Raw genomic sequence first — 72,089 nt, forward strand, 5'->3', positions numbered from 1 at the left:
GATGCGGAGACTCTCCCATCTCTGACTCCTCGTGGAGCGGCGAGTAGCGGCTGCTACCAACATGCGGAGGGGTGCCAATGCGAATCCCTCCTCGCGTAGACATACGCGCGTTCCTCCTTGGCCTCTGAGGCGGAGGAGGCAAAACCGGTGGTGGTGGCGGCGGCGGAGTGACCACGTCGCGCCAGAATCCCTCAGAAGGATCCTGCTGCTGCTGGGGCGGCTGCTGAAGCTGCTGCTGGGAGTGATGCTGCGAGTGCACGGGGGAGCTGTGGTAGGACTGGTGCATGGGGGAGTTATGGTAGCTAGGGGTATACACCCAGTCGTGCTGCTTAAACCTCTCCTCGTAGCTGTCAACACCATTGTAGGGTGATCCCCTGAACGGTGACCCATCAGATATCTCAATGGGGTGGTTTGGCATGCCGGACGGTGGCATGGAGGGATCGGTGTCCTCATCGACCTCCATCTCGTTGCCACCAGAGAAGTGGTCTTCAGGTCCTAGTGGGTTATGACCCACTGGTTCATCCAAGTAGGCATCAGGGTTGTACAGGCCCTGATAAACGGGTACTGGGTAGTTGTGAGGTGACTGGTGAAGAGGTATGAAAGATCCATGGGAGTCGTGGGGCCCATTTTCAGAATGTGGCCCAAAAGAGTGTGGTAGGGATGGTGAGGTACTCAGTGACACTGAGTGCCTGGCTGGTTCAGCAAATGATCTCCAAAGATCGTGGGCAGCAGTGTTGTGGGATGCTGATGGGGTTCGCCTATGCGAAGGCCCTGCCTCGTGATCATGTGAGGTGGCGAATCCTCCTCGTCCCCTTCCTCGAACTCGTGGCGGCATGTTGAACCTGTCAAAAATCAAACAAGTTGCACAACAAAATATATATGAGACAAAGTTAGAAAAATAAAAATAAACGAAATTTTGAACATTTCCTAAGTTCTTTGTCTAGACTCGAAAATCGAGGAATGTGCAATTGTGTAACTGAGATTAAACACAAAAGACTAGTGTTTAATTCACTCAGCGTTGGCTCTGATACCAACCTGTCACACCCCCAAATTCCACGTGTCACCGGTGGGCCCGGTGTGGGGTATCGTGACGTAGTTGGCGTCGTCATAGACAAACAACACAATATAATAATGCACAGCGGAAGCAGAAATAGATTCATTTCAACTTTAAATAAAATGCAATAATAAATATCACAAGTAGTTGAAACGGATCCACAGGCGGATCAAATAAAATAAGATAAATTGTTCAACAGTTTATTGTCGTCCGAGTTTGCGAGACTATTGTGGACGCTCTTTAGGAAACAGCCAGCCTAGTACGTATAGTACCTGCACTTAACCTTTTGGGAAAAATACGTCAGTTTACACTGGTAAATACAAATTAACTGACTTATTTTGAAAATGATTGAAAATTGATTTAAATGCACATGGCATAAATATTTTTATAACTTGGGATAATTATGCAAGATAAACTTGTAATGGATTTATATGTTACTCCGCGTTCAGTAGCCCGGGATCTTCTGTCCGGGTTAAAGATTAATAGACACACCACAATATAGAGTTATACACGACGGATGTACGCCTACACCCCGTGCTCTGGTCGTGGCCATCTCGTAAGATAATGCCAAGGATTTGAACATTTACAATCTCTTTTGTAAAATCATTCAAACAATCATCAACCGACAATATACAATCTCTAATCACCAATCTTGACAAAAATAAGCATGAACTATAAGCTTATGAACTTGAAAAAAATTTATAAAAGCAAGTAGTAACTTACTAGCATAATTAGTAAGTCTTGTTACCTTTAAAAATGTGGTTAGTTTCTTAAAAACTTTATTTTTAAAGGATTTGAACATTTACAACTTCTAGTCATGATTTCCAAAAATATTTCTTTGTGAAATTTTCTTTTTACACAAGTGTTTCTACACTTGTTTACCCACTAAAAATGTGTTGATTTCATATAAGATCCAAGTTTTAACAAAACTCATATTTTTCACTTGGTTCTTTCGAAAAACCACTCATAGATCTTTAGATCTACAAGTTTACAACTTATTTTGGTCTTTATTTTTCAAGAAAACTTGTATGTAATCAAGTTCATAGCTTATGTGTGGATGATTTCATCATCCACAACATTTTTAACCTTCACATCTTGCTAGTTCATGTCTTTAAACATGATCTAGCAAGTCTATGTGATGAACCATAACATTTTATCTAACAAACAATATACACTAAGCATAACAACACAAGATCAACATGATTTCATCACTATTTTAACCATTTTTCATTTCTAGTTAGTTTATACTTCAAGACTTTGATTATGTTCTTTAGAGTTCTTACATTTTCACCATTCTTTTTACTATTAGCCACCAAGAATATGAACAAGATGAAGATCTAAGGCACTTACTACTAGCACAAGGCTAGGGGAGAAACAAGGCGAAAAGTGATGGATAAAAGAAAACAAGAGCGGTCCTTGAGCTTCCGAACACACCAAGCTTACTTGTATGGCCTCTAGCACCCTTGGATATGTGTAGATTGCATGAAGGAAGTTTGAAGGTGGTGATGATGGTTGTGGTGTTCTCGGCCGAACACAAGGAAGAGGAGAGAGTTTTGGGGTGTTGGTGATATGTGTGGAGATAAGGATGAATGATGAACTTGTGGGTAAATATATAATACTCCAACACTTCTAATATCCATTAGGTTTCATGTTTCTCTAGTATAATACAAGTTTAATAAACAAATCAAAGAAATCAAGGGTGGGTCTCCACCCTTGTAACCGGTTTCGTAAGGGGGGGGGGTATGGGGTTGGGTTGTAATGGATGGTTACTAATTAGTTAGGATTTAAATGTTAAGTTAGTATGTTAAGGTGTGTTGTTATTTATGAAGTGTGTTAGGGTGTTCGGGGACCCTAACTAGCTCAGAAAAGTAAAAACAATGTGTTTGGCAATATTTTTATGTTTCGGGTAAAGTCCGGTTGCTCGGTTGGGTGTTGTCCGTTAAAGTGCTAAATTAATCTATAAAGTGTCTTTATATTACCTTTAGTGATACATTTAATTCCCAACACTTTGGAAAGTATCTAGGACTATTTTGCCAAGTTTTTGCATTTTACTAGCATAGTTAAATGCTGAATTCTGTTTAAAAGTGCAAAATTCTGCATTTAAAGTGTGTTTTAGGCACTTCCCGGCACTATAACTATCACCTAGTGACGCAGTTTTATGGTCATCACCTCCCTACACTCCCTACTAGTGTAGTACCCTGTCTCTGGCTCATACTGGCCTCAAAAACATTGTCTGTCTAGGTGCTGGCATGGTCAGCATGTTTTCTAGGTTATCCGCTCACTGTGCTAGCAGTGCATTGTGCATCAAGTTTGTCACTAATGTTTGTATGTAATAAATGGAGTGACAGTATGAATGTGATGCATGTGTATGTATGTAACAGAAATCAGAAAGCAGTTTAAATCAACAGTTGAAATTTAGCACAGTCATTATGCATAAATCAATATTAATTAAACGTACGGATGCAGGCAAATTTGACAGTTGTCACATATTATACCAGGACTTATGATTTTGTGGAAGCAATAGCCTAGTCCTCGTATAATGCTTTGCATTGCTTTAATCCTAAAGCCTACCCTCAGCATAAAAAAATGATGAAACATTGAAAAATGCTAATCATGTGTTGTTGAAGAAAAGATCCCCAAACGGGACACACCTAAAGTCGAGCCATCATCTCTTTGTCTGAACGGAAGTTCTAACCTGAGCTCTCATGGTTTCACATTTACCCGTTTACAGATATCATTAGTGTACATTCACCTGTAAGACTGAATATAGGAGTCAGGATACGGGAGTATATTCAAGAGGTGGGACACGCGAATAAGTTCAAGTGCTTAAAACACTAATCTATTATCTCGAAACAGTTGAACTTTGTGTAAAAATTTAAGTGGATCAGTATACTGACAATCTATGTGAATCGTTTAGAACTTAAAATGTTTAAAGCTTAACAGTGTTAGTGATTTGTCTCAAAATCTGATATAATCCTCTTACACAAACTCAGAAAAAAAATATTGTCTGTAAATACTTCTTTATTGTTTTTCATCTAAAATCAAAAATCAAAAAAAAAAAAATTTCGGTGTGTTTTAGCATAAATTTTGAAAAATACAAAAAGATTTTCGAAAACTGATGATGAAGTAGCTGATTTTCAAAATTCCGAGTGCTAAACATGACGAACAACAAGGTTGGAAGAGTTAGTTTTTGAAATGAAAAATTACATTTTACAAGTGGTTCATCAGAGATTAATAGTGTAAAATCATAATCTGAATGATACCTGCAATATGTGGTTTCTAAATTTGTAAAAGTTTAAATTTATGAAATTTATTGTGAGGTAGAGAATGTGCAGGAATGAAGTTTGGAAAGAGCCAGGTCCCGATTTCTGAGGATGTTGTGGTTTCAAAGAGCCAGATCACGATCTTAGAACTTGTGAGAGTTAAAAAAGCCAGATTTTCGATCCAAAGCCTGTAGATTGTGATTTCCAGACTACGATCCCAGCTTATCGAAAGGGGGAGTCTGAAGACAGTCAAGAGGGAGTGGTTAGAGCCAGTGTTTGACCCTGGAAATATGTCACACTAGCTACTAATGCTGAAGAACTTGAGGAATCAAGAGACCTGATCAAGAGAATTAGAAAGCTCAAAAGCCAGGTTGCGATTCTGATCCTGTGAAGAAAAGAGTAAGATTAAGAGAGAGAAGAAGAGAGATTGATAGAGGATGCTTACAATGGAGAAACTGTGGAGAGAGCAAGAAGACTGATAAAGACTAAAAAGTCGACATGCTGAAGACTCGTACCGAAGAATTCGTCAACATCCAAGGGGGAGTCTGTTGGTGCATATGTCTGTTGACTTCGTCTTCTATCGAGTCTTGTAATTGTTTAGTTAGATCAGGGCATGTAATACGAGAAAAGTGAGAAATGTAGGAAATATCCTTTTCGCACGAAATGGGAAGTGCTCATTTCGCACGAAACGACTATGGCCATTTCGTATGAAATAGCAAGTCCATTTTGTTTGAGTTGTTTCGTGCGGAATGGGTGAGCCTATAAATACGTGTCTTGTGATTTCATTTGTAATGATTCGATTCCGGTAGCGAAGCTCTGCTGAAGTGTCTCCAGCATTGTAAAACGATCTGATATCAATACAGAGACAGTTTAAAGTGATTCTACATGTAATCCAGTTGAATAACTCCGATGCCTTTGTTTCCGCCACTCGTATTGGACGAGATCTCTTCTGAACGACTCGTTTGGGTCTGCAAACGATCCTACAGGATGCCAAACCAAACACAGATAGTAACAACACAAAGTAACCAATGAATCACAGTCAATTGATTAGATGAGAACAAGGTTCAAACAAATACACACAATGTTTGACAGTAAACTTTCACAGTGGGTATGCGAAGGCCCTGCCTCGTGATGGTGAGGTACTCAGTGACACTGAGTGCCTGGCTGGTTCAGCAAATGATCTCCAAAGATCGTGGGCAGCAGTGTTGTGGGATGCTGATGGGGTTCGCCTATGCGAAGGCCGTGCCTCGTGATCATGTGAGGTGGCGAATCCTCCTCGTCCCCTTCCTCGAACTCGTGGCGGCATGTTGAACCTGTCAAAAATCAAACAAGTTGCACAACAAAATATATATGAGACAAAGTTAGAAAAATAAAAATAAACGAAATTTTGAACATTTCCTAAGTTCTTTGTCTAGACTCGAAAATCGAGGAATGTGCAATTGTGTAACTGAGATTAAACACAAAAGACTAGTGTTTAATTCACTCAGCGTTGGCTCTGATACCAACCTGTCACACCCCCAAATTCCACGTGTCACCGGTGGGCCCGGTGTGGGGTATCGTGACGTAGTTGGCGTCGTCATAGACAAACAACACAATATAATAATGCACAGCGGAAGCAGAAATAGATTCATTTCAACTTTAAATAAAATGCAATAATAAATATCACAAGTAGTTGAAACGGATCCACAGGCGGATCAAATAAAATAAGATAAATTGTTCAACAGTTTATTGTCGTTCGAGTTTGCGAGACTATTGTGGACGCTCTTTAGGAAACAGCCAGCCTAGTACGTATAGTACCTGCACTTAACCTTTTGGGAAAAATACGTCAGTTTACACTGGTAAATACAAATTAACTGACTCATTTTGAAAATGATTGAAAATTGATTTAAATGCACATGGCATAAATATTTTTATAACTTGGGATAATTATGCAAGATAAACTTGTAATGGATTTATATGTTACTCCGCGTTCAGTAGCCCGGGATCTTCTGTCCGGGTTAAAGATTAATAGACACACCACAATATAGAGTTATACACGACGGATGTACGCCTACACCCCGTGCTCTGGTCGTGGCCATCTCGTAAGATAATGCCAAGGATATCCGGGACATGGTCATTAACCCCCCAAAGGCTTCAAGTAATAAAACACATTCAAAACAGGGTCATCTCAATGGATTTAACCACTATACGATTAAATGATTCGATGCCGGACCAAGCGGTATTTTATATACCTTACCCCAAGCCCGTATAGGGAAAATAAGTCAAAATGTATTTACCTGAGTAAGTATGAATCACAATTGGTAAGTGTAGATAGCTTTTACTGGGCCTCCTATTCTGGAACAAAGGCTTATAATAACCTATTAGATTCCTAACGGGTCTTTATTTAAGCTTTAGCTTAGACCGAGTTTCGTCGAGGGCTGCCAAATGACTTACATAAACACACAAACACAAACATATCTACCCAAATATGCAACACATGCATAGTCATTTAACATTACATAAACAGCGAGACAAACTTGTCGGACCAAAGAAAGATAGGAGGATATCCAACTAAGGTCGACGGCGAATATAGACTCGATAATACAAAAGACCGTAAATTACGATGCTAATAAAGCCAAGATACAGACACCAAAATATGCATCAACAACTAGGAATATGTAACCTAGTTAATAATTTGTTGATTAACTAATGAAAAACTTGAAATGGACCCCTTTTTATAAAACTTATGAATTTGAGGGACTAAAATGAGCAAGTTGGAAACTATTATTGATAAAAAGAAAATTGACACAAAACACACACACTGAGTGTGTGTTCTGGTCGACTAAAACACAGAGCCAAAGAGGAGTTCTTCTTAAAAACCCTAACTTCACAAAATCCATCAAAATCAAAGAAGAAAACGGATTAAAAATCGGTGACAGGCTAAATTCGTGATCACCCAAGTTAGGAGATCACATGGTATGTTAAATTTTGATATTTGATGATGTTGTGATTTTGTGATGAACCTTCATAGATGAAATTCTAGAGTGAATATTAGATGGTATAACGGGATTTTAATGAATACAAGCGTAGGGACAAACCCTAGATGAGAATTTAGTGATTAAGTGCCATAATCTAAGTGATTGAATAACTAACCATGTATGTGCTAGATGAGTTTTTGTGATGAAGTGAGGAACACTTGATTTATGGTGATAAATTTGTGGAATTTGATGTTATGATGTAAACTCTAGATGGTAACTACATACACTAGACATAAAAGCTTGAAAAAGATTACTAAAACATGGTTATTAGCTATCATGTTAGGATCCGAGTCTGACATGATTGTGCTTGTTTGTTTAGTTTTGACAAATCAATGATGATACAACAAGATTAAGTGTAGCGGAAATGAAAACAAACGTTGTAAACACAATCAATATAGAGAAAATAGTTTTGTAAACAATTGCTTCTCATTGAGTCGAATGATTAAAGTACAAAGCAAATGATTACAACATGTTTACATACTAAACTCCCCCTCAGCCTGATACTCCAGAGTTGGTTGCACAAGATGAAAGGATTGAATTGAGGAGGAGAACTCACTCAAAACAAATCAAATGTAACAGTACAGAGTACCGCTCCATTTATAGGTAAACCAAACTACTGATGTACCTCAGCTGACGTCACCATGATAGTGACATCTAACGACCTAACAAACTATAAACACTGTTCTATACAAACTACTGATATACAACATCTGATAATCAGCATAATTGTCACACCCCCAAATTCCACGTGTCACCGGTGGGCCTGGTGTGGGGTATCGTGACGTAGTTGGCGTCGTCATAGACAAACAACACAATATAATAATGCACAGCGGAAGCAGAAATAGATTCATTTCAACTTTAAATAAAATGCAATAATAAATATCACAAGTAGTTGAAACGGATCCACAGGCGGATCAAATAAAATAAGATAAATTGTTCAACAGTTTATTGTCGTCCGAGCTTGCGAGACTATTCTGTCCGGGTTAAAGATTAATAGACACACCACAATATAGAGTTATACACGACGGATGTACGCCTACACCCCGTGCTCTGGTCGTGGCCATCTCGTAAGATAATGCCAAGGATATCCGGGACATGGTCATTAACCCCCCAAAGGCTTCAAGTAATAAAACACATTCAAAACAGGGTCATCTCAATGGATTTAACCACTATACGATTAAATGATTCGATGCCGGACCAAGCGGTATTTTATATACCTTACCCCAAGCCCGTATAGGGAAAATAAGTCAAAATGTATTTACCTGAGTAAGTATGAATCACAATTGGTAAGTGTAGATAGCTTTTACTGGGCCTCCTATTCTGGAACAAAGGTTTATAATAACCTATTAGATTCCTAACGGGTCTTTATTTAAGCTTTAGCTTAGACCGGTTAGTTTTAAGGACGATACGGTACAAGCGCACGATTAAGCGAAAGACCGGATAGAATGTGATTTAGACCCGACAAGTTTGAATACTTGTATAATATGGGTATACTAAATACATTCTGGATTTTGAGATAAAAATGATAACGTTTGACCCGTTTCGGTCAATTTATGCAAACTAGTTGCATAAACCGAACCGAACGCTAAAAGGGCGTTACGGGTAGCCAAATGAGTCATATGCAAGTTCCCTGAGATAATATGCTTTAAACATGATATAATATCAGTAAGTTATGTTCTATTATGCCCTGAATAATTTTAAACTCAATTTATGCCTTAGAAGGGCATTTTGGTCATTTAAAATGTTATAAAAGAGTTAAATTGGAAATCTGGGTTTCGGGTCTGATTTATACAGTACATATACTTAATTTGGCATATTATAACAGTAGGGTATGACCCATATTCAAAACTTATCATGTAAAATTAAACTATGCACCGTAGGGGTATTTTAGTAATTTCACAAGGGCTAAAAATGCCAAAACTGGAAATCTGAGTTCGAAAACTTATACTTACTGTTATTATATGAAAATATGCTAAACACATCAGTAGGTATGAATCTTATATGTTTAAAACGGGTATAACGCTTACTATGCGCTAAAAACGCTAAAAATGCGATTTCGAGCCGTTTCCGGGTTTTCAAAAGAAAGCAGAGATTTTTATATTTCCAGAATACTTAAAATACTTTATTTAACAAATAAAATCAGTTGAAAAAGGTTTGGGGTCAAAAGGATTTATAAAACTCATTTTATGGTCAAAACCGGCATTAACCGAATCGACTTAGCGATCTATGATACGTTCAGCCAAAAATTAAATAAAAATCATCAAAAATCCCAAAATATTATATAACATCAGTGGGTAAAAATTTTTATATCAAAACGTGGCCTGAAATAGGTTATACGCTAAATGCGCCGTTTAATTAACATAAAGATATAGTTTTACGCTATCGGCCATAACTCAAAATCTGGACCACCAACTGACCTCAAATTTTCGGTGCAAGTTTATATATTAGAAATAAAGATTTCTACTCTTTCACTTTTCCAAAAATCACGTTTTATATCAAAAAGGGCAAAATAGTCAACTTTAAGCATAAATCGGAAACATGCATATGAATCGGTTAAGCATAGACTGAAGATGTAAAAATTCCAGAGAGTTAAACTAAAATAAAAATGGCTCAAAATAAACTCTAATACAGATCTCAAACATGCATGCACGGATTCGAATCGAGAGTCAACGAAAAAGTCGTTTTATAAGACTTTCGGTTCCGATCCGAGTTTATACTAAAGATTGTCGAGTTGATTATGGTAAAACATATTCTTACATTCATTATAAAGCTATTTTTGATGATCAAACTGATTGCATGTCATCTATATTACCATTTATGCTATATTTCCCAAAAACAATTTCTGTTGACTTTTTAAGAACATCTTTGACTCGACAAATAGCATGCTTAGAGTGGGAATCGGAGAATACCCTTTTGAGGGTTTGTTTCCCACATAAATACCAACTTATAAGTGGTTTCAATTTGAGAAATGACAGAGCCAAATTCGTTTAATCGAAAAGTCAAACTATATGAACAACGGTTTGACTTTTAACTAATAATCTATGCTAGAACGGATTATAGAATGATATGAATGCTTACAAAGGTCCTAATGAAGCCTAGCAAGCACTTGGAGTCTGCCTTGTCGATTAGATTGCTCCTGGAGAAGTCTTGTGAGTTCTTGAAGTTGTGAATGTTCTTGTTACTATCACAAGTGCCCTCAAAATGTGAAGAATGATCTAATTTATGGTGAATTCTGATGTTTTAAGAAGGCAACAGGTGTCCCAACATGCATGTAACCTTATTGGTGAGTTTTGGAGGCGACCACAGCTGTTTAGCACTCAAATTCGGACCAAAATGCAAACAATTCGTGAATTCTGCATCTGACAGGGGCACGCGGCCCGCTTCATGTAGCCCAGGCGGGCCGCCTGGGGTTCTGCAGGCCCAAACACTTTCAAACTTTGGCAGTTTTGGTCCCTGTCTTCGCAAACAAGGTTTCGGCTATTTATCATGACTCGTAAACCCTCAAACTTGGTTTTTAAGAACCTTGGGACATTTACCAACATGGTAATGTCCTCGGATAACTTTGCGCTCAACCGAAAAGCCATGAAATTCGATGTTGACGCTTTTAACCCCTCAAGTACGGTTTTGGCCATAACTTTCTCATACGGTAACGAAACTTCATGAAATTTTTACCACATATTCTAGTGAGTATATTTTAGCATTACAAAGCTTCGGGTCTGCCAAAAGTTCACTCAGAGGTATAAATTAAACATGTTGACACTTTTAGCCCTTATAGTTTGTAATTCCTCACTTTTGTGCAATTTCCGCTTCGTATGATCCATGATCCATCCGTTTAAGGTTATAAACATTATGTAGGGTTATCATAGAGTCTATTTATCCATTGTTGACACTTTGGACCCTTACGTTCCATAGTTTTCACCGTTTGTCAACTTTAGTCCCTCTAAAGTTTGTTTTCACATACCGGAACCTTATGACACGTGTCAATACATTATTGGACGAAATTTTTTCGAGGTGTTACAATAATACAAACTAGAGATAACTACTGCTTCACGTTCCACTGTTGTAGCCTAAGCACTGATTACTTGAACATCAGTGCTTTCTTCATAAGGTGATCAGTCTTTGAATGAGCAGTGCTTGAGTCTTCAGCAGTACTTAGAACACAGCAGTAGATAGAGCAACAGAGTTTGTCTTCAGCAGTCTTTGGAGTGTCATCAGTGTTTGGTTTATCAGTTGTTGTAGTTGAGCAGCACTTAAGGTCCATCAGCTGTTAGAATACCACTGTCAAGGGGAGAGCAAAGTGTAAACTACTGCTTATTGATAGTCCACTGATGTGATCCGGTTTTGGCTTTACATTATCTGTTCCTCTGGTAGGGTTCAATCCCAACAATCTCCCCCTGGAACAGATAATGCCAAAACCCTTCATTATTCAGGACCTTTATTACTCATCAAGAGTGCCTTAGCTTGTTCTTTAAATACAGCTTCAAATTCCTTTGCACTCTGGTCATCCTCATCCCTGCACAGTGAACGTTCAGGGAGATCCTGCAAATCTTCAACACTAAGGCCTAGTGCTTCTTTCCTTGATATGTACTTCACTTCGCCATTGGCTCTGACCAGGGTCAATACGTGGGTCTTTTGATCAGACATCCACTTTAGTATTTTAAAGCCAAGTGGGTTTCTTGGGAGAGACTTATTTGCTGATGAGTTGAGAGATGATGGCCTTGAAAACATCTGCAGACTTTCAGACATTCTTTTGAAAGCTTCTTCAATGACTTTGTCTGCTGCAGCTATATCTTCTGCAGTTTCTTGTTCAATAAGCTCTTGTCTTTCAGCTTCTGTCTTGTCTTTTGCAGTGTTTGGAGATGCAGGTTTGTTGAGTACCTTCTTAAAAAGGTTTTGAAGTTTGATGAGCTGTCTTCATTCAGACTCATTTTTTAAGATGGTGTCCTTGAGATACTCTGCTTCTTTTTCTATGACCTCTTCTTCAGTCAGCTGTTTGCCTTCATCTTGGTTTGACCCAAGTGTAGGACTGTCTGCTGATTTTAACATTGTCTTGAGGTTTTCAATTTTCTGTTCAAGCTTCATCATATGTTCTCTTTTCTTTGAAGCATCTAAAGCAGTTTTCTTCTTTTTCTTTAGCCTCTCATAGGCTTCATCAGTTTGCTGCCTAGACCATTTTGATATGGCTTCAGCAGTGTCCATCTTAGCATCCACTAGCTCCTTTTTCTTTCCTTTATATTCAGCAGTGAGGCCAGCAATGAGCTTTTTGTATTTACTCCAGTTTGGAGCATTTTTCTTCTTTGAAGGATCATTCTTGATTTTTTGGATCCTTTCAGCCTCATGCTTTAAAGCTACTAATGGCCATTCTTTAAACTGTTGTTCTTCAGCAGGATAGAACTTTTCTTTCATGATGAAGGCTAGAAGTTGTTCTCTTAACTTCTTCTTTTGATCAGCCTTTTCCTTTTCTAGCTCTTGTGCAAATTCTTCTATCTGCTTTACCTTTGTAAGGTAGAACTCCAGTCTTTTAGCAATGCCTACTTCGCTTAGACTTTCCTTTTCACTATGAACCTTAGCTTTTACTTTAGCTTGCCTTGCCTTTATTTTGAGATAATCATCCATATCCTCTGGTGGCATGTAGCCTATGAGTGAGGAGAATCTTCTTTTTGAAGGATCTTTTTCTGTATAGAATTGCCTCATCTCATTTTTGAGAGCTTCAATTTCCAGTGGATATTTTGCAGCATTAGGATCATGTGTTCCCTCATTGGCAGGTATTGGCTTCCTTTTTCTGCTGAGGAGCTTTGGTTGTGATATAGGAAAGGATAGAGCAGTGGTGGATGGTTGACTAACAACTGTTGAAACAACTGGTGTCTCAACTGCTGTTGTCATCACAACTACTGATGTATCAGCAGGTGTCTTCTGCTTTTGAGCAGGGGTTATTGTGGCAGTTGTTTGGGTGGTGATCAGTGGTTGACTAACAGTAGTTGAAACAACTGGTGCTTCAACCACTGTTGCCATTACAACAGATGTTGTAACATCTGTTGTCTTCTGCTTTTTGGCAGGGGGTGATGATGGTTTGGTAGTTTTTTGCTTTGATGGTGATTTTTGTGCTTTAGACACAGATGGTGGTGGTGGAACAGTAGTTGTGGTGGTATGTGATGAGGTGGTGTGTGTTGAAGGTGTGTTTGTTGATGATATGACAGCTGTTTGGCTACTGACAATAGTTTTTGTAACTACTGGTGTATCAGCTGTTTGAGTTGAAGTTTTTGAGGTTTTGGGTTCCTCTGGTTCAATGTACAGCCCATCTTCTATACCTTTCTTTCTCAACTTGATTTTCTCCCCCTTTTTGGCATTATCTGCCAGGGGTGTATCCATGAAGAAGGTGGTAGATGGAGCTTTTTCACTCTGGACAGTCTTTTGGATGCTAGCCTTTATAGCTTTGATATCTGCTTGAGTGTCTTTGAACCTTGATTCCACCATGTTGGTCAGCATTTGTACTTGAAGAGCATGCTTTTTATCAGCCATTTGTTGTTGTTTTTCAAGCATTGGTTGGAAAATATTCCATAGCTCATTTGCAGCAAATGCTTGTGGAGCAGATGCTTGAGCAGGAGGAACAATTGATTGGGCTTTTTGAGCTTCTAACAGCTGCTGTACCATATCTTTTATCTCGGCAACAGAAGATTCCAAGTTTTCAACTCTGGCCGTCAATTCATTATATTTTGAATCATCACCTGAATTAACAGGATCATCTGAATCCCCACCAGTGGTGGTTGTATCAATATGTGACTTAGGAACAGAGTCCCAAAAATCATCCATTGATGCCCCTTTTTCTTGGTACTGGGGACTTCTTTCTTCAGCACTTGATAAACCTTTGATGGTACCAGTGTTTAAAGTTAACTCACTAGTGGTTACCGAAGTTGCCATGGAAGAAATTGCCTTCAAGGGAGTCTTATTGATGTAACAACTGTCCAACTGAAGATCTGTTGATCCATCAGTTGTAGTTGCTGCTCCACTTGAACTACCACCGAGAGTTACTTGTAACTCAGGGGGTGTAACCTCCTCAACTGTTGCTGGGATAACAGAGGTATTAGCAACAGACCCAGTCACTTGTGGTGGTATACTCTCAGTAATGGGTGATTGAGAGGAACTGGTTTGTGTCTGTGCAATAACAACTGCATGCAACAGGGGTATTATTGATTGTGGCAATATGATTGGTGAGGGTATGGGTGTTGAAAGAGACATGTCCTTGGGATCAGGACTGTGGAAGATAGATCCGAGTGGATCTAGAGCTTCATATTATGGAGACCCTGTGGTTACAACCTGATCCTTTTGTGAGGATGCAAGAGGAGTTTTAGGCTGGGATTGAGATCTTTCTTCCAACTGCTATGAGGAAGTAGCAGCAGTGGTTACTTGTGACTTTTGTGTTGTCACTGGCATTGACTCTGGGATCTCATCTTCCAGAGTTGCCTTTGGTGTGGGTTTGGTGGGTTTTCTGGATATTTTCTTTTTGGTCCTTTTAGTGGTGGCAGCTGTGGGTTTCAAAGCAGTGGGTGTGCTGCTTTGATCACCTGGAGCAGTGGGCTCAGCAGAGGTTGCCTGAGGATCAGTGGCAGTTTCTAAAACCTGCTCAGGCATTTTTGTTTTTAATTTTATTGGTGCCATCATTCTTGAAAATGTTTCAATTGTTAAACAATTTATTTTGAAAGAGACACCTTGTTTGGGTAATTCTACATCTTTTTCTACAAATTTTTGTTCAAAATAATAGCTTAGAAATCTTGGAAAGAGCAGAAATGCCTTATTATCAACGTTCTTTACCAAATCATCAAATATTTCCTGGGAGTAATTATAGTTTTTATCCTTTAAAATTGCATACCCCAGGCATTGGATTTTTGTTGGTATCTCATTAAAAGACGTTGTTTTATTAGAAACACACATGAGTAGTGTGTGGAATAAAAATCTGGGTGCAGAAGGGAACTAACCCTTTTGTAGGGTATCCCTATTTGGTTGTTCTGCATAGCCCCTGTTCATGAAATCCTTTATCAACTCGTCTTTAGTAAATGAGGTTTTTCCTTTCAAATCATCGAGTTTAAAGATTTCAGAGATGGATTTTGGAGAGATTTGCACCTTCTTACCCTGTATCGAGGAGTTGATGGCGGCGATGATGTCTCCTTGTTTTTCAAGGGTGGCATTTTTCCAGAACTCTCTCTGGGTATCAAGGTAAATGGGAGCGTCTGCTGTTATCAAAGTTTTGTACTTTGATGCAGAAAGGATGTCAAGGATGGAGTCGAAGGTGTGATTATCGGTAGATTTTGTGAGTATACCTACATAGTTGTGTGGAGCTTTGTAGCGAATCTCCGGTGTTTCAGCGGCCATTTGAGTGGCATCTGCTGTTGTGGAGGAAGATGATGGTTTTGATTTTTTTTCGATTTTGGTTTCGTCATTTTGGATGAAGAAGATCAAAGAAAATTTTTGGAGTTATGAGAGGGAAACTGCTATGAGAAGAGAACTTTTGGAATTCAATTCGACAGTAAAACCCTGTTTTGGTGTTAGGGCAGAGTTTTATTTAGGAAGAAAAAGGTGAATGCTGATGTGAGAGCGGTTATAATGATCTGACGGCTAAAAGCTGACCACGTGCCAACCCTTGATGAAATGGTAAATAATGGAGGACAGTTGTTTTGACAACTACTGATGGAACAATCATCAGTAGTTACAACGGTAATGAAATGAAACAGTGGATGTATCAGTGGATGAAACAAAGATTTTAAACATCAGTGTTTTGAAGAGGCAGAGGTTGACTCTCAGCAGTGGACAGGCTTTAGAGACCAGATGTTGAGGCACAACAGCATTTTAGGAACAACAGTGGTAGAACATAAAATTGTTTCAACAACTGATAGTGCAGCAGTGTTTTAACATTTGACAAACAATGTTAGCATCTGCTTGTTTAGATGTAGAACTTGATTTTGCTTTGTGAAAGCACAGTATCTTGTCTAACATCTGTTGAGCACTTGAGATGCTATTCTTAACAAAATACATTTTAGATGTAAATTTTCAAGATTAAATTGCCAGCAGTTATCTACAGGAATTTTGTTCAAGGTTTTGCCAAATGTCAATTATTTAGACAATGGTTTAGCATCCCAGATGATGAAGACATTTCTACATGAGCTGCTCATTTTGTGTCTAATTACATGAACTAGATCATGAGTATCTCAGTAGTCTAAATCAATTTGCAATCAATTTATGATCTGTGAAAACCAAACTTGAGCTTAACATGACCTTGATATGAGTGTCATTTCCTTTTGATCAGTTTTAAGGATAGTAATTTCACACAAAAATAAGGAAATTACATCCTGACCAGAGATGAACTTTTACTATCAAAAAGAGTAAAAGTTCAAAATATATTTTATAAAAAATAAAACATATCTGGTTTTATTTAGAGAAAAACACCTTAAGAAAAATTAAAGGAAATTTTGAAAAATAAAAGGATCTGACAACTTTTCAATTGGGTTCATGATCATATCATTCTCAAGTTATTTTGACCATAGTTTGGGGTCATTTTCTTGACAACTGATTGTAAATCCTACTTTTAAGATCTATCACTGGTGATGCCATTGTTACCTGAACAATTTCTGCATTGATGAATGCACACAGTTGCATGACTCCATTGTTTTACCCAACTGTAACCTCAAGAGTGTTTTTATGCTTATACTCTTTTCCTTTTGGATACAAAAGTTTTGAGATAGCCACACTTTGAGATTTGTTCATTTTCTTTTTCCCTTTCAACCCTTTTTATTCACATGTTCAGAAATACTCACTAGGAGATTATATTTTGAACATACTTTGTCTATAATCACTTTGAAGCAATGTTTTGAGAGATCTGACCATATTTGAGCATGTTTTTATTACAGATCACACATTACTTATGATTAGGACTGTTTTGATATCTTATTTTCTCAAAGTGTTTTTAGACAAGGTTGATTTGGTCCTTTTGAAGGTACTCAACTTGCCTTTGAACACATGAGAGATTTTGACTAAAGTTTTATTTCCCTCTTTTAGAATTGGCAAACCACTAATGGTTATATGAACTTAGATTTTGCTAATTCTGAGGTACATACTTTAGTGAATAAAAAAACATCACAAATAACCAAGCAACAACTGAAATCAATTTGAAACATTGAACGATCCCATAATTTATCAGATACTTTACAGATCTGAAAACTATGAGAGACTTGTGCATGAAATCACTTGTTGCGTGAAATTTGTGTGTCATATGACATCTTGGTTGTTTTACAGAGTTTTCTGAATAACCATTTTGATCATGATTCACTCGTTACTCTGTTTTTCAACTGAATACAACCAACCTTAGTATCAATGAATTTTGAGCTGAACTGTTATGTCAAATTGATTGTTAGATCGAATTTGACTGTCCAAGCTCTGATACCAATTGTTAGGATCCGAGTCTGACATGATTGTGCTTGTTTGTTTAGTTTTGACAAATCAATGATGATACAACAAGATTAAGTGCAGCGGAAATGAAAACAAACTTTGTAAACACAATCAATATAGAGAAAATAGTTTTGTAAACAATTGCTTCTCATTGAGTCGAATGATTAAAGTACAAAGCAAATGATTACAACATGTTTACATACTAAACTCCCCCTCAGCCTGATACTCCAGAGTTGGTTGCACAAGATGAAAGGATTGAATTGAGGAGGAGAACTCACTCAAAACGAATCAAATGTAACAGTACAGAGTACCGCTCCATTTATAGGCAAACCAAACTACTGATGTACCTCAGCTGACGTCACCATGATAGTGACATCTAACGACCTAACAAACTATAAACATTGTTCTATACAAACTACTGATATACAACATCTGATAATCAGCATAATACAAACTAGAGATAACTACTGCTTCACGTTCCACTGTTGTAGCCTAAGCACTGATTACTTGAACATCAATGCTTTCTTCATAAGGTGATCAGTCTTTGAATGAGCAGTGCTTGAGTCTTCAGCAGTACTTAGAACACAGCAGTAGATAGAGCAACAGAGTTTGTCTTCAGCAGTCTTTGGAGTGTCATCAGTGTTTGGTTTATCAGTTGTTGTAGTTGAGCAGCACTTAAGGTCCATCAGCTGTTAGAATACCACTGTTAAGAGGAGAGCAAAGTGTAAACTGCTGCTTATTGATAGTCCACTGATGTGATCCGGTTTTGGCTTTACATTATCTGTTCCTCTGGTAGGGTTCAATCCCAACATATCATGAACTCGATAATAGTTGCATAAAAATCTCGCCCACAAGATGCTCGATAAAATGCCTAAGTGATTTGAAATATAGAAAATATGAAAAGAAACACGTAATTGACTAGTATGGCAAATTGTGTGTGATATATTGTAAAATGAGTTCTAAAGGTAAAGTTGATCGAACTCTATAGGCAAATCGGGTGAAGCGTCAAGTGGTCAAGTCGGAACGGATGCACGTTCGAAGGATAAGCTTTAAGGTACGTGACTTGTTTGTTTCGTTACATTTCTATAGTCGAGTTTGACCATTGATATGTGTAATGTAAAGATATAGCGAATTCGAATGTGTTTGGTATGTTAATGAAGTGATGGATTTCACTTAAACGACCAAACATGTCAAAATAAAGCAGATAGTAAATTTGTGGTTTGTAAGTGATTTGAATGTCACGCAAACAAATCCATAAATTGGATGCGTAAGCCGAGTACCGGAAATGCTAAATTTGATTCATGAATTTTAGATTGGGTTGAAAACTTAGAGAATTGGAATTTTCTTTAAGTTATTAATGGTAAAACTTGTGCTTGGATTGAAATTTGTCAAGCGGAACATCAATGCATATGCAAACCATGTAGTGGGAGTTAAATACGCTAGTTTTAATAAGCCTGAGGAATGGGTAAAATGGTCAAGGGTTAACCCTCGCTATAAGATATGAAAAAGGGTGTTAAATGTAACGGGTCTAATAATTTTATAAAGGATTTATAAGCCCATAGCTTATAAATTAAGATTGTTGCGAACCCGAAGAGTTAAATACATAGGCAAATGTTTTACAGTCATTTAGAAACAAGTTTCAGCAAAACGTATAAAAATTGTGAAAGTTATGAGATATTTTCTTAAAAATGGTAGAGCTGGGAATTTTGCAGCTCCAGCTAATAACTTTCTGTGAAAAATGGGTTGTCGTGCCCCGCGACGGGTAACGCCCTTTGGCGTCGCGCCCCGCCACGGGCTTTTGCCACCCGCGAAAGCTTTAGATTAATCCTGTCGCGGGCCGCGACAGGGTTCGGAACTGGCGAAAATTGTTTGTTTTGCTTGTTTTGTCTTACGGACTTGTTTAGACATGTTATAAACCCTTCATAATTAACGTTTATGATGGTTTTTTATTATAGGTAGTTACTACAAACTTTTGCATGACGATCAAGCTCGCACAAGAACCGAACACACATATAATTGAAGCTTCCGCGTTTATCTTAGTTTCTTTTATTAGTTAAGACTCGTGTAAACACCTTATAAGTATATTTTGAATGTTTTAAGCCTTATGTAAACATCGTTATGTTTTTTGAAAAATGACATTTTTGTATAAAATGTAAACCTTTAAATTATGAAATATTCATATTTTTTAGTAAGGGTCTTACAAGTTGGTAATCAGAGCTTTAGGTTAATGACAAAGTGTGTTCGGTTCGAAGCTTGATCAAAACATCCGGTAAGAATCAATTATATACATTGAATTCTAAATAAGACAATAGAAAAGAAATGACTTAAAGCGCATGGGAAGAGTGTATTGATACACACAAACCCGGAAAATGCACTAAACACAAATGGTTTAAGCAAGTTATAAACTTGGCTAAACCAAAGTAGAAAGATATATAGGATAATGAGATGAAATGTTTATCAGTTTGATGTAAACGTTTCAGATACAAAGATGTTGGGTGGAAACAATGATGACACGGTGCCTTTAATCACCGAACAAATAAAAGAAAATATTTCCGAAGAGGTCGGAAAAGTTATTGAAAATAGCTTACCGGGATTTATGGAAAGGCTACAAAACACGATACTCACGGTGGTCAATGAGAAAATAAATGAATTGACAGAAAGCTTTAACTAAGGAAAAGATAAACATATAGAGAGGAAAGCTTGTCCCAATAACAAGTTTATGGCTTATAAACCCCCATTTTACAACGGGGAAGTTGACCCAATCATTTGTCAATGGTGGATAAGCGACATTGAGGGAGTTTTTGAACGGACCCACTGTGACGTAAGCGACTTTGTAGCTTACGGGACGGGTCAACTTAGGGGGCAAGCGAAGGATTGGTGGGATAACCTCAAGAAAGAACAAGGGGTTGAAGCGACGAGGACTATGACATGGGAAGAGTTTAAGGTGCCTTTCCTTAAACATCATAGCCCTAAAGCCGTCATTAACAAGATCAAGGAGGAGTTCATCCAATTAAGACAAAAGGGTGAAACAATTGACAAGATCACAGGAATATTCCTTGATAAGCTGAGGTTTTGTGACGAGCTGGTGCAGACTGAGGAGCAAAAGATATATTATTATTATTATTATTATTATTATTATTATTATTATTATTATTATTATTATTATTATATGTTGAGTGCCGAATACCGGGAGTTTATGACTCCATCAAAGTATGAAACTCTCACGGAAATCATTAACACCACTCGAGAACAAGAAATTGAGTTGAAGAAGCAAGTGGGGAGGGCAGAAAGGAGGGCGCTGGATGCGAATCCAAGTCCCATGAAGAAATCAAAGATGACAGAATCCTCAAAGAAAATGAATGTAAAAGGGGGATCGCCTAATTGCAAAACTTGTGGTCGAGCCCATAAAGGCGAGTGTTATTTCAAGGATAATCCTTGTGCTATATGCAGGAAGACGGGGCATGTGGCTACAATTTTCCCTGGTAAGGTGTCGGTATGCAATAAATGTTACCAACCGGGTCACAAGAAATCAGAGTGCCCGGAGTTGGTAGGAAAGAAGGAGATACATGACACAAAAACGGAAACTCCAAGATCAAAGGCCAGATCCTTTCATCTAACTGCGGCTGAAGCCAAGATTGAACCCGATGTGGTTTTAGGTATATTTACCTTAAATTCTATCCCTGCACGCTTTTTATTTGATACAGGTGCGAATCAATCATTTGTTCACATGGATTTATTCGACATCCTTCGTTTGTGTTAACAAAATTACCTATGCCTTTAGAAGTAGAAATAGGTAATAACAAAAGTTTTATTGTTTGTGATATGTGCCAGGATTGCAAATTGAGTATTGATGATGAAGAATACTCAATAGACTTGATACCCATGTCGATGGGAGAATTCCAAGTGGTCGTCGGGATGGGTCGGTTGTCTCGACAACATCACGCTAAGGTCATATGTTTCTGTAAGGAGATAAAACTAACATCTCTGAGTGAAAAGCATGTTACTATACATGGGAAAAAGAGTTGTAATCCCATAGTGTGCTCGATGATGGAAGCCCATAAACTCAATCAACATGGGTGTAAGGCGTATTTGATTTACGCATGTGATTTGGAAAAAGAATCGCCGAAGATTGGGGACGTACCGGTGGTACGAGAGTTTGAAGATGTATTTCCGGAGGATTTACCGGGAATACCACCTGAAAGCGAAGTGGGGTTTGTCTTTCAATCTCATTGGTGACCACTTGCCTAAGAACGAATTGTTTGTACAGTACGATTCGCACTTCATAGGGGCAAAAAACTTTTTGTGGACCCTCCCCATAAAAACTGATGCGTCTTGATCATTGCCTATTTTAACATTTACAACAATTATATATTTTAAAAATAGTATTCTAGAAAGCTAAAACATTTAAAGTATAGAATTTCTAACATGTAAAATACTATTAAATAAACAAATAAACAAGGGGGTCTTCGGATTTGTCGACCCACGCCCGTGCCAATGCTAACTCCTCTTTCATCGTCCACTTTTCGTGAGTCTTTGGAGCTCGTGGCTCTTCCGGTTGTCTCCAGGAGGATGACGTTTAGTGGGTATCAGGTTAGGTTTCGGGTACTACGGTTTGAGTATCTGGTGGAGATATAGGAGAAATGGGAGACAAAGGTTGTGACATGTATTGGCCAAATGCGAGAGGGTACATGTAAAAACCATGCATTTGAACGAGTGGGAGTGTTTGTCGAGGTTGTGGTGGTTGCATGTCCCATCTTGGTGAATTCTGGGTCAGTAGCGTTCGGTACTCGCCTTCGCCATTGTTAGTGTTGATGGTTTATGGGTTTTGTTGACTTGTTGTGTAACATGGATTGTTCAGAGAAAATGTGTTCGGTTCGTTATTAGATGGAAACATGATGAAGATAATGTAACATCCGTCAAAATCCGACCTTTGAAATCCGACCCGGATTGTAAAACCGCACCCTTGTCAATAAAATAAAAATAAGAATTATTATTATTAATATTATTTATTTAATCACGTGAATGTTCTACTTCGTTTGATTTTATACATAGATAATAGACTATTTTTATTTCACAAAATATCTTTAATTTTAAATGATTATATACATATATAATTTATAGGGGGTAGGTTAACATACAAAAGGGCTTATCATACTTCACGTACGCTACGCTTCCAACCGTCCGATCAGGGGAATAATCACGCTTTGGACATGTAATCACGCTTTGGACATGTAATCACGCATGGGGGTTGGTTTTTTTGGGAAAATCACGCATGGAACCAAAAATAACGCACGTTATTTTGCTCAAAAATGTAATTACGCACGTTATATCCTTTGTCGCGTACGATAATGTAGGATAAGGCCTTTTGTACATTATACTTATTCTAATTTATAGAATAAATTATTACTCAAAAATAGGTTTTATAAAAATATATAAGTGATTAAAGTTTTATACAAAAACTAATATGATTATATAAAAGAAAACCAAAAGTTTGGTTGTATTTGTATAAAATCCATAAGTTCAAGGTACTAAACTGGAAATATGTAATAAATTCTATGAAGACTTCGAAGTTGCATAACGGAAACGTCAATACTGTTGGTTCGAATTCATGTAACCGGCCACACATCAATAGTGGAATTGTCTGATCGTTTTATTTGTATCCATTCGCAATTCAAATCATTGAAAGTAAACCATCTTTAACAACCACACGCCCATGTGTTCCGTTCCGAACTCCGCTGCGCAGAAACCACCATGTCTCCGCCGTTGGTTGCTACCGTAGCATGCCAACCATTTGTTAGTATTAACAGTCGCGATCAACTACACCAGCCATAAGTTGAAGCCGTTCGAACAACCGTCATGCCATCACCACTACTATTTTGTATACTAACACTCTCCATCGTTTCCTTGTAAATGTTTTCCATCAACCTCATATTCGTTGGCTTTAATACAATGTACCAACGTGTTTCTTCGCGACTAGCAACCCGACGAATGGCGCTTTACACAACTAGATACACCGAAGTCTCACACCCGATAAAGCTATGGTTTGAAGCGTTGTAAGAAGTGATAACGTATAGTTCGAATTTCTGAACAGTCTTGAACGTAAGCCGTCCAAATTCTGCAAAACGGTGCAGGTACCAAATCCTTCCCATGCGTTATTTTATTTGTCCCATTTATTCAAAGATGTATTCTCCGTTCGATTGCTTGTGTTACGGAGAATAGCCAATGTCCTGTTCCACAGTTGATGGCAACTAAAGTCTTTGTTTTTTTTTTAGTATTATTGATCACATCATTCTAATCTAGTGTCGAGATATAAGACACTTTTTTTTTTTATTTCACTAAAAATGTGTTCTAATTATGATCACTACAACTAAAGAATTGCACTGTATCTCTACTAGTATATCTACTAGTATTGAAAATCATAATCACAAAAAGATGGGAAATGACTAGATTCAATTTGTAGCAAAGTTATTATTGTTACTATTTTCAACTAAATCGGCTAATTAATAAATCATTAACTTTTGAACTGCTTTTAAATAACATTACACATAGTTAAGGAAATCACCAACAACATATTTTATGTATAAAATAAGAATTCATAAGATGTTTTATTTGTAACATAAGTTACTTATCAAGTTTTGGATATTTTTTTTAATTTATAAGTCTAAGAATAGTTCTAAAAATATATACATATTGTGGCTAGGAATAAATGGTATAAACTAGCCCTAGCCTACCCTTGATTATTTAAATTTTAGACTATAAATAAATACTTATGTTTTAATCTCGTTGTAATCATAATTATTCATTTTTGACAATTAATATAACCTTATTTTCTTTAGATTACGATTTTTAAATTACGCAATACAAAAGTCTTCAAATCAAGGACTCGAATCACTAGACCCATTGTTACCGTTCCGTTTATTTAAAATCTTTTTTTATACTTACTCTAGGGTGATTTAGTCATTTGTCCCACCTCGTGTACTCGTGCGGTATTTCTCGTGGATAAACTCTTCGCAACCTGTGAGTAATTTCTTCCATTTCCCCTTTTTAATCTTTTACAAATTTTGGGGTGCATCACGTTACACTTTTCCATTTACTTAACATGCCATGATCAAGTGTTATTTTGTGAACGTCTTATGTGTATTCTATTATTCTATATGCTATTTGATGTCAAGTCTATTGCATGCTATTATTCTAGTGGATCCACACGGCTGACTAGGTTCCCCACGGCTGACTAGGTTCCCCACGGCCATGGGTTGTAGCCTAGTATCGCCAACAGTATTAGACTCGCTCCTCGGGGCTTGAGCCTAATGCACGCTATTATCAGGAGTCTATTTATTTTGGTTGTTTGTGCTGTTATTGATGGTGTATTCTTGTTTGGTAAATTTGGATTTATGGATATGTTTACTATGTTGATGATATGAGACCATTCACACACTAACCTTGAGGTGCATGTTAAAAATATTTTTTTAAAAAGAAATAAATATAAAACTGTTTTCTATAAAACGGAGGAAATTATTCACCAACTTATTTGTTGACCCAAAAATATATTTTTCTAACGTGGTGCAGGTTTTTCAAAGTTGATGATCAAGTGATGTGGACACGTAGCATGGGCCTTAGGAAAATAAATTGAAATCTTGATATGTTTGTTTTGAACAATGTATGAACAATTTTGATTATTATATGATATGTGACTATTTAAATGGATATGCTTTAACTATTGAAACAATAATTAGTTGTCATGAGCTATGGGCAATCATCATGCCCCGTACCTTTCCGCTGCGGGTCGGGGTGTGACAGATTGGTATCAGAGCCAATGACTATAGGGAACTAGGTTTAGGTTATTAGACCCTTAGACTTAGACTATAGTTGACTAGGTACCTTAGGTACCTTATGTGCTTAATTGTTTGATTGTCTTAGCTAAAAAAAAAAATTAAAGTGTCCATGATTTAAATTTTCTAATGTCACACACATATGCTGTGAGCACATTTAATTGTTATATACTAAGTATTATGTGCCATAAATGACAATATGTGTGTTATTATTAAATCATAGTTTATTATTTCTTTTTTCTTGTCACATCGCACGCACCTTAAACTATATGCGAATATTCAACATTCTCATTCTTATTCCTATATATCTAAAGTCTTGAATCAATTCATTTTCTTTAATGCATTTCAGTTATTCATGAGTTTGATTTCATTTCATTTTTGAGTTTTCAAATTTCAATTGATATTTCACTCTCGTCAAAGTGAGTTCTTGTGACGGACATGTAGTAACTGGAAGGGTTACGTACCGGTAGTCGGGACGTCCTGTCTAGGCTGGCATTCGTATAAATCCAATTAATGGACCAGTTTGCCTACCTGGGGACTATCGATGAGAGTACCGATACCTATTAGGCCAAAGCATGTCACACCAAACGTCACGTGAACTAACAACACTTTGATATGTCAAACGTGCCTGTGTTAATTCATGGATGCTATCCTAAACATCGTTTTACAACGCCCCAAAATTTATTTCATTTATTGATTTACGATTTTATTCGGGTTAAGTTGTTCGTCAATGGGTAGACATATGAGGACTTTGCGAAAGCTCGGTAATTGCGGGTGCACACGTAATTACGAAAGTGACGCACGGAAGTCATACTAAACCCTATGATGTGCCAAAACCTATGATTTTCAATATTTTATGATGAAATATTATTTTATCATAAGTTTTATTATCTTATCTTATTCCACGTGGTTATTATATTGTTTCATATATAAACCACCAGAATAAATCCTTAAATATTCCACGAGATTCTAATGAACTTTCTTTAAACAAATCACCCTAATCTTATTGTAATTTGTCAAAGGGTTAGACTTTTGTTACCCTTTGATACTCCAAAATATTTTCATGAGATTTGTATTGTTGAATCATGGGATTTTCCCTAAGTTCCATGATTACACAAATCTACGAATCCTAACCATCTGACCATCAATTCTCGTTATGGGCTATACATCTTACTTAAGTTGTCCCTCGTAGATGCCGCCTTATCGTCATCGTCGTCGTCAACCGAGGATTTCCAACCGCCGAATGGCAGCTTTGATAGCTAAACAAATGGCCGCAATTATTCCTACTATAGTCGTTCAGGTTCAACAGGCACTCAACGCCCACGTCTCCACGAATCAAATCGAAGAAGCTGAAGCTGAACCGTCTTCACCCGATAACAACCATCAAAGGAGTGAAACCAACCACGATTACGCCATACTAGCTATTCCGCTAAACCAGGTTGCTCCTAATCCTGTACCTGACAGAAAACCTTATCGCGGACATTTTCCACAATGCCCCACTTGTCAAAAACATCACCCAGCCAACACTTTGTGCCGCCTTTGCACTTATTGTGGACTTTATGGTCACTTAATCGACACCTGTCGGCGCTATAACCCTCAAACGGAACCAATTATGGCACCATCTAATGTACAACACGTGACACCTCCATCGGACCAACCAAACACCCACCTTATGATCCAACCGTATATACAACCCGACGCTCCACCAATGGATCAACCGACCGTACTTTATAACCCCCAACTCGTTCCTTATGATCAAGCCGGTCAAACCGAACTAAAAGACCACGATAACTAGAAGGCACGCGAACGAGTACTCATCCAGTTCCAAGACAACCAGGATGCGGTCAGCAGCACGACAACGTTTTTATGCGATGAGTCTACATCGAATGAAACGTTTTGAGTTTTTTTGAACTAATTAAATCAAATAAAGAATGTTTTAAATCAAATAAAGAATTTTTTTGAAATTTCGAACACAAGTTTAATGATGTGATTTTTGGTAATACGTTGTTCATTACGACTTGAACGTCACAACCCTAATCACTGTCGTAATCTGTGCCCATAGTTCGACAAATTCAAGTCTAGGGCACATGGTGACGATAAAATTTTTTTCTGACCTTAAAATTTGATTTTATAAAAATAATAAAACAATATATAATAAATATTTTCAGTAAAATTCACCACTTTAGATCAAAAATATTTTCCTAAAACATAATGAAAATATATTTTTTTTTTCTTTCATCTAAATAAACCAAGTTGCTTTTGTACATGAACAATTTAAAATACTAATGTGCTACACTTGGTAAAGTGTAAAAATAGTCAAGAAAACGAAATGAACGCGAGTTAAGTTAACAAGGTTATGGTTTCCCTAATTTATCTTAGGACCCTTCTACTTTTGTCCGAATCGCAATTATCGTCCGACTGGGGGGAGTGTAAATCAATGTTGCTACGTCACCTCCTCCGCCATTTGACTTCACGTTTAGTTTTCCCCTCATTAAAGACTTTACCTGCTACTCTCACTTCGTATCCTCGGCGTTCGCACTAACGCCAATCGATATGTTGTCACGCTTTCAACGTTACTATTTGTCGTCGTTTTCATCCTTTACTCAAACGTTTTTATGTATCACTATGTTATGCATTTATGATTTGTTTTATTGCTAGTTCATGTTGTTGCAGTTTCACATCATCACTCATCACGGCTTACCTTTTCCCATAATTGGTGTGCTATGGGTATTGTCTCACTTATTTATAGACTGACCCTTTTCCCCATAACTATGGATGTAGGTACTGCCACCATTTAGTCACACCCCTTTTGGGTTCAAGACTCATACATTATTTGGTTGTGGTTTGGTTGTGGTTATTTAATTAGTAAGTAGAGTTGAGTCGTCACATAGAACCAATCAAAACCGCTAACGAAGCCAATGAAATTTGATAAGGACATGGTGGATACGCCGCTGGTACTTCCTATATATAAGTGTTCTTATCGAACCGTCAAAAGCCTCGTTAGATTAGTCGAGAGAGGTTCTATGTAAGTTGTGTTTGTGTCGTCAGTCATGATCCGAATAACGAAGCCGATGAAACTTGATAAGGACATGGTGGATACGCCGCTGGTACTTCCTATATATAAGTGTTCTTATCGAGGTATCAAAAGCCTCGTTAGACTGGTCATGAGAAGTTGGTTTGAGTCGTCAATCATGATTTGAATAACGATGTGGATGAAAATTTGATAGGGACATGGTGAATACGTCGCTGGTACTTCCTATATATAAGTGTGTCTGTCAAATTTTCAAAAGCAGCGTTAGACTAATCATGAGTGTTTTAGTTAGTTTGTTTTGGTTTTGTGATTGTAGAATTCAAATTCTATGATTTCACTCATTTAACTCAAATTGTGGCATTTTATGAGAAATACAATAAGATCCCAGGTCGTGACAAAGATTGTAGTTTTGGCATCACGAGTATCCTTTACGACTCGGTTGCAAACTCTTTAGTGTTACAGGACATCTTAGGGACATGATTTTCTCTTAAGCCACAATTAATCCTCGATTGGTCATTTATGGGCTTCACGGTTGTAATGAACGTATGACCTATGACCGGATACCTTATACATGACAGTTAACGCTTTTCAATACTGCATCTTTGGCAATTAAGAGCGATTCCTTAATTGGGTATATAACCCTTGCCAGGAACGCTACCGCTTCCGTAAGTCTACACCTTTTTGATATGTCATAATTTGAGTGTATTCTCAGTAACTTTAGAATGGGTGTTTCACACTAGTTACCTGACCTTTTTAATGGACATTCCGATCCCAAGATTCGAGTTCCTAATACTATTACCAAATCAAATCGATATCGTTTAAGTGTATGGAAGACCCTACACATCATTCTATACAAGCAGTTTCCTCATAATTTCGGGACGAAATTCCCAAAAGTTGGGAAGATAATGTAACATCCGTCAAAATCCGACCTTTGAAATCCGACCTGGATTGTAAAACCGCACCCTTGTCAATAAAATAAAAATAAGAATTATTATTATTAATATTATTTATTTAATCACGTGAATGTTCTACTTCGTTTGATTTTATACATAGATAATAGACTATTTTTATTTCACAAAATATCTTTAATTTTAAATGATTATATACATATATAATTTATAGGGGGTAGGTTAACATACAAAAGGGCTTATCATACTTCACGTACGCTACGCTTCCAACCGTCCGATCAGGGGAATAATCACGCTTTGGACATGTAATCACGCTTTGGACATGTAATCACGCATGGGGGTTGGTTTTTTGGGAAAATCACGCATGGAACCAAAAATAACGCACGTTATTTTGCTCAAAAATGTAATTACGCACGTTATATCCTTTGTCGCGTACGATAATGTAGGATAAGGCCTTTTGTACATTATACTTATTCTAATTTATAGAATAAATTATTACTCAAAAATAGGTTTTATAAAAATATATAAGTGATTAAAGTTTTATACAAAAACTAATATGATTATATAAAAGAAAACCAAAAGTTTGGTTGTATTTGTATAAAATCCATAAGTTCAAGGTACTAAACTGGAAATATGTAATAAATTCTATGAAGACTTCGAAGTTGCATAACGGAAACGTCAATACTGTTGGTTCGAATTCATGTAACCGGCCACACATCAATAGTGGAATTGTCCGATCGTTTTATTTGTATCCATTCGCAATTCAAATCATTGAAAGTAAACCATCTTTAACAACCACACGCCCATGTGTTCCGTTCCGAATTCCGCTGCGCAGAAACCACCATGTCTCCGCCGTTGGTTGCTACCGTAGCATGCCAACCATTTGTTAGTATTAACAGTCGCGATCAACTACACCAGCCATAAGTTGAAGCCGTTCGAACAACCGTCATGCCATCACCACTACTATTTTGTATACTAACACTCTCCATCGTTTCCTTGTAAATGTTTTCCATCAACCTCATATTCGTTGGCTTTAATACAATGTACCAACGTGTTTCTTCGCGACTAGCAACCCGACGAATGGCGCTTTACACAACTAGATACACCGAAGTCTCACACCCGATAAAGCTATGGTTTGAAGCGTTGTAAGAAGTGATAACGTATAGTTCGAATTTCTGAACAGTCTTGAACGTAAGCCGTCCAAATTCTGCAAAACGGTGCAGGTACCAAATCCTTCCCATGCGTTATTTTATTTGTCCCATTTATTCAAAGATGTATTCTCCGTTCGATTGCTTGTGTTACGGAGAATAGCCAATGTCCTGTTCCACAGTTGATGGCAACTAAAGTCTTTGTTTTTTTTTTAGTATTATTGATCACATCATTCTAATCTAGTGTCGAGATATAAGACACTTTTTTTTTTTTATTTCACTAAAAATGTGTTCTAATTATGATCACTACAACTAAAGAATTGCACTGTATCTCTACTAGTATATCTACTAGTATTGAAAATCATAATCACAAAAAGATGGGAAATGACTAGATTCAATTTGTAGCAAAGTTATTATTGTTACTATTTTCAACTAAATCGGCTAATTAATAAATCATTAACTTTTGAACTGCTTTTAAATAACATTACACATAGTTAAGGAAATCACCAACAACATATTTTATGTATAAAATAAGAATTCATAAGATGTTTTATTTGTAACATAAGTTACTTATCAAGTTTTGGATATTTTTTTTAATTTATAAGTCTAAGAATAGTTCTAAAAATATATACATATTGTGGCTAGGAATAAATGGTATAAACTAGCCCTAGCCTACCCTTGATTATTTAAATTTTAGACTATAAATAAATACTTATGTTTTAATCTCGTTGTAATCATAATTATTCATTTTTGACAATTAATATAACCTTATTTTCTTTAGATTACGATTTTTAAATTACGCAATACAAAAGTCTTCAAATCAAGGACTCGAATCACTAGACCCATTGTTACCGTTCCGTTTATTTAAAATCTTTTTTTATACTTACTCTAGGGTGATTTAGTCATTTGTCCCACCTCGTGTACTCGTGCGGTATTTCTCGTGGATAAACTCTTCGCAACCTGTGAGTAATTTCTTCCATTTCCCCTTTTTAATCTTTTACAAATTTTGGGGTGCATCACGTTACACTTTTCCATTTACTTAACATGCCATGATCAAGTGTTATTTTGTGAACGTCTTATGTGTATTCTATTATTCTATATGCTATTTGATGTCAAGTCTATTGCATGCTATTATTTTAGTGGATCCACACGGCTGACTAGGTTCCCCACGGCTGACTAGGTTCCCCACGGCCATGGGTTGTAGCCTAGTATCGCCAACAGTATTAGACTCGCTCCTCGGGGCTTGAGCCTAATGCACGCTATTATCAGGAGTCTATTTATTTTGGTTGTTTGTGTTGTTATTGATGGTGTATTCTTGTTTGGTAAATTTGGATTTATGGATATGTTTACTATGTTGATGATATGAGACCATTCACACACTAACCTTGAGGTGCATGTTAAAAATATTTTTTTAAAAAGAAATAAATATAAAACTGTTTTCTATAAAACGGAGGAAATTATTCACCAACTTATTTGTTGACCCAAAAATATATTTTTCTAACGTGGTGCAGGTTTTTCAAAGTTGATGATCAAGTGATGTGGACACGTAGCATGGGCCTTAGGAAAATAAATTGAAATCTTGATATGTTTGTTTTGAACAATGTATGAACAATTTTGATTATTATATGATATGTGACTATTTAAATGGATATGCTTTAACTATTGAAACAATAATTAGTTGTCATGAGCTATGGGCAATCATCATGCCCCGTACCTTTCCGCTGCGGGTCGGGGTGTGACAGATAATGGGTTGTGAGAGATGATTTTTCAGTAAAAACGATGGGTTGAAGTGGTGTGTTGTGTGTTAAAAAGATGGGTTGAAGTGGTATATATAGCCTTTCTTTTCCTTTAAAGGTTCGGCATGTGGGAGTTGGTAGATTTAAGGAAACACACATTAAAACACTTGAATCAAACTTTTGAACGCTAAAGATGAATGTTAATGGGTCACTTGATGTTTATGCGGGAAAGATTAGCCAAATCGCATCACAAGCAAGTAGTCCTAGACATACTTTGGATGATAGAAGATTGGTTCGTAAGCTTTGGGCTCAGTACCGAAAAAATATATCTAGATAGTAGCAGCAATCGAATAGTTTGCAGATCTTAAAACCGATACCATTCCAAGAAGCGGTCGGGAGACTCAAGGATTTTGAGGAACGCACTAAAAAGCAAACTAAGGAAGAAGACGTGTAAGGTGATCTTCTATTCACCAAGGTGGACGAAAAGGAGAAGGGTAAACATCATAGATGTGAGCATTGTGGTTTTGGAAACTCGAATCGGGAAGACTTTGGGCATGGCCAAGGAAGAGGTCAGGGGTCCGGTACAGGTCAAAGCGATAGACGAGTACAATTACATGAATGAATGTTCAAATTGGGAAAGAAAGATACGAAGTATGGGTTTGATATCAATGCCGTTACATGCTTCAACTGTGGTAATAAAGGGCACTTCAAACGTGAGTGCACTTTACCAACAAAACACGGCAATCACAACCCCTTCAGAAACCAGACGAGTACGACGAATGTGAATGAAAACCGTGAGAGGAGGATGGTGGCAGTGAATAACAATCAGGGACAGCCTGGAACTACAAATCCCAATCGGGCTTTGGCTGTTCAAGCTGATGAGGGCTGTGACTGGTCAGTGCAGTTTGGTGAAGGTGATCGGGGAAGTGGAACAGCTCTTTATGCAAAGATCATTGAGCATGTTCATAAAGAAGAGTCTTCTGGAAGTGATGATAGTTCTGGTTATTCTGGAAGCTCAGATGAAGAAGGCTCTGTATCTGGGGATAATCACTCAGAGCCTGATGAGAAGGAGGAAGGAGATGATGATATTCAGGATCTATTGAATGAAGCTGATGAGCTTAAATGTCAGAAATCAATTCTGATTAGGAAGGCTGCTACTGCATCAAAGGAAATGGAGAAGCTATTTTCTGAAGATGGAGCTTTTTCTTTTCAAACTACCTTTATGGCAAATGGTTCAGCCTCTTCTAGTCAGGTAAATTCTGAACCTCCTGCTCCTAGTATTTGTAAGTCATGTGCTGAGATGAAGCTTGAATCAGAAAAGCTTCATAGTCATAACCAGAATTTGGTTATTGAACTGTCGAAATGCAAAGAGGCAAACATGGCTTTAACTCGGAATGAAAAAGATTTTAAATCTGTAATAGAAACATTAAAGAAAAATGTGTCCGAGGTTAACAAAGTAGTTTACCACAAGCAAGTAAGTATAAATGAATATATTAACATTGTGGAAGAAACTAAAAAGCAATTAGCCATAGCCCAATGCGAGCACGATGCGATCAAACAGAAATTGGATAGTTATTCTAACTCCCAATTTGTGCTTGATCACATCATCGATGTTCAACAACCAAAGGGAAATCAGAAAGGCATAGGGTACAAGAAATGTCCGCCCCCTTTGATGAACAATTATACCAAGATGCCTGATGAGGAGGAAATGCCTCGGTATGAACCCAGTGTGCCTCTAGATGTTGAGGAATTTGCTACTGGCCTAGGGTTCAAACCGGAAAATTCATCGTCTAAGCAACCAGAAACGTCATCATCCGTGAAGCAAAGTCCTCCAATCATTGAGGACTATGATTCTTCAGATGATGAACCAGATGTGAATGACAAGGATGAATCACTTGATGAAACAAAAGGAGTAGAAATTCCAATTGAGAATCATATTCTTTGTGATCCTCCTACTCCTGATGTTCCATCTGTTAAAAAGCAAGTGATTGATTCTGTCAAAGTTGATGAGACAAGTGTGTCTACTGTTAAAAGCAGTAATGTGTTGTATACCTTGGTTGGAGATAATAAAATCTACTCAGATGACGTTTTCCCAATTAAAAATGTAAATAAATCTTTGATTGACAAAGTCTTTGAAGACAACACAAACAAATTTTTGGGAAAAACACTTCCGGGAATTGTGGTAACACAATGTGATCCAATTCCTAAGGCTGAGATTAGAAAACAGTTTGGTAAATAAAAATTTCCAACCACTCAACAACCTACTGCTTCTAAGGGTAAACAACAACAACGAGCTCCAAAGCCAAAGGCTAAGGATGAATCAAAAGGAGCTCGTTACAAGAAGAAAACAAAAGATGTTAAATTTGTAGCATCAAAAGGTACAGATAAAATTGAGACTTTTGAAAACAAATCAAACACTGATTTTGTACAACAAGTCAAGATTTTGAAACGTAACAGTGATAACAATTACACCCAACACACAAACGGGTGTGATGAAAGAGCAAGTACCTCAGGTTCTACAGGTTCAACATCTGCTAGTCGATCAAGTTCTCCTAAGTCTGTTGAAAGGAGAACTTGTTTCAAATGTGGAGAAATTGGGCACATCATCAGAAACTGCCCAAATGCTCCAAAGAAGAAATTTGTTGAGAAAGCTCCACCTGAAACAGTTCACCCTCAACGTCGGTCAGTTTCACCTAAACATGATAAACGAACTGTAAAAGAACAAGAAACTAAACAACAACGTAAGAACATGAAAACTTTTGAAAAGGCTTTAAAATCTGAAGTTAAAACAGTTGAAAGGAAACCAAGTGTGTCACAACCTGTAAAACCAGAATCTTCAAAAACTGGTAGGCAAAAACGAACTTGGTTACCTAAGTCAGGTGACAATTCAGGGGGGAGCAATTGTTCTTAAAAACCATCAAGAGATTGATATCACGTTTCGTGATGCTCAGGGACGACCCAAGACCACTAAGGCTTGGGTCCCCATTCTCAACTGATGTTTTAAATGACATGTGCAGGATGTTCTAGGAGGAACTATTAATAGTCATTGGATTGTTGATAGTGGGGCATCCAGGCACATGACTGGCGACTTACGGCTCCTATACGACGTGAGAAATATTAGAGGAGGGTATGTTGCTTTTGCGGGTGACAAAGGCGGATTCATCACTGGAGAGGGAAGTATCTCCAACGGCATCGTGTGCTTCGATAAGATCAATTATGTTAAGCAAATTGATCACAATCTTCTCAGTGTGTCGCAAATCTGCGATAAGAAATTCACCGTGCATTTTGATGATGCCGGCTGCTATGTGCTGAAACCTGGATTCAAAATTCCACAAGAATGGATTCTCTTATCGGCTCCGAGAGTTAATGATCTTTATATTCTCGACATGAGCCAGGCGATTACAACATCTGCACAAGTCACTTGCTTTGTCTCAAAAGCCACGGAAAAGGAGTCGATATCTTGGCACAGAAGAATGGGACACATTCACTTGAGGAAGATGAACCATTTGGTGAAAAATAATCTTGTGAATGGTGTGCCTGTGAGAAGTTTTCATTTGCAAGATATCTGCGTCTCGTGCCAAAAAGGGAAGCAAACAAAGAAGTCTCACCCTTTGAAGAAAATCAACACTGTCAGCATGCCTCTCGAACGTCTTCATATGGACCTGTTTGGACCTATGAAGCACAAGACAACGTTTGGTGATGCCTATTGTTTAGTAGTTACTGATGACTACTCTAGATTTTCTTGGGTATCCTTTATGGCACACAAAAGTGCAACTCCTGGCATCCTCAAGGATCTTCTTACAATGTTGGAGAATCTCTATTCGTTGAAAGTGAAGAGGATCCGAAGCGACAATGGAACTGAATTCAAGAATCAAGTTATGGATGAGTTTTGTACCTCTAAAGGCATTCTTCATGAGTACAGTTCTCGTTATACTCCACAACAAAATGGTGTCGCGGAGAGGAAGAATCGAACAATTATAGAAACTGCAAGAACAATGTTAGTAGAGTCGGAACTCCCTATTCAATTCTGGGGGGAGGCTGTATCGGCTGCATGCTACACGTTGAACAGAGTTCTTACAGTAAAGAGACATGGCAAGACTTGCTTCGAACTCCTTCAGAAAAGGAAACCGGATCTTTCTTACCTTGAACCGTTTGGTGCTCCATGTACTATGATTGAGCCGGATGGAAAGTTTGGTGCAAGAGCTATCGAGGGTTTCTTCCTTGGATATGCTACTCCGAATTTTCGTGTTTGGAATCTAGCTACTAAAAAGATTGAGCTTTGGAGCGAAGTTAGGGTTCAAAGGTACACAAGTCCTGTTAGGGCTCCGGGTGATCCGTGGATGTTCGATTATGATGGGCTATTTGACTCCTTCAATCTGCCAACCTTTGACGAAGAATCAGCAGCGGCTAGGATGTTGTTGGAAAGTGACAACGCTGCTGTCTCGCCTTTGGTTAGACCTATTGTTGTTGACCCTCAAGCTTCTTCGTCAGTCAACAATATGGTTCAAAATGAGGTTTATGAAGATGCTGCTGATTATAATGAATCTTCTGAAGATGATGAATATCATGATGCAGCCGAAGGATCTTCAGCTCCAGCTGCTCCTGTTCAAGGTGCCTCTGGTGATACACCTCATACGCAGAATGTAGACACTGCTGAAGGGAATGCATCCACCTCTACCCACATTCCTGGTGTGGAGTTGGTTGTTGATCTTAATCTTACCAATTTGGGTATCAATGCTCGTGTGCCAGATAATCCTGAAATGAGGATTCACGATACCCATCCCCAGCAGAACATAATAGGAGATGTCCATCGCGGTGTGCAGACGCGTAATCAGCTGAGAAACAACCGGAATGCTGGTTTGTATTCAGCTATAAGAGAATCTGGTCAACAAAATGACTGGTCCTTCGCGTGTTACGTATCACAAGAAGAACCAAAGTCGTGGAAAGAAGCATTGAAAGACAGTGCTTGGGTTGAAGCCATGCAGGAAGAATTACAGCAATTTCACAAGCTTGGTGTTTGGAAGCTTGTTGAAAAACCTGAGAATTACAAGAAGATTGGCACTCGATGGGTCTTCAAATGCAAGAAAGACGACCGTGGAGTGGTTATTCGGAACAAAGCTCGTTTAGTCGTTCAAGGTTTTCGTCAGATTGAAGGGATCGACTACAACGAAGTGTATGCACCTGTTGCACGTCTGGAAGCTATTCGGATCTTTCTGGCTTATGCCTCCTTCAAAGGATTCAAGGTTTACCAGATGGACGTCAAAAGTGCATTTCTACATGGTTTGGTTGAAGAAGAGGTATATGTCGAACAGCCTCCAGGTTTTGAAGATCCTGTCCATCCCGATCGGGTTTGGTTGCTAAACAAAGCTCTCTATGGTCTTCATCAAGCGCCACGAGCTTGGTATGCAACCTTATCTACATATCTGCTGGAAAACGGTTTTCGAAGAGGTCTTATCGATTGTACTCTCTTCATCAAAGAACAAGATGGAGATCTTCTTCTGGTTCAGGTATATGTTGATGATATTATTTTCGGTTCTACTAATGATGCTTTGTGTAGGAATTTCGAGCGCATTATGCAGGATAAGTTCGAGATGAGTGCTATGGGGGAAATGAATTTCTTCTTGGGCCTACAAGTACAACAAACAGAGTCTGGGATATTCATCCATCAGACTAAATATGTTGGTGACATCTTGAGCCGGTTCCAGATGTCCGATGCAACGCCCATTGGTACCCCATTGCCAACTAATCACGGAATTACTCCTGACTTGAAGGGTGAACCTGTTAGCCCCTCATACTATCGCGCAATGATCGGATCTCTTATGTACCTCACAGCATCAAGGCCAGATATAATGTACCCAACGTGCCTGCTTGCCAGATATCAAGTTAACCCGAAGGCCTCACATCTTGCAGCTGTAAAAAGGATTTTTCGTTATTTGAAGGCTTACCCCGACACCGGTCTGTGGTATCCTAGGGATAATAACTTTGACTTGGTCGCTTTCAGTGATTCTGATTTTGGCGGATGTAAAATCGACGGCAAATCCACAACGGCTGGATGTCAGTTTTTAGGAAATCGCCTAGTCACATGGCAGTGCAAGAAGCAGACGTGTGTAGCTACATCAACATGCGAAGCCGAATACATTGCTGCCTCAAGTTGCTGCTCCCAAGTTCTTTGGATTCAACAACAATTGCGGGACTACGGTTTTGAATTCCTAACTACTCCTATTTACGTTGATAATTCTGCTGCTTTAGATATCACTAGAAATCCTGTGCAGCATTCAAAGACCAAACACATCGAGATCAAATATCACTTCATACGTGATTGCTTTGAGAAAAGGCTAATCGATGTTGTTAAGGTCCACACCGATGACCAACGTGCCGACTTATTTACCAAAGCTTTTGACAAATCTAGATTTGACTTCTTATTATTGGTAAACGGCATTAAGGTCAAGCAAGAGTAAACCAACATCGGAAAATCATTTTTGTAAATATCTTTGTGTGTTTCAAATTTGTCTTAGTTTATTGATTTTAGGGGGAGTAAATCCGAAAATCTGAAAATCCAAAAACATTAAAAAATTTCAAAAACACAAAAACAATAAAAAAAACAAAAATGAGTTTCCTGGCGAGCAAAAGAGAAAATGATAGTACATCAGTGGTCTATCCAAACCTCTTTGAACCTAAACTGAAAAACGATAAGCAGCTCTATATAAGATGTATCGGTAGGCTCACAATCATTTTAAAGTGTGCAGGGTGATATAAACTTAAATTGACTGAAGATCAGGTGGGAACCATTCATTGGCATATGGTCTTAGTACCGAAATTTCGTTTGATAGATTGCCGAGGTTCTGAGATATTCGGTCTTTATGCTGCTTATCATCTGGGTATCATGGTTGTATCTTTTACCGAAAAATAACGGGGACGCAAGTCTAGATCTTCCATGATACTATACATATGTGTACATATTACATACTGCATTCGACCTCAATAAGTGATAAACAATCACATGTCCAAACAAATAAGTGATAAAATATCACAATTATCCGGGTGTCAAGTTCGTCTCTCTGCTGTACGGAAGTACTGACCTGTTCACGGACTTGCACCTGTGCCTTCATGCATATGAAAATCAAGTTCCTCATCAATAAGTGATTATATCACATAGGGCTTGTTTTCAAATCAAAATAAGTGAGTATCTCACAGCTTATACGGTCAAACAGATGATAATCGGTATACTCACCGGTAAGATGAACTCTCGTGCATACCTTGATACGGGAATGTGTCGTGATGTGGATGAACACCGGTCGGTAAGTATAAATCATACCTTAACGTATCCCCTCGCCATGATTACATCTGATAAGTTGAGCTTAAGTGGACAACAATACCGATAATTGTTATAGGATGCTTATCTTAATGTTAACTAACTGAACAACAAGAGTGTTTTGGCATGACCGTACCCTGATATGATTCTCTTACCCTCGAAACTCGCAAAAAGAATGTTTGTATATATTTATTTATTTACTGCTTAACGTTTATTGTTTTCTTTTAAACAGTTTCGTCGTTTGGTGCATATCAGCACGACATTAGCGGTGATGTCGTTTGATAACACTCAAAGGATTTTAAATTGTTGTCTTTTAATTTCAAAAATACCAAAAAGATTTTAGGCGTGTTTTAATATAAACTTTGTAAAAGCCAAAAAGATTTTATTTCTACTTTATTTTCGATCGTACGATGTTGGAGCTCGAGTCTTCGTTACCTGAAACCTGAACGAAAACCGAATTGACTAAATCTTCATAAACGGTCGAAATTTGCATGTGTTGAAAGTTAAAGACTAAAATTTGACAAATTTATTAAACTTTCAAACTGTCGGACGGTGTTTGATTGTGACATGGTCATTCGTGTGTCATTTGTTTATACTAATTATTCCAAGCAGTTGTTCTCATTACGCGTTTAGATTTCTTGCATGTGCGGATTCTAAAGGCTAGGAGAACATGGTCGATGACAAGCTTTGGAATGAATACACGACGAGAAGGCGCTCAAAAGATGAAGATGATCGAGTTGCCGCTGGCCATCATCAACACCACAAGGATCTCACTTCATAAAGATCAAGTCATTCACGAGCATAACTCGAGGGGGAGCTTATGTTAAGGGGGAGTTTGTCAACACACTTCCTACATGATACGGGTAGTTTGTTAATACACTCTCTGCTTTCAAGACGTGAAGACGTTAAAGATCCTCCGACTTTGAAGACTTGAAAGGACATCAGAGTTTTGAGAACTCGAAGACCAAAGACCATCGAAGTTCGAGACGAGTCTACAACTATAGAAGATAAAGATAAAGCTACAGCCAAGGGGGAGTTTGTTGGTGCACTTGTGTCTGTACTTTGTCTGTATTCGGTCTATATGTAAACGATGTCCAAGTTAGCCTTGTAAGTTTGACCAAGTCAACTATCCTCCTAGTTTGACTTGGCCAAACAGTTTGTGAATGTAAAATGTCTGGTTCGAAGGATATCTCATCTTAGGATAGTTAGATCCTTCGATGAGCTCGAAAGTTGAACCTTCGATGGATGGACCTCGATAGATAGTCCTTCGAGGTCACTGTGAACCCTTCGATGGAAGTTTGATCGAAAGATGATCTTTCGATCAATATTCCTGATCCTTCGATAGGTGCAACATCGATAGATGATCCTTCGTGACATCTATCGGATCCTTCGATCAGACATGCTGGGCTGGGTGTATATATACCCATGCAGTGTGTAGTGTTTCACAGAGACACTTAGAGAGACAGACAGAAAGATAGAGCTGAGAGCATTCTGTCCGGAACACACACACACATAGTGAGAGTTTGCAAGTTAGATTTGTAAACATTGTGCTTGTAACTGGAACCTTCATACGTATTAATACATTGGTGTTAATCGGTGAATCCTTGTGTGTTTGTTTCTCTACTTGCTTCATCCCGGTTTGCTTACTAGCTTGGATTCCGCACTCGCTAGTAGGTTTGTATAACAAGGTTTAGGTTCGTCATCCTCCGGAAAGGGACCTACAGTGCCAAAATCAGATATATGAGCAACCCAATCCGAATCGAATAAAACATTGTTGCTCGACAAGTCTCTATGGATGATTGGTTGTGAACAATCATGGTGAATATAGGATAACGCCTTTGCAATACCTTTAACAGCCATCACCCTCTTTTCCCAATCAAATTCGACAGCTTGTTCGATGTGATTCAGTACATTTCTTAAGCTCCCTCCTGACAAAAACTCATATACCAGAAATGAGTGCCGGGAATGTGAACAAAATCCATAGAGCTTGACAATGTTTTGATGACGTATTTCTGTTAATGCTTGGATCTCATTTTCGAAACTCTTAAAATTTTGTGTCTCGCCGTCTGCTGGTGCATGAATTTTCTTCACCGCCAAAACTTTTGTTGACAATTCTGCCTTATACACAGTACCGTGTCCGCCAACCCCAATAACATGCTTCAAGTCAAAGTCCTCTAAAGCTTCAATGATGCTCTCATACGCCATTCTCCCATCATAGCTCCAGATGGTAAAAGGGTTTGTTTGTGTCACTTGTGTCCTATTTATATCATTTGAATTTCTTTTATGGAGATAAAAGAATATGACACCGATATAAAACAACAGGACCATGCATCCCAAAGTTGGAAGTATGATTAATAGCATCTTTGAAACCTTGTTTGTATTGATGGGACAATCTAACCCTGTGTTGTTTCCACATAACCGCTTGTTATGTCCTAGTGCCTCCGTTGGAGCATCTTCAAAAGCTCGCATCTTTGGTAGTGGTCCCTCTAGCTGATTGAAAGATACATCGACTGTGGTTAAACTTGACATTTTAGTGAAACTTGAAGGAATAGAGCCTGTGAGGTTATTATGTGAGATGTTTAATATTTGTAGACTTTGTAGACCCCCAAGCTGTGAAGGTAAACTCCTGGTCAAATTATTTTCACTAAGGTCAAGAGATTCTAACTTTTCCAACTTGCAAATATGCACTGGGATAACTCCCTCAAATTTGTTACTACTTAAGTTCAAGCTCCTTAACTTAAAGCAATCTCCTATATTTTCATTGATTGGACCGGTAAGTGAATTTTTTGCTATGTTAATTTCTTCTAAGTTGTACAGATTTCCAAGCTCTGAAGGAATTTTACCGGATAGCTTGTTGCCATCCAAGTACAATTTCGTCAATGAGCTTAGTCTTTCAAAGCTCTTTGGGATTTCACCAATTAATTGATTTGATGAGAGATGTAATTCGACTAATCTTGTTGCTCCTCCTAGCTCTGTAGATATTTTTCCAGACAAATTGTTGTTTGATATATCTAAGCTAGTTAAATTAGGGCAATGCCCCCAGTTACTAGACACCTCACCGTAAAAGTTATTGTTGCTCAAGTCTATATAATCTAACTCTGGATAAATCCCAAAATCTTCCGAGATGTTTCCAGTTAGATGGTTTTCATCAAGCCGTACTGATAGAACCCAAAATCAAACAAAACTAACTGAAAGATTTTATTGTTGTAAACTGAAATACTACAAGATAGAAGACCCGATTCGAGATGGGTTAATCTCCAAGAACAAAGGTATAGATACCTAATTAGATAATAATCATCAACATAATCCCCAAAAACTAGAACAAAGATATAAATAAGCAATAATAGTAGTAATAGCTGGCCCTTCAGCTCCCGTAACAGCTGGCCCTTCAGCTCTCATTTACCCATCAGTTTCCCTTTTCAATAACTGCTTTGACCCATTAATAAATCTGACCGTAATACCTACCCGTATAGGAATCAGGTTTGTATCAATACATCCTGCCCCGATAATCGACTTGTCCTCAAGTCGAAAAGAAGGTAGTTGGCGCACCAAGCAATGAGCCATTCAATTGTAGGCTGACCACCTTCATGGACCCATCTATAAGCTAAAATTTGTGTTTCCTCGGGACCGAATTTAGGTGCAGCCCAGAAAGAATTCTGTGAATTAGAATTTGGAATTCGAAAGTCGGTATTAATATCTGTTAGCTTTGCTGCCCAATCTACTTTGTCATCCATCCAACATCCAACCCTTGATTACCTTTTGAAACGACCTGTCAAGTTGTTTCTTATCCGTCTGAGTCTTCATGTGATCCTTGTGTGAGTAACCACATAGTGAATTCAGGACGGCATCCCTGCTGAATAATTTTTGCTCTAATTCTGCATTCTTCGTCTCTCCATGATTCTCGTGTTCCTCCTCTTCTGGACTGGCCTGAGCATTTGTTTCATCTGCAACTTCTAGCATTTTTTTCTCCAAATCTGAAATTAGAGGGGACTGACTTTTGGTTTCTGCGGTAGTTATAGGTGTTGCTCCAGGCATGGAAACGTCGCTAGGAATTTCCTCCATTCCCAAATCTATCACTGGATCCTGGTTTTCATCGTCAGCTTCCTTTATTGCATCTGTTCGTCGTTCTAGCCAAGCTTCCTTGATTGCTGCTATATCCTTCTTCAAGTCTATCAAAGAATCAAGCTTAGCATTAATGATTGCCAACTGGTGAGCGATTAGGTCTGGATGAACACCGCCTTCCTTCTGATTATTCCGGGTCTGGTCCATCTTCGATTTCCCGGCAATGGAACCAAATGATAGAACCCAAAATCAAACAAAAGTAACTGAAAGATTTTATTGTTGTAAACTGAAATACTACAAGATAGAAGACCCGATTCGAGATGGGTTAATCTCCAAGAACAAAGGTATAGATACCTAATTAGATAATAATCATCAACATAATCCCCAAAAACTAGAACAAAGATATAAATAAGCAATAATAGTAGTAATAGCTGGCCCTTCAGCTCCCGTAACAGCTGGCCCTTCAGCTCTCATTTATCCATCAGTTTCCCTTTCCAATAACTGCTTTGACCCATTAATAAATCTGACCCTAATACCTACCCGAATAGGAATCAGGTTTGTATCACGTACTTTGTATAAGCTGCTACAGTTTTTAAAGCTTTTTGGTACAGGGCCTGAGAAGAAATTGTTGCCTGCACCTAAACGTTCAAGTCCCGAAACACAGATGTCATGTGGTAAAGGACCTGTGAGCATGTTCTCAGCTACTTGGAAATCTTTCATCTTAGTAAAATTCATATGTTGTGGAATGGAACCCACAAGATTATTCATGTACAAGCTCAATGCAACAAAGGCTGTTCTCTTTCCTAGTTCAGGTGGGATGAGGCCACTGAATTGGTTCACACCAAAGGTCAATATTTTAAGGTTGGTGTAATTTGCAAAACAATCTGGATGGAGCCAGATATACGGTTATCACTCAAGTTCACCCTTTCTAGCCTACTGAAATTTAGAAAAGTAATTGGAATGGTACCTGTGATAAGGTTGGTGGAAATTTGAAGAGCTAAGAGATCCCTAGCCCCAACAAGTTCAGGTGGGATGCACCCAGAGAGTTTATTATCATACAGATAAAGGAAATAGAGATTGGTTAAATTTCCTATTGAAGAAGGAATGACTCCACTAAGACTATTAGAAGAAAGGTCAAGGTTTTCTATCATGAGTGAAGACAGTCTAGGGATGGGTCCCGTAAGTTCATTTTCATCCAATTCAACCTGAACTAACTTTCTGAGGTTGCCTATGCTATTTGGTATAACACCAATAAGACGGTTACTAGACAAAAGAACCTTAGTTAAGTTTGTGATGTTACCTATGCTATTTGGGATATGACCGGTAAGACTGTTATCGTTCAAAGAAAGTTCTTCCAAAGATCTTAACATTCCTATCTCTGGTGGAATGAGAAGCTATTACTGGACATGTCAAGATATTTGAGTTGAGACATGTTCCCAATGTTGGAAGGAATGTGGCCATAGAGCGAATTAAACGAAAGATTGAAAGATTCAAGATTTCTTAATGACCATGTATCAAGATCATCAAGTGTACCTGTTATGTTTGAAAGCTGAATTGTGATGCTTATTACAACACTTTCTAGAGCTGCAGTGCCGTTACTGTAGGGAATCAGAAGATGAATATGCATGAGAGTGTGATGGTGCAGCGGAATTATGTGTGGGGTTAGTGTTGTCATAAGCGATTGATCCAAATTGAATGTGCATATTGAAGATAATATTGATGAACAAGTGCAGAGAAAGGAATGGACAAATCTCAGTAAAGTTAAGAAATGTCTTGATACCGGACATTGTTTCCGGTAACCTGAATATATACATACGAGTTTTGGCGGTTCGAATTGGCGGGTAACTGTCAAGGACAGTTATTTGAAATGTTTGCCCGCTTATCTACCGATCATTACATAAACTTATCATTAACTAATCTAATATATATCATATGCAGTTCTACTTATATGTTCCTTATATGTTCGAGTAATAATAAAACGAATAAACATAACTTAGTTTAATAAATCCAACATAACCCCCCTTAAACTTGGTTATGTTTCCGAGCTTGATCTAAAACGCTTCGATTCGCTTCATCTACAGCCCATCTTGCATAGTTGAAATTGAAGCGTTTCCTTCTTTTTCCTTGATTCCAATCTTCATCATCAATACCTGCAAATAATGCAACTTGTGCAGCCCCTGCAGATTCTTGTTGAGCCTCTCCTGCACTTTTTGATCTTTCATGGCAGCCACCGGTGGACCTTCCTTCTTCTAAGACTGTCTCCTTGTCCTGCACTCTCTTTTGAACAGCTTTGAAATTGTAATAATACTCTAGGATACCAAGATACATGGCATATGTGACTCTCATGTAATCTCCGTCTTCATAATCGAATCCTAGATCCTTTGCTATTGCAGGCCACAAGTTCTCTGTTGTTACATTCTTGTAACCCCCGTCCACGGCCACCAACAAGTACAGACTCAGTAAGTTGATCTTTCTCTTGTGTGAAGTAACTGGTGGAACCGGCCTTGTTAGGATTCCCATATATTCGAATAGAAACCATTTAACCAGTTCTTCAAACTTTGAATCGAGTATATGTTTATATTTGAAAACAAATTCTCGATCATCCAGTAAATTCATAAATGCTCTACAGTCTTCAAATTCGTTGAATTCCATGGCCATAACAATCATAATACTCCAATCTATCTCTTGTGAAGACAGATTAAGTTCTTCGAAATAGGAATTCAAGTAACGTTGTTTGAACTCTTCATCAAATACCCCTTCTTCAATTATGTTTTGCTTTTCTTTTAACCCAATCTCTTCTTCCCTTGTTAACCCACTCTTTTCATTCACCGTGTTATTCACCTGAACAGAAAATGGGAAAATTCTGCAAGTGTCACCATCTTTATTGACAGTGAAACCTTGCATAGTCAATTGATCCATGCTTAAAATGTTTCGGTCTATTTCCGGAGAGTAAAAGACACTTTGAATTTTCATAATCTCATTACTTGTTTTAATCTCTACCGAACCAACCCCCCGTGTGAACAAGAAATTGCTTTCTCCCGTTTGTGTATCAACCCCAATGATGTGTTTAATGTGTTTAAACACATTTAGATTTCCGGCCATGTGATGTATAAACACAGAACTAACGTACCATATGTCACTCCAGATCCCTCCTTCGGTACCGACAACGATCATCTCCTGATGATCTTTGACTCCTTCTTCTTTGTTCTGTATCCCCGTGTTCACTGCCTGCCGGATAAGTTGGGTTGCTTCATCGGTTTCCTTCTTCAGGCATGAAGAAATCTGGTGCCCGGGTTTTCGACAGTAAAAACAAATCTTTTCCCGATAACGTTGTTTATTCTTGCCCCTCATCTCGTCTGTACAATGTTGACACGGTAATAGTGTGGATGTTGATCGAATTTCAGTCGTCTTCTCCTTTCCTTTAGATGCTCTGATACCACTTTTAGGGAATCAGAAGACGAATATGCATGAGAGTGTGATGGTGCAGCGGAATTATGTGTGGGGTTAGTGTTGTCATAAGCGATTGATCCAAATTGAATGTGCATATTGAAGATGATATTGATGAACAAGTGCAGAGAAAGGAATGGACATATCTCAGTAAAGTTAAGAAATGTCTTGATACCGGACATTGTTTCCGGTAACTTGAATATATACATACGAGTTTTGGCGGTTCGAATTGGCGGGTAACTGTCAAGGACAGTTATTTGAAATGTTTGCCCGCTTATCTACCGATCATTACATAAACTTATCATTAACTAATCTAATACATATCATATGCAGTTCTACTTATATGTTCGAGTAATAATAAAACGAATAAACATAACTTAGTTTAATAAATCCAACAGTTACTGCAACCAATTCCCATCCAGTTATCATGGCAAGGGTTGGTTCCAGCCCATGAAGAAAGAAGCGACTGGCTTCGTTCATCAAGGCTGGCTTTCCATTTTAAAAGCGCAGATGCTTCATTTGTTGGTCGAGCGGTTGCAAGTGAAGGGACAGACAAACAAGAGAATAATAATATTATTTCAACCGAGAGGGGCATGAAAGTTCCTTTGATTAGAAGTAAAAATGGGTTATGAAATTGTGTACCTCTCATTTCAAAATGAACTGAGTTGAGGAATGAAGATTATTTGTAAAGTTCAAGGCTTCCGTCAATAACTGTAAATAATGCTACTTATAGAAAACCCCTAATGATGACCCCTGAAGTTGGTACATTAAATTGATATTTTTGGTAAACTTGGAGGAATGTGTTAGCACTTAGCATAAGATTATAAGAACCACATATGTGAACTTTCTTAAAGTCATGTGGCCGGATTACTTGAACTATAAGAACCACATAATAAACGGTCTTGAAAAGTATATATTTGAGAATGTATGCATTATGTATACTACTTGGGTCTTTGCTCTTGACTTTAAAAGCTATCCAACGAAGAGTTTTCAATGGTTATGAACATTCTACGTTGGCTCCCACTATAGATGAAAAGTACAGAAATAATAATATTGTATGGTTGTTGTTAGGTTTAGACACATCAATAGGAGTCAGTTGTCCTTGTGCTTTAGTAACTTGTGAACCATCGTTAATTCTTGACCAAGCATCAACATAAATATTTAAATTATAGTAATATTATTTAGTGATATCGTGAATCATTGAATCGCTGACCTTAATATTTCCTCGAAGAAACCTTTAGAAATTCACAACCACTAGTTGGTTGTTGTTGTTGTATTTTTTATTTTCTTTTTTTTAACTAAGGCATTTTATTAAAAATGAACCTATCAGCAAGACGCTAGAGAACAAACAACTAAATAAAAATAAAAACAATCCTAGCTACAAATGTCAAAACAATTTTATTTAAAAAAAATAGTTGGCTTGTATTCTTCAAGGGCGGATCTAGATCGACCAAAATTTTAGGGGTAAAGTTCAATTTTTTACCATGTTTCATACAATGTAAATGTAACGAAACAAAAATAGAAACACGATAATAAAACGTTTCCGACCAATAGAATAGTTTGTCCATTTAAAATTGGACCAATTTTTTAATCATATGCCACTAATAAAACATCCCCGACCACTAAAATAGACCAATTTTTTTCATTATACTTTATCAAACTATTTACATTAAAACATCTCCGATCATTAAAATAGTTTGTCTATTTAAAGTCATCATCTCATGGGTGAAAAATCTACATATCAAGATACACTCTTCTTACCTGGTTATTTGTTTGTTAACCATTAAAAAGAATCAAAGTTCATTCTAAAATCTACATATATATAAAAGGAGAAGTAGAGCTGATGTAATTTTGCATACGTGTCAACCAACTAGATATGCCATGTAGGTTTTGCTGATTGCATAAAGATTAATAATACATAATTCAAATCATAATTTCAAAATTTGGCTCCACTTTCAAAATTTCAATTTTAAAACTCAAACAATATTTTCAATAACTTCACAAAGTTGTTTCTACAATCCCTTTCAAAATATGGCCCCCATATGTTTTCTCTCTCTCTCTTCGGCGATGGTGATTCAACCAGATGCATGTGTAGATCCACAAACCCTAAGGTAAGATCCAACACCTTGAGTCAGCTTAATTTCTCGGTTGTGGTTGAATCACAACAATCACAATAATTCTCATCCATATAGAAAGAAACCCTAGTGGCAGATGATCTTCAAGTGATTCTCAAATCCAGAGCTCCCTCAAATCCCCTCTTCAGACGGATGATCTTCAGACAATTCATCATTCTTCATTACAGGTTTGTTTAATATGTGTTTCTACAGATTAATTTCTCGAATTTGATCTAATTATTCATAACCTCTCTCCAATCAATTACTCTCTCTCTCTCTTACAGACAGATACAATTTGAGATTTCAGGGTTTTAGTAAGCTCAAATTCTCTAAATTCAAGCGTGTAATATAAGTTTCTACAACTTAATTTCTCGATTTTGATCTGTTTATCAGTGTATATATATATATATATATGTAAATTGTTCAATTTTTTGGTTTCTAAAACCCTAATTTCGGTTTGAATGTTTTGTGGTTGGAGATGTGCTTCGGATTCGTAACAGAGGATTTGGTTGGAGGAAATGGAAGAGTAAAGAAGAATAAGGATTTAGTGTGTTTGTATCCGTTTACTTCGGCTTTGAGTGCAACTAGATACACGGGGAAACCGGTTGTCTATATTTAATTTTGTCACGTTAAACAGATAGAATACTGCTTGGGATCTTTGAGGCTGTAAGCTCGAGTCAAATGAACATTGACCTGTGTGCTTGGACTTGTGAAGGTTACAAAAGGCCACACCCGGCTCAGCTACACCACAAGTCTCTTGCGAAATGCTTGAGTTTTCAATGTGTTTCGACTATAATTGTGTGTAGTTAGGAAATGATAACAACCTTTGCTTACACTTAACATATATACACACTTTGCTACTGTTATAATGTTGATAGTGGCTGGGAAAGGAGACATTTATGTGCAGGTTTGTTGCTATGATATTGTGATCTATCTCACATGGCAGTTCATATCATCAATACTCTACCGAGGACTCTGATTACTCATTTAAATAGTGTTTCGTTTTCTGTTCTTGTGTTTTTATTAATACTGGATTAATAATTTACTTTATATTTTTTAGGGTGTTAAAGTGAAAGCAAGTATAATGACATGGAGGATTTAGAACGGCAAGAGCACCACATCAGCAAAGAATCGCAAAAGCTGAAAAAGATTTAGCAGCTGCTTAGCTGAGACTGCAAAACATTCCACCTTATGAACCTCCTCGAGAGAAAGTCGTAAGTCAAATTTATTTCTCTTAAATGTTTTTGCATCTAAAAATATTTTTTTTAAAATTCAAAATAGATATCTCTTAATAGATATCTCTTTCTTAATTTCTTTTTATGTTAATTCAGTCGTTAAATCTTCATAGAATCCACACTTCTGCAGGGTCTAAACTTATACTAGGTATTTAGAATTGTCTGAAAAAGATTGGATTATGTTGCGTGAGGCATTGGATCCCAATAGAGAACTCCAAAATGTGAGACCTTGGTTGGATTAGTATCAGGCTGGGGGACCTCCTGAGAAGCTCCATCAAGTGAGACTCAATCACGCGTTCAAGTATGAGGTTCAAAGATTCCTTTATATGTGCATCAGTGATTTGATCATTCGAATAACAAAAGTCTCACCAGTAAAATAATTTTCTTGCTGAAGAGACCTTTTACTTGTCCAATGAAAGACTGCAAGGCAAGTTACAGCAGAAAAGATCACCTGAATCGCCACCTCATCCGACACCAGGGTAAAATCTTCGAGTGTCCATTTGAAAATTGCAAAAGTAAATTTTCAGTCCAATGTAACATGACAAGACACGTGAGGGAAATGCATGATGAAGCAGAGGATAACTCCAGTGACACAAACAATGACAAGCAGTACACATGTTCAGAACCCGGTTGCAGGAAAGTTTTCAAAGTTTGGGCACGGGGCATGTTCAGCGGGCACGGCACGTGCTGAGTTCTGCAGAAGCTGAAAAATTAAGAAAATCCTAAAAAAAAGAAAAATTAGAAAAAACGATTAGGCCGTTGATTCCTAACTTTCTTAAAATCCTTGTGTTCCCGGCAATGGCGCCAAAAACTTAATGCGTGTGTAGTGTAATATATTTTTGGTGTATATTTTAAGCCCTTTTACACTTTTTTGCCATGTTTTAAATTTATAAAACACGATATTTACTAACACTAAACACACATATGGGCAAGTGCACCCATCGTGAGCGTAGTATAGTGTTGGTAAGATACCGAGGTCGTCCAAGGACACCAGAGCTTTTACAACCGGTTTATCCTCAACGTCTAATCAAATCAAAAGTTAGAAAAAAAAGGTTTTTAACTAGAAAAATAAAATTAACTAAAATGCTGAAAAATAAAATAAAAATAAAAACAGATAGACAAGATGAATCACTTGGATCCGACTCGTGTGTAGTGTAACCTTTGATTATTTCCGCACTTTTGCACTTTTTAAGAGATTATCTTAGTTATTGTAGTAGGCCCCTCTTTTGAAGGTGACGCTACCCTCAACCCAGTAGTTTGAGTCAGCAAGGATACAATCCTAAAGGGTTGGATTATTGAAAGATAATTAATTAAGTTATTAATGCATAATGTGGTAGGCCCCTCTTTTGAAGGTGACGTTACCCTCGGCTAAGTAGTCTGAGTCAGCAGGGATACAGTCTTAAGTAGCCGGGTTAAAGTTTTAATAGTAGCTTACTTATGAGGGGAACAAAGAGTTTGGACCCCCGCCATCCAATACCGGTGGGTATTGAAGGAGGTCCTACTAAATTTGACCCAGGTCCTTTGCAGGATCTATACACTGAACAATGGCAAGACTCTTACCAAACCATTCCCTTAACCCCCGACCAGGTAGCCAACATATCTCCATATAGACCGTCGAGATACGAATGGTGAAAATCTTTTATTTTATATAGACAGTAAAATAATGCCAAGACACCACGGACAAACGATAAGGAAGAATCACCTTCAACTTAAGAAACTAGTTATTAAAGTCATTACGATCAATCTTGGATCCCGAGATGACTCACACACTCTATGATAGATGATGGATGATGGTGGTGGATGATGGTGTTGTCATGGTGGTGGTGGGTGGGTGAAGTGTGAGAGAGGTGGTGTGCCAAGGGATGGTTTGCAAATGAGCCAAGCACCCTTATTTATAGCCTGAACAGTAGCTCGGGCACGGCCCCGTGTCCATCCTCCTTCTCTTTCTTCATTAATTGCAGTTTGTCTGCATTAGTTGACCACGCCCCCGTGTCTGCTGAGCATGACCCCGTGTGCAGAAGCGTATCTGTACTCTCAAGATTTCCCTAGATTCTGCGAATCTTAGAGTTGACCACGGCCCTGTGTCCAGTGGGCACGCCCCCGTGGTGGGCGATAGAAGCTTCTACAACTTTGTCTTTTCTGCTGACACTGGGGCACGCCCCCGTGCTCATTGAGCATGGGGCGTGTTCAGCCTTCTGTTCTTTTGTTTTGCTTGGGAAGATGCTGTCGGGGAGGCCGGGCATGCCACGTTTGTTCCTTTTCTTGTATTTATGTTTGATTTAGATGTCTTTTTGCTTCTTTTGTTCATTTGAGCTCATTTAATCCTGAAAATACAAAAGGAAGACAAAAACACACTTTTTCCAACATTAGTACTAAAAAAGGGTTAGTTTTATGCCACAATTGATGTAATTTATATGTTGCATTTTGTGCGGATCAAATACCCCCACACTTGAATCTTTTCTTGTCCTCGAGCAAAACTCTTTATAATGTGGCTTTACACTCCTAAATGGAACGGGTAGAAGAGAAGGTTTTTGGGCTTGTCATAGAGTGTCGGGATTTCCAAGATTCTTTATTAAGTTTATTTTTATTTATTTACAATCCTATTCGTCATGATTCATTAAAAACATTACATAAGATAAATTACTTATTAGGGCATAACATGCCTTTTTAAAAGTCCATTTATATACAAGTTCACATACCTCACGGGGGATCACTCAACACTCGGCCGAAGATGTATTTTAGTGAATCACTCGAGAGCGGCATGGAACTTACTCCTACCATTAGCTTGCCAAGCAATCAATCCTTCTCCTTTTTAACTATACACCTTTGTAAATATCAAGAGGACTTTTGGGGTGAAGGGTTAGGCTTGGGCTAAAGGTGGGTGGTTGGGTTAGTGGTTAGTAAAAGGGCGAAAGGCGTAAAAAGCATCAGTTTTCATAAGACTCGTTACTTTTCAAAACTTTTTATTTTGATGAAGCATTTCTTTCAAACAAAGTTGTTTTTGATAAACTTGTTTGTTTATTCCTTTTGGCTTCATCATCATCATTTTTTTTAAGCAAGTCATAAGAGAAACCGAGCCTTGTTACTAAAATAAAAGGGTTTAAAATAAAAAGGTTTAGGTGGGTAAAAGGGTGTTTGTTTTGAGTTAAGAAATGAAAAGGTTTAGGCTCAAAGGGGTTAACTAGGGAGATTTTGGGTAGGTGGTAAAAAAATGAAAAATAATGGTGTAGAAATAAAAAAAGGTTAGTCCTAACGCCTCCATCATTTACTTACTCGGTTTTAAGTTGGTAAGGACCGGGAATGTATCGTCGTGGCAAGTTCTAGAGTCGTATGAACCAAGCGGCTATTCACACAAGAAACGAAAGATGAGCATTTAGTTTAAAGATATGTATTTGTATGCTCAATAAAGGCTCAAAACTCACTTTTTGTGGGAATGGGTTTTTATGTGATCAAGTATATATAATCAAATTTTAACTAAACTTGTCATGCCGTTTCATAATTTTCTTATGTTGGTTCTTTTTATCACGACGCTATCGGTTGTAAATTTGTAAAAATATAACCTTTTTAGAACTTGAAATTCCCAAATTAAACCTAGACAAGTAAAAAAAATGAAAATTTTTGAAAAAAAAAATTGGGGTGATTAGCGGTTCCAATAGAGTTTTGTGTAAGGCTTGTATTTAGGACTTGCAAGATTCAAGGTTTTAGCATCCCCCCACACTTAAATTACACATCGTCCTTAATGTGTCCCAAAAATAAGTTTTTAGGCTGATTGAATGTGTAAAAAGGTGTGAAAAAGCAAAATTTTATGTTACTGGGCGTCTGGCCATGGCCCCGTAGTGTCCGGGCACGGCCCCGTGTTCAGATCGCCAGTAACAAAAGTTTGTATAAAGAAACAGAAGCCTGGGCACGGGGGCGTGTTCAGGGAGCACGCCCCGTGTCAAGTTACCTGAACTGGGCATTTTCTGCAGATTGTGCAGCACGGGGCCGTGTTGGGTGAGCACGGCCCGTGCTGAACTTGCTGTAACGAAGAAAATTTTGTCGGATGGCCCTGTTTTTGTGCATGGGGTGCTGGTGCAAGTTTCCCTTGGTATCCTTCACCATCCCGGGTGTGTTTTATTCATTTCAACATCATCCAAACACCAAATTAATTAAAACCATCATTCATTCAAATAGAGGGAAATTACATAATATTCCTAGTAAGTTAGATAAATAGGTCAAAAGAAACACAAGAAATCTAAACCAAGAAGTTCTAGCCTAAATTTTATTCTTTTAGCAAAATTTCCGAAGAGATAATTCTCTTGGTTGGATGCGGCTTAAAGAACTTCTTCCTTCGGGCATGGGTTCCTCACATGTCGGCGAGCCACTCCTCTATCTCCCTAGGGAGAAGAAAGGCGGGCTCATTGGCATCGGTTTGAGGGGGTGCAACCTCCACCGGGACTTCTTGTAGATCTTCAAGAGGAGGCTCCGCTGGAATGTCATCCCACCCTGTAGGATTTTTGATTCCAAGTGCTAGGTTCCAATCCTCTTGAGGGAGGATTGGTTCCATGGGAGGTGTTACAAGAATGTTTAACCTCTGGTGCAAGAGGTTAATTTCTTGAAAACTGTTTTCCAGCCCCACCATAAGATAATTTATATGGTCTATAAGGACCTCCTCTACTGAAGTCATCATGTCAAGAGCTTCACGTAATGCCATTACATAGCGTACGAGAGTTGCTTGAATTGAAGACCTTCTTTCCCTTCGACTGTTTCTGGAATGTGCAGAAGAGGTTCCACTGTTTTTGACTAGACATTCTATGAAAACAAACAAAAATAGTTCATTTTAATGATACAGTAACTTCGGACACGGCCCCGTGCTCAATGAGCACGGCCCCATGTTCACCTTTCTGCAGATTTTTAGAACAAGCAATCTTGGAGTTTCAAATTATTTTTCCAACTTATGAAGCATTTTTTAGCAAAAATAACTTAAAACAATGTTATACAACTTATTTTTAACAAGATTCCTTGAACAAAAACCTAACAAACATCACAATAAAGATTGGAATCATGGTGATCTCAAGCTTCAATGGAGGTGTTGAGGCAAGAAAGATGAAAAAGAAGGTAATGGATAAAAGAGGAAAGGACAAGATGGTTGTTAGAACCTTCTTTTAGAAAATACCTAGGAAGGTATGTGAGAAGATCCTCTCAAATCTCTGTCCCTGGATGGTCCAAATGTGCAGGATTCTTGGCTGCATTTATAGAAAACGACAGCACGCTGCACACGGCCCCGTGTCGGCTGGACACGGCCCCGTGTGTAGACAGGATCCTGACACATTTTGTCCGTATTCTGACAAAAAGTTAGAAAGGAATCTTTTGATGGACACGGGGGCGTGTTGACCTGGGCACGGCCCCGTGTTTAGAGGCTGTTTATGAAGTTTCGTCTATTTCTAAGGAACTTATCCGGATCGGGCGGTTCCTTACTGGATGGAACAACCCCAAAGTTTCTAAGATACCTAAATTGCTCTAGATTAAGACGAGAACGCAAGAGGTTGTCGGTGAGGGTGATTCCTATGCTAAATGTAGGTGGACAAGTCTAGCCATTTCCCGGGTTCTCGTTAAAGAAGGTGTATGCCGAATTGCTCAGGTCTATGTATGCACCGAACGAAGTCGATGGAGAGTCCTTCACGGCACAATCGGCACAGGGACGACTATCGCCCAAGTCTTCACTAGAGTTACAGGTATTATCGGGAACAACGAAGTTGTTTTTATTCGAATGCGATCCCAACAATTCTTCTTAGGTATCGTCTTGAAATGAAATAATGAAATCCATCTTAAGTTCTTTTAACCAATTAAGAATTGGATCTTCTAATTGAAATAGTTCATCAAGAAGCATTTCTCCTAGAAGGTCCGGTTGGGAGCATTCGAGGGAGAGATAGGGATTATTTTTACTTTTGCCCCTCTTAAGGCGACAGGAAAACAATGGGTCTATATAGTGGGGCTTATAATTTAGAAAATAACATTCTAATTCTTTACCTTGAGAGCCACCACATATATGACACCACGTACCATAAGAATGTCGAAAGTAAAAAATATCAGTATCACTCATGTTTTTGTCAGAAATTACCAACCGTCGGGATCTTACGGTTCTGTTTTCAGTAATTGAAACTTGGGCACGGGGCGTGTTGAGTGCGCATGGCCCCGTGTTCAGCTGTCTGACTTAAAACAGGATTACCAGTTCCAAAGTTTGGGCACGGGGCGTGTTCAGCGGGCACGGCCCGTGCTGAGTTCTGCAGAAGCTGAAAAATTAAGAAAATCCTAAAAAAAAGAAAAATTAGAAAAAAAGATTAGGCCGTTGATTCCTAACTTCCTTAAAATCCTTGTGTCCCCGGCAACGGCGCCAAAAACTTGATGCGTGTGTAGTGTAATATATTTTTGGTGTATATTTTAAGCCCTTTTACACTTTTTTGCCAAGTTTTAAATTTATAAAACACGATATTTACTAACACTAAACACACATATGGGCAAGTACACCCATCGTGAGCGTAGTATAGTTTTGGTAAGATACCGAGGTCGTCCAAGGAAACAAGAGCTTTTAGTACCGGTTTATCCTCAACGTCTAATCAAATCAAAACTTAGAAAAAAGGGTTTTAACTAGAAAAATAAAATTAACTAAAATGTTGAAAAATAAAATAAAAATAAAAACAGATAGACAAGATGAATCACTTGGATCCGACTCGTATGTAGTGTAACCATTGATTATTTCCGCACTTTTGCACTTTTTAAGAGATTATCTTAGTTATTGTAGTAGGCCCCTCTTTTGAAGGTGACGTTACCCTCAACCCAGTAGTTTGAGTCAGCAAGGATACAATCCTAAAGGGTTGGATTATTGAAAGATAATTAATTAAGTTATAAATGCATAATGTGGTAGGCCCAATGTGGTAGGCCCCTCTTTTGAAGGTGACGTTACCCTCGGCTAAGTAGTCTGAGTAAGCAGGGATACAGTCCTAAGTAGCTGGGTTTAAGTTTTAATAGTAGCTTACTTATGAGGGGATCAAAGAGTTTGGACCCCCGCCATCCAATACCGGTGGGTATTGAAGGAGGTCCTACTAAATTTGACCCAGGTCGTTTGCAGGATCTATACACTGAACAATGGCAAGACTCTTACCAAACCGTTCCCTTAACCCCCGACCAGGTAGCCAACATATCTCCATATAAACCGTGGAGATATGAATGGTGAAAAACTTTTATCTTATATAGACATTAAAATAATGCCAAGACACCACGGACAAACAATAAGGAAGAATCACCTTCAACATAAGAAACTAGTTATTAAAGTCATTAATACATAACCAAATAAAAAGTGCGAAAAGAATAAAAATAAAAAGTATTACACTAAACACTTGTCTTTACCAAGTGATGTAAGAGACTTAGGCAAACATGGCCTTTGATTGTCAAGAACTCTTACGATCAATCTTGGATCTCGAGACAACTCACACACTCTATGATGGATGATGGATGATGGATGATGGTGGTGGATGATGGTGTTGTCATGGTGGTGGTGGGTGGGTGAAGTGTGAGAGAGGTGGTGTGCCAAGGGATGGTTTGCAAATGAGCCAAGCACCCCTATTTATAGTCTGAACAGTAGCTCGGGCACGGCCCTGTGTCCATTGGGCATGGCCCCGTGTCCATCCTCCTTCTCTTTCTTCATTAATTGCAGTTTGTCTGCATTAGTTGACCACGCCCCTGTGTCCGCTGAGCACGACCCCGTGTGTAGAAGCGTATCTGTACTATCAAGATTTCCCTAGATTCTGCGAATCTTAGAGTTGACCACGGCCCTGTGTCCAGTGGGCACGCCCCCGTGGTGGGCGATAGAAGCTTCTACAACTTTGTCTTTTCTGCTGACACTGGGGCACGCCCCCGTGCTCATTGAGCACGGGGCGTGTTCAGCCTTCTGTTCTTTTGTTTTGCTTGGGAAGATGCTGTCGGGGAGGCCGGGCATGCCACGTTTGTTCCTTTTCTTGTATTTATGTTTGATTTAGATGTCTTTTTGCTTCTTTTGTTCATTTGAGCTCATTTAATCCTGAAAATACAAAAGGAAGACAAAAACACACTTTTTCCAACATTAGTACTAAAAAAGGGTTAGTTTTATGCCACAATTGATGTAATTTATATGTTGCATTTTGTGCACATCAGTTCTCAACTGTAAGAAACATTATTTTTACAATTAATAATCTCCAAAATGCTGGAAAAGTTTATATGTTTTTCATTAATAGATTTGTGTTTGAAATCACAGGATTCAAATCTAAGACAGCACATAAATGCTTCCCATCTTCAAGAAAAACCATACATTTGCAGCATTTCCTGGTGTGGGATGGCCTTTTCATTTAAGCATGTGAGAGATAACCATGAGAAATCCGGGAAGCATGTTTACACAGTGGTATGAACTATGAATGTTGATTGAATTGTATTTTGTTTGATATAATCTACTCTTACGTCTATTTTAATCAAATTGTGAAATAACACGTGTATTTGTTGGTCATAATAGGGAGATTTAGTTGAAGCTGATGATGAATTTCAACCAAGGCCAAGGGGTGGTGCTAATGTGTTAGAACATGCATTTGTTCGGGACCAAGCTACTTCAAGAGGAGCTAATGTGTGCCTTTTATGGAAGTCGTACCCCAGTAAATAAAAACCTTTTGATGCACATACATGTGTCTAATTAGTTTTGCTTCTCTTGTGTCTAAACATGTTTTGTAAATTTATTCAAGACTTATACCCATGGGCATCTTAAAAGATTTGGAGGTCTTATGTGAGAATAGATGCCTTTTTTTACAAGAGTGTTGTTACATCAATTTACGACACCTTGAGTTCGCCTAGCACCTTTAATAACTTTTTTTAATTTGTTCAGGCTTTGCCACCGTCAGAGATAGAGTTCAAGCCACTAAAACAGGTAAAAAGAGGTATTTAACTTGAATTGTGCATATAATCATACATAAAATATAAAGTCACCCATTTTAAGTTCAAGCCACTAAAACAGGTAAAAAGAGTTCAACCCGTTTTAAGCCGACCCATTTTAACCCATGACCCAACCTGACCCAACCCTTTTGTTAGGTCGTTTGATCAGGATCTGTTCGAGTAGAACGTAGCTGGATCGATCAGAATCAAGGTGCGGAATCCCTTGATAATGTCACAGAATCAACAACGACAAGTTCAACGTTTAATCTGTCTGAATTCTATTAGAAAATGTTGAAAATACAGAGGATCCGGTAGAAGTTCAGACTGGCAGAGCTACGCTACAAGTTCAGCAAAAGTTCTTTAATGACTAACACTAGCTAGCTATTTATAGGCAACAACCAGGGAGGGTGTAAAGTGTCACCCGATCGGATGACATTCGTCGTCCAACGGATTACACTTTTACATATACGCGCCATTCCCTGAGTTGTCTTTACACAAACATACATACAAGTACATACATATACAAAATTACATACACAGCACAAAATAAGACTCGATGCAGACGGAAGCTACAGACATATGTACTAACAGACTCCCCCTTGGATGTAGTTGTAGTTCCTTCCTGCATAGTCTTCAATCCTTCCTGCTGCGTCTTCTTTCCTTAGCTCTCTGCCTTCTCTTTTCTGCTTTCTCTTCAAGCATCTTTCGCCTGAGTGGCCTACCAACTTCATTCTAGTACTTTCTGTACTCTGGATCACCATCACGCTTCCTTTCCCAACGTGAGATCTTGTTTTCCTCTTTCTCAATAGGTGTTTGGTCCGTTGGTGGAGGTCTCATCAGCTTGTACCTTCCAAGTCTTGCAGCTTTTTCAGCAATCTCTTTAAACATCTGACTACGATTGTATCTGTTCAAGAATTCATCAATTTCCAAATCTCTCCACTTTGATTTCCAGTATCTCCCAGAGTTGATGTCTTTTGCGAAGCACACATCCACTATCTTCTGATATTCCATAGCTTGAACTTTATCCGGCTTCTCGTAGACGATCTTGTTGTAGAACAAGCAGTCTATATCCTTCTTGGAGCAGTTCACAAGCCACATAGGATCCAACACACTGATCCTTCTTGATATTCCAGTAGACTTGTCATACAGAGAGATCACCGCTTCCGCTGTGCTTTGATTATATAACAAACCTTGAAAATCTTCATGAAAGTCTTGTTCCATTGCATGTAGCGACATATTCTTTAAACATCTCGGCGGCTTTATGTCTAAGGTAATATCCTTCTCTCCAGATTCCAAGATAGTGACAATTTGCTTTGGAAACTTCGGTTTCCAATCTGGAAATCTTGTTTTTGCTTGCTGCTTAATATAATTCCACAAGTGCTGATCATGTTGTTTTACATCCAAACCATGATAGAATTGTTTTATATTCTTTGTCTGCACCAATTCTTCAACATCCTACCACGGGAGGGTTTTAATGTCTGACAAGAATTCAAAGTACTGAACCCCTTGCTCCTGTCTGATAGCATACACTTGTAGATCTTCTAAGTAACCCCAAGACAAAATATCACCCCATGAGATATTAGCATCATGCGTGAAGTACTGAAGAGGCCTTATGAACTTTCTTTCCTACGACATTACCTTGAACCACTTCTTTCTCTCTTCAACTAGATTTTCTCGAGGAATGGTTCTTGGAATACCTTCTGTAGTGATTTTCTCCACAATCTTCCTTCTAACTTCATCTTCATTCTATTCTTTAAACATTTCAGCAAGAGACGGAAATGTTTCATCAACACCAGCATAGTGAAATACTGTCTCTTCATCAGACGAATCAGATCCTTCTTCAACTAAAACATCATTGTACTTAACAGCCTCTTGAGCATACTTGAATTCATATTCCTTCTCAGGCAACGAAGGAATTTCATCTTCTATATCAAACTTAAATTTGCCATCGTCTAATCCCAATTCTTCCAACATTTCAGCTCTAGACCAAGGTACCTCTATTTCCCCCTCAACCCGAGCATTTAAGTAAATAACAGTTGGTTGCGTGAGGAATACCTGGTCAGCATGTTTCTTTCCAGAAGAAGAAGACTCTTGTTAATGATCCTCTTGTTCGTTGATCTCATCATTCATAAAATCTTCTATCCTTTGTTGAACAGAAGGATTCATAATCAATAATCCCGACGAGCCTTGATCCTCATCATCATCCTTTTTGTCAATGAAATCATCCCATGAAGGATCATAATTTTCAATCGCATCATGAACGTCATCCAAATCTTCATCTTCTTTCACTTCTTCCTCTTCTACTTTTTCTTCTTCTTTCCATCTAAGTAACAACACTTCTGTTTCTTTCGCCTTTCTTTTTCTTTGTTCTACTTGCACGCGGCGAATAATATCATCATAATTGTATGACAGAGTAGAAGACTTACCAACAAGTACGAAGCCTTGAGCTTGATTAGCTTCAACATCAACCATCTCAACGTCAGCTTGACTCGAAGATCCACCAGCTACAGGTTGACTTGAAGACCCAAGTGTTTCTTCTGTATCAATAACTAACCCTTTTCTTCTCTGAGTAGCTTCCTGAGCTAACACTCTTTCCCTTTAAAACCTTCTTTCTTCAACCCTCTGAATCTCTATGTTGTTATAGATAGAATGAACGTCGATGCCCAAATGATGTTCCATCACCGTATATAACATACTAAGTTGTTCATCCTTCACTGCTTTATCAGCCTTCATTGCTTCCATCTCAAGCTTCATTTCCTTGAATTCATTTGCCGATGCTTCATGAAGTTCACTTATTAGTTGATTCAACGTCTTATTTATATCATTCAACTTCACATTCTTCACATGCAGATCAGAAATTTCTGTTGATAGAAGATCAAACAACTTTGCATTGTCATCAACATCACCTTCCCTTTTTCTTTAACTTCTTCGCTTGTTTGATCATGACAGACTTTATCTCTTCGTTTACTTTTGTCAACTCTTCAAGTTGTTTCTTCAACTCATCACGCTCAGCCTCTGCCTTGGCTTTTCCTTTCTCAAGAATACTAACCTTCTTTTCCAGAGCTTTGACAGATGCATCGTGAAACATATCAAACTCATCACCAGAAAGAATGTCATCTTTATATTCTCCTCAAACATTTGGAAAACCTTCAAACATATCAGGAAGAACAGTTTTCTTTGGTTGTGAAGATTCACCACTTTCTGGAATTGGTTGATCTTTTGGTGGTGGTGGTGGTGGAGAAACTCTTACGTCAACATAATCATCATCACCAACATTCTTTTCAACTTCAGGCTTTTCAACGCTTTGTACTTCTGGTGCCTTAGGAACTTCAACACTTTGAACTTTTTCAGCTTAAGGACCCTTAGAAGTTGCAACATGCTTCTCACTCTTTCCACTTTGACTTTCTAGCAAAGATGCACCTCCGTTTCTTGCCCTGACGTTCCTCGCAATAACGCCTGACTGAACAGCTTTGCGTTTTATCCTTAACTTCTTTTTCTCTTCTCCTGTTGGCGTATATGTAGAATCCTCTTCATCAGAACCTTTTCTTTTCTTCTGAGGCTTCTTTTTCAACTGAACCTTTCCACGACCAACCTGTAACATATCAATCTCTGGCTCTATCTCGGTTGATTCATCATCAGCATCACTTGAATCATCATGAACAACACCTTCAGGCTCTTTTTCTTTAACACCTTCAGCTTGAACACTTGCACTTTGATCTTTTGCAATTGTAACTTCAGTGTGCTTTATGTATTGTTCGAATGTCACCTTCGTCAGATCAATACCTTCTTGAGATATATTAGCTGGATTCACCACTAGCTCATCAACTAGTCTTGGTGGCGATTTCTTTGAAGGCCTTGCAAAACAAGCATTGAATGTTCGTTAGAATAAAATAACATTTAAAGATCTAATTTTTCTTATGACTCCCCCTTTCAACTATACCCTTAACAACAATCTTAGGTGTTGGCTCTTTAGGAATAGATAGAGCTGGGGATGTATTCGGTGTTCTCTTTCTCTTCCCGTCCTTCACAAACCAATATCGAAGTTTCTTCTCAACCATTTCCCTCATCTTATTATCTTCACTCTCTGAATTGTTGTTTTCATGTCTCCATGCGTCGTTTTCTAGAGCCACATATCCTGGATTATCGATCTTGCAAATCATACTCCTTTGAAATGTCTTTAACTTGATCATATATCATCATTTGGATAAACCTAGGATACATAATGTACTTTCCACTTCCAGCTTCGACATTGTCTACCATATGGTCAAATATCACTTGTGATACATTATATGGCCTGTTCAGCACCAAGCATGTAATGACATTCATGATATAATCAGATGTTTCATCATAAGCTCCCTTCCGATGTGACAATGCATGCACTACGCAGTGAATTGGGAACTTATAAGGTGTACTAAACATAGTCTTAAGGTATTTCCTGTTCAAGTGTCCTGTAAAACCCATTCTGCACCACAAACCCTTGCATAATCGTTCAGGAATAATGATAGGAACATTATCAGAATCTCCTAACTACAAAACTTGTCTTAAATCTCCCACATTAAACTTAATTTCAACATCTATATCTTGACCATTCTCGTCCTTCTTTCTAACAGCTGAATAGATCATCTTCTCATTCTCAACATACCTCACCGAACTCCAAAACCTTCTGACATGTGATTCATATACTATTTTTTTATCGGTTAAGGCTTTATTGATCTTACTCTCCCTAAAAAAATTTGCTATGACTTTAAACAGAGTATTGTCTGTATAATGTGCATCCAGCAGACAGTAAATATTGTGAGATTTATCCCAATCTGATGCTCTTCCTTGCAAAAATACATAATGTCAGCATTTGCACAAGTTTCAAGACATAAAGACATAAGTGATGAAAAAATTTTAAAACTCAAAAATTTTTCTAACACTGGGAAAGTTCACTCTATACAGCACTGAGGATCGGATGGTCATCCGATCGGATTGCCATCCGATTCGATGAACCATCAATCATTAAGATATAAAACCAACTGACATGTGCCTTTGGATCGGGTGGCCATCCGATCGGATTGTCACTCGATCCATGTGACAAGACAGATAGAACCTTTGACAAGTCAACACTTTTTGAAAGTAAATGCCATGGATCGGATGGCCATCCGATCGGATTGCCACCCGATCGGATTGCCACTCGAACATTGTGACAAATTTGAACAGTTGATGAAAAATTTTGTCGTCATGTGTTGTGGATCGAATGGCCACCCGGTCGGATTGCCATCCGATCGAGTTGCCATCTTTCCAAACCAACTTGTGAACAGTAAAGGCACCGAAATCGAGGTAAACACTTAGAAAATATTTCAAACATGAAGTGCTTTGGATCGGATGGCCATCCGATCAAGATGCCATACTATCCAAACAACACCTTTAACAGATAAGGCACAAATTCCAAGATACCATACCAATCAATCTTAACAGTTAAAGCACAGATTTCAAGGCAACACTTAGAAATTTTTTTAAACAATGTACAGTGGATCGGATGGCCATCCGATCGGATTGCCATCCGATCGAGTTGCCACTCGATACATCTGTCATGAAGAATACTTTGAACAATCCTATGAACATCAAAAATTTTCTAAGTATATCTCAAAATTGAAAACAGATCCATGTAGAGATTTCTCCGGCGATCAAAACCCTATGTTCATCTTTTTCTAATTCTCAATCATTTGGGTTTAATTTGACAAACACAGGTCCGAATGCTAAAACATTTAATCTACAAATCATCAAAATCTAACAAGTTTTTGCACAAATTGAGACAGTAAACCTGTAGATCTAAGGCCCATGAACAAAACCCTATGTACAAAATCTAACAAAAATCAATATTAAAGCCTAGATCTAAGATTATTAGTCCGAACAGTCGCCGTCCTCTAAATACTCATCAAAATCATCAAATTAACAGTTAAAGATCAGTAATCTTACCTTTCCCATTGTGAAGGTTGAGTGTGCCAACAATCCAATGAAGTGTGAAAGGCAAGAAAGTGAAAATTAGATCAAGAAAGTGAGAGTGTTTGAGAGAGTATCGGATGGTCGCCCGATCGAGTAAAGGTTTGACTGAACAACATTGACTTCTATTTATAGGGGTGACCAAGTGTCGGATGGCCATCCGATCGGATTGTCATCCGATCCAAACACCTCTCTTTGACTTTTTGTGTTTTGATCTTTTGACTTTTTGCCGTTTTATCAGATTTGGTCAGTTTTTAGAAATCCACTTAAATATCTAGGTCTAAGTTAATGACCCTAGGCCCTTAATTTGTCTACCAAGTCCAAGTTAATGACCTTGGTTGACCCGAAACGATACAAACTGACATTTTGTTCAAATTTTCAAACGGATTTTTCATGAAAATTTACAAGTGTCAACTTAATAAACTTGCTTTGACTTTTGAATTTTACCAAGTTTTTCATGATTAGCTCCCAACCCTGTTGTCCAGTTCAGAAACTTCCTGTTCTGCTTCATGACTGCGAGTCTGAAGATCAGCTTTCTACCTTGGTTTGTCGAGAAACTAAAGCAGAAATATAAAATCTTTTTGGGATTTTAAGAAAGTTTAAACTAGAAAAATATGAAATCTTTTTGGGTTTTAGATGCTAAACAAAAATGAAATGAAATGCAACAAAAGTAAATTATTTACAAACATATTTTTGGTGAGCGTGTTAGGGAATCATATCAGCTATCGACAGGTTACAAGTACCGTTGAGCTTGATTAGACACTAAGTGTTAAACACTTCACTTAGATTGCCGATATACTGATCCTCTTAAGTTTTCATACAAATTTCAATTTGTTCAGGATATGAATTAGTGTTTTAATAGCTTAACTTATACGCGTGTCCCACCTCAGAATATGCTCTCGTATCCAGACTTCTATATTCAGTCTTACAGGTGAACGTACAATAATGATATCTGTAACGGGTAGTGCGAGGCCATGAGAGCTCAGGTTAGAACTTCCGTTCAGACAGAGAGATGATGGCTCGACTTTAGGTGTGTCCCGTTTGGGGATCTTTTCTCCAACAGCACATGATTAGCATTTTGCAATGTTGCATCATTTTTTATGCTGAGGGTAGGCTTTAAGATTAAAGCAGTGCAGAGTATTATACGAGGACTAGGCTATTGCTTCCGCAAAATCAGAAGTCCTGGTATAATACCCCAGATATCATTACGCACATAGACCTAGTATGTCAGAAATAGAAAATCTTTCAAACAAGATTTCATGGGTTACCTATATATCTGCGACATGTTCCCCACGTAATAAGCAAGAAATGATTTTAGGTTTATATCCCAAACAAATCTACTAAATGTATAAAAACCTTCCGGCATATCATCAGCGAGACTGTTTAATTCCTTTTAATCATTACAAATCTTTAGCATACTGTAACTGTCTAGCTGATGTACTATCATTTCCCCTTTTTACACAATCGCTTTTTGGGTTTTCTATTGTTTAGGATTTTGAAAATATCTCATGTTTTTGGATTTTTGCAATTTTTATTGTTTTTGTATTTTCTGAAAATATTATCTATCTCCCCCTAAATACCAAAACAACTAAAAATACGACAAACTAGTGCACTCTGCTTTTCAACATCATCTGCAGTGGTATTTTCATCAACGCCAAGTATGCCCTCCGCATCCTACAACAGCTTCATACCATTGAGTTTTAAAAGATATTGAAAACATAATCTATCAAAAGCTTTGGTACGTAAGTCAACTTTTTGTTCGTCGGTGTGGATTTTGTCAATTCGTATCAACTTCTTCTCGAAGCAATCTCGGATGAAGTGATGACGAACTTCAATATGTTTGGTTTTAGCGTGATGAACAGGATTTTTTGTTATGTTAATGGCTGCCTCATTATCAACAAAAATAGGTGAAGTAGGAAATTGCAAACCGTAGTCGCGCATCTATTACTGTATCCACAGGATCCTAGAGCAGCAGCTGCTGGCAGATACATACTCTGCTTCACATCTTGATAAAGCAACAGAGGTTTGCTTCATACATTGCCATGTGACCAGTCGAGGTTCGAAAAATTGGCATCCTGCAGTTGTTGATTTAGCATTAACTTAGCAGCAACTAAAGTCAGAATCAGAGTATCCTTCAAGCGTAAAGTCACCATCTTTTGAACATCACAACCCCATGCTTGGAGTTCCTTTCAAGTAGCGTAATATCCTCTTGACGATTGACATATGTGAAGCTCTGGGACTTGATTGATATTGGGCTGCGAGGCAGGTTGGGTACATTATATCAGGCCTTGATGCCGTCAAATACATTAGCGAGCCGATCATGGAGCGGTATAAGGTTTCATCGACCTTCTCTCCGGTGAGATTAGGGTTGATACCATGATTCGTTGCTAACGGGGTGGTCATTGGAGCAGTCCCGGACATCCCAAATTTCTCTAGAATGTCGTGAACATACTTTGTCTGATGTATGAAGGTTCCTTCGGGCATTTGTCAACCTGGAGCCCTAAGAAGAACTTCATCTCACCCATTGAAGACATTTTGAACTTTTGCTTCATTACTTTCTCGAAATCTTTGTAGAGTTCTTCATTTGTAGTCCCGAAAATAATGTCATCAACGTAAATCTGGACTATCAGAAGATGACCATCAACTTCTTTTGTGAAAAGAGTGGCGTCCACCTTGCCACGGATAAAGCCGTTGGCGAGCAAATGTTGAGAGAGCATCTCGTACCAGGCTCTCGGGGGCTGATGCAAGCCGTACAATGCTTTGTCCAAGAGGTAAACTTTATCTTTGTGAATTGGGTCGGTGAAGCCCGGTGGCTGACCAACATAAACCTCCTCTTTCACCTTGCCGTAGAGAAATGCCGACTTGACATCTAGCTGATATACTTTGAATCCTTTCCATGAAGCAAACGCTAGGAAGATTCTGATAGCTTCAAAACGAGCAACCAGAGCATAAACCTCTGTGAAGTCTATCCCCTCTTGCTGACTGAAACCCTGGACCACGAGTCGAGCTTTGTTCCGAACAATAACCCCTCGGTCGTCTCTTTTACACTTAAACACCCATTTCGTGTTTATCTTCCTATGACCATCAGGAAAATCAACAAGCTTCTATACACCTAGCTTTTCCAACTGACTTAGCTCCTCCTACATTGCATTGACCCATGAATCTTCAGTCAGTGCTTCCTTGTATGTTCTCGGCTCAATCTGCGAAATGAAACAACTAAGTGAAAATTATGTTTGTAAAGGAGCAACTTTAGTATAAAAGCAAGTAAGGCCATGGTCAATCTGGCTTCTGGTGCGAACGCCTGACTGCAGCTCTCCTATTATCAACTCTTCTGGATGGTATGAAAGAGTCCTCGGCATAACTTCACCAGGAACATCCACCTCGCCTTCTAAATTAGTAACGTTCTGATCCGCAACTTGTTCATTGTTAAGAATTGTCTGATCTGAATATTGGATTTGCTCCACCTCAGACTCTGAATAACCATGATCAAAAGTAGGTATATCATCAGATTCTGAATTATCATTGACCACCATCTGATTTTTAGGAGCAGGTTCGCGTTCCGAAGTAGTCGGAGTTTGCTGAGCTTCATCATTCTCTCTAGTGTGACTTGGACCAGCTTCATCATCATTGGAAATTTGTCGTTGACGTCTAGAAGACCCTGCTGGAAATCTTCCCTGTGATGCTTCATATTCTCGTAAAATATCCAAATCATCAAAGAACTCTGGCTCTTCTTCTAACACGAATGAATCCCATAAGGTATCGTAGTTGAATTGCCATGAGTTTGCGGGCTTCTGTGGAGGCATAGTATAGCTTTGATATTCAACATGTTGTGCTTCAATGATCTTCTTCAGACTTGGAACAAAGACCCTTCTGAGTGGACTGGCATACCCCACAAAGATACCTTCAATGCTCTTTGAACCAAATTTGCCATCGGGATCTAGAACTGTGCAGGGAGACCCGAACGGCTCTAAATACTCGAGATTAGGCTTGCGGTTGTTGATCAACTCGAAACATGTCTTGTTATGCTTCTTCATAGTAAGTACCCTGTTGAGTGTATAGCAAGCGGCTGACACTGCTTCTGCCCAGAAATTGATCAGTAACTTGGAATCAGCAAGCATCGTTCTAACCGTTTCAATCAGCGTTTTGTTCTTTCTTTCTGCGACTCCATTTTGTTGCGGAGTATATGGTGCGCTAAATTCTTGCAGTATACCTCGTCGATCATAGAATTCCTCCATTCTGTTATTCTTAAATTCCGTACCGTTGTCGCTTCTAATTCTTCGAATTCGTGCTCGGTACAAATTCACTATCTTCCTGAATAACCTCAGCAAGCTCTCAAATGTCTCGTCTTTTGACTTCAGGAATGTCACCCATGAGAATCTCAAATAGTCATCAGTAACTACGAAGCAATAGAGATCACCCGTAATACTTTTGACATTCACAGGACCAAAGCGATCCATGTGAAGTCTTTCCAGAGGCTTCGAGACAGAGTTCATCTTTTTGCCAGGGTGGGATTTCATTCGCTGTTTACCCTTTATACAACTTATACACTCACCCTCAAGATGAAAACTCTTCAAGTGAACACCTTTCACCAAATCATTATGCACCAGATAGTTCATCCTGCACAGGTGAATGTGGCCCATCTTCCGATGCCATAATTACGACTCCTTTTCAGTGGCTCTTGACATGAAGAAATGAGTTTGACCCGTGGTAGTCGTAGCGATGCTCATATCCAACACGTATAGATCATTAACTGGTGGTGCTCTCATGATGATCCACTCCTCGAGGATGACAAACCCCGGCTTCAAGATTAGACATTCTTTATCAGTGAAATGTGTCGAATACATTCGGTCACAGATTTGAGAAATGCTAAGAAGATTATTCTCTAGCTCGGCGATGTAGTTGACTCTTTCAAACGTAATAACACCATTTGATAATGTTCCTTCACCAATAATACGTCCTCTTGATTACCAGCAAAACCGACGTATCCACCGTTAAACCCTCTAACGTCATATAACAGGGCTTTTCTCCCCGTCATGTGCCTGGATGCTCCACTATCCATAATCCACCGTGAGATAGATCTCGAGAGCTCCTCCACATTTCAAACATATTTAGTTAGATTTTGAAGCAACCCAAGCCTCCTTCGACTCGGGTAGCTTGACGTTAAGGTGTGTGGTTTTGATGTACAATGGTGGGAAATTCTTATCATTCATTTTAAGACTTTCTTCAGATCCAATCTCAACCTTTTTATACAAAAAGAACTCACTTTTCGAAGGTTGACTAGATGATTGGTCTTTCTTTTGAACATACTTCTTCCCTGGAGGGGTCGAAGTTTGTTTCTCAAGTTTCTCATAAAAGTCCAAGGTACATTCATTTTCTTAGTTGAAGATGATTGTTTTGCAATATCAGAAACCTTTGGTTTTGAAATACTTGATGTCGTAGCCTCAGATTTTGGCTTCCACATTTGTTGCGAAGAAGCGACCCGTTTGTAAAATTTATTAGTTTTAGTTATCGACTATTTTACAGGTTCGGTTTTGACTTTGATTTTTTCATTTTTCAACATCTTCTTCTCAACAAACATTGGAGCTTTGCCTTTGACATCGTTCTTCTTTCTTGGACTCTCGACAACCACAGACTTAGGCTTCGAGTTGGTGCACTTTCGTGCAATGTGTCCAACTTCATTGCATTTGAAGCATGTTCGGGTATCAACTTCCCGACCTCTGCCTTCGGTCTGAGGCTGTGAGGCCTTTTTCTCAAAGAATTCTTCATTATATTTCGAAAAAATTTCCGATTCTTGTTCGGAATGTGAACTTGAGCTTTTCACAAACACTTTCTTTTCAACAAACTTTTTGTTTTGAAAGTTCCTCTTCTGATTGTTCTTACCACCCTGATAACCACCCGATCATCTGTTTTGGTTGTTGTTGTTAAAACGTGGCGGTACAACAGGTTTTTTTATAGTAAGATTTATCTTTTTCAAAGTTCAATTGCCTTTTGGAACTTTTCAAACCCTCAATTTCAGAAACATTGATTTCAACCAATTTGAACACATTCTTCAACTTGTCAACATTCACATTCTCAAGTGGAAATTCAAGATCCGAATACAACTTATCAGAACCAGACATCTTGTACATCACATGAGTAGGTCCGTCATTTGAGTTGTTTTGGGATGTTGATTTCGGAATGTGGTTATTCAGAAAACACTCTTCATCTTCAGTCGGATCACTATCTGATTTTAAAACGTTTTCAACCACATTTTTTACGATTTCGGATTGAACATTTTCTTCATCAGATGATGAATTGAATGTGATATCGATTGTTTCTGGAAGTTTAACATCATTTGATTTCTCATTTGATTCATCTTCATTATCCAACCCAGACTTTTTCTTTGAAATGTTGTTTAACACGGGTGGTGGAACTTGATGATAACCCACTCTCGTTCCATCTGAGTATACATCTTCACCAGCTTTGTTCTTTCCAATAGGTTTGGGAACTATGTGTTGAAGAACAAAGCTCGCGGAGCTGTAACTATTCAGTTTCAGATTGATTCTTTCATTTTCAATCTTAGCTTCCTGAAACTGAAGCT

At 38.2% G+C, this 72,089-nt stretch overlaps 3 protein-coding genes across 3 annotated transcripts; 1 reads left to right on the top strand and 2 right to left on the bottom strand.

Moving 5' to 3' along the window:
• Nucleotides 1-30,009: 30,009 nt before the first annotated feature.
• On the bottom strand, nucleotides 30,010-42,909 carry LOC110944668 (MDIS1-interacting receptor like kinase 2; the record flags this gene model as incomplete). The annotated part of the gene is made up of 2 exons (XM_035974120.1): nucleotides 30,010-30,014; nucleotides 41,397-42,909. Coding segments are annotated over 2 exons (1,518 nt in total), but the record flags the coding sequence as incomplete, so codon positions are not given.
• Nucleotides 42,910-50,933: 8,024 nt separating this feature from the next.
• On the top strand, nucleotides 50,934-59,137 carry LOC110944667 (transcription factor IIIA-like; the record flags this gene model as incomplete). Its single annotated transcript, XM_035974121.1, has 3 exons — nucleotides 50,934-51,281; nucleotides 58,763-58,771; nucleotides 58,863-59,137. Coding segments are annotated over 3 exons (507 nt in total), but the record flags the coding sequence as incomplete, so codon positions are not given.
• Nucleotides 59,138-61,618: 2,481 nt separating this feature from the next.
• LOC110944665 (eukaryotic translation initiation factor 5B-like) lies at nucleotides 61,619-63,684 on the bottom strand. Its single transcript, XM_022186316.1, has 6 exons — nucleotides 63,557-63,684; nucleotides 62,912-63,378; nucleotides 62,720-62,851; nucleotides 62,431-62,650; nucleotides 62,130-62,315; nucleotides 61,619-62,039 (listed from the first exon to the last, which is right to left on the bottom strand). Exons 1-6 carry the CDS (start codon nucleotides 63,682-63,684, stop codon nucleotides 61,619-61,621), a joined length of 1,554 nt encoding a protein of 517 aa, XP_022042008.1.
• Nucleotides 63,685-72,089: the final 8,405 nt, after the last annotated feature.

This window comes from Helianthus annuus, chromosome 6 (genome assembly GCF_002127325.2).
Source record: "Helianthus annuus cultivar XRQ/B chromosome 6, HanXRQr2.0-SUNRISE, whole genome shotgun sequence".
NCBI lineage: Eukaryota > Viridiplantae > Streptophyta > Magnoliopsida > Asterales > Asteraceae > Helianthus > Helianthus annuus.

Excerpts from the sequence above, each read along its gene's own strand:
- LOC110944665 (XM_022186316.1), bottom strand. The coding sequence starts at position 63,684 with ATGATTTGCAAGATCGATAATCCAGGATATGTGGCTCTAGAAAACGAC. Across the intron at positions 62,651-62,719 it reads TCAACCAATTCCAGAAAGTG|AATATAAAGATGACATTCTT; the intron begins GTGAATCTTCAC and ends ATGTTTGAGGAG. Across the intron at positions 62,040-62,129 it reads CAGAGGGTTGAAGAAAGAAG|TCAACCTGTAGCTGGTGGAT; the intron begins GTTTTAAAGGGA and ends TGGGTCTTCAAG.